Source organism: Poecilia reticulata, linkage group LG4 (genome assembly GCF_000633615.1).
Source record: "Poecilia reticulata strain Guanapo linkage group LG4, Guppy_female_1.0+MT, whole genome shotgun sequence".
Classification (NCBI taxonomy): domain Eukaryota; kingdom Metazoa; phylum Chordata; class Actinopteri; order Cyprinodontiformes; family Poeciliidae; genus Poecilia; species Poecilia reticulata.
Window position 1 is genome coordinate 9,184,427 of NC_024334.1, and position 63,810 is coordinate 9,248,236.

General features: G+C 38.6%; 2 protein-coding genes across 2 annotated transcripts; one reads left to right on the plus strand and one right to left on the minus strand.

The window, feature by feature from the left end:
* Positions 1-26,248: 26,248 nt before the first annotated feature.
* igfbp3 (insulin-like growth factor binding protein 3) lies at positions 26,249-48,347 on the plus strand. Its single transcript, XM_008406723.2, has 4 exons — positions 26,249-26,724; positions 29,642-29,889; positions 31,913-32,032; positions 44,596-48,347. Exons 1-4 carry the CDS (start codon positions 26,364-26,366, stop codon positions 44,716-44,718), a joined length of 852 nt encoding a protein of 283 aa, XP_008404945.1. The 5' UTR covers positions 26,249-26,363; the 3' UTR covers positions 44,719-48,347.
* Positions 48,348-50,029: 1,682 nt separating this feature from the next.
* igfbp1a (insulin-like growth factor binding protein 1a) lies at positions 50,030-53,684 on the minus strand. The gene is made up of 4 exons (XM_008406722.2): positions 52,941-53,684; positions 52,630-52,781; positions 52,251-52,379; positions 50,030-51,151 (listed from the first exon to the last, which is right to left on the minus strand). Exons 1-4 carry the CDS (start codon positions 53,317-53,319, stop codon positions 51,044-51,046), a joined length of 768 nt encoding a protein of 255 aa, XP_008404944.1. The 5' UTR covers positions 53,320-53,684; the 3' UTR covers positions 50,030-51,043.
* Between the last annotated feature and the right edge of the window lie 10,126 nt (positions 53,685-63,810).

The window sequence follows — 63,810 nt, forward strand, 5'->3', positions numbered from 1 at the left end:
TAACACACCTGTTACTTCCAATAAGCCCATTATATCAGATAGTCACATAAAAAACCATAATYAGACCCCTTTCAAATAGTATCAAGCAGCTGTACTACTGTCTCATGCATTTATGATGCATTCTTTCAGCCTGGTGAACTTAGCATTGTACTGACTGTTGGATGTTGACGCCATTCTTATTTGAGATGTCACAGCTCCTTAGAAATTATAATTATTGTTTCTTCATATTGACCAAATAACAAATATGATATAATACTTTGTGGGTGCTTTTTTCCCCCACAACATTTTCTGTAACTGCTGTAGCCAAGTGTAATGCAAGTAGTGAATAATTATTTAATTAACTGATGGTACAAAGCCAATGTTTAAGTCATGCATGAATCTCATACTCACAAATCAATAAAAGTAACAGTTACGTGGCATTTTTCAGATATTGAGATATTGAGCCTCAACTGTGTTATTTTAATGTCTTAGTAAATAATTGTGAGCAAAGTTGCCTTCCAGGGCACAAGACACCTATAAATTGAACACAATAGAAAAATGTACCCTAATTTGCTGAATTCAGAGCTGTAATCTCCCTTTCTATACTGGTACCACCCAAGTTTTGCCATTTTATGTCCTTTTTCCTATTCTGGGTGTCTTCTCATTGGTTGAATGACTAACTTCTTGGAAGATGAGGATGGAAAATATGCCTAATGTTTCCTAATGAATATCAGATATGGGTGTGTCATGCGTTTCTGATTCATATCCACTGTTATCTCAAAAGCCCCATAAGTCCAAGCACTATTTCCACACAGGACAAAGAAGAATAGGAGAAAAATGATCTGAGCTTTGGCCAAAACTTTAGCTTTTAGTTGGACTGATCTGAGCAAAAACAGATTCAGCTTATACAATGTCAAACTGATTCCGTCTTGTTGCAAATCAGAAAATTAATTTCATCTGGCCTGATTTAAAACCGACCACATGTGGTCTTTCATACCAATGCTTTTACACATTATAGCCAATATATTGACATTATGGTTTTTAATTGAAATTAAGCATTTTTTGTACTGCTTTCAAGTTACTTTTTTCAACTTTTGCTAATGGTTTACATTTTACAGTGTAAGTCGTGGTTGCGGACATTGTATCTTCAGGGTGTAACTCCACAGCTGGCAAAACACCCAGGATCTAAAATCTGTTGCCAGAGACCAATAAAATAAACATGACATGAAGTAAAAAAGAATGCTGTGAATTATTTTTCATAATAAAATATTACATCTTCCAGCACATAAAAACTAGTTACATTYAAAAGCTATAAATTTTATGATTTAAAAAAAAAAAAAATGCAATTTCTCAGTGTCCACTGACAGCATAATAATTTACTCTTGTTGGCTGGCCATTTAAAAAGAATTGGAAATGTTCCTTCAGGTGTTTGAACTAAAAAGAGAGCCTGTATATTTTTCCATTGGTTTCAGCAGTTCAGCAAAGTATAACAAAGTCTGCAGAAGTGAATGCTAGATTTTCTTTGTCGAATTAAGGTATCGCATGTAACAAATTATGACGTTTTACCCCAGATAGATCATGCAGCAAAACTGACAGTTAATGAATTGCTAGGTTCTTTAAGCTTTTTTGTCAGTGATTAAATGTTTCCATAAAAGTCTGTGAATCTCAGAAAAAGTAGCTTAAATGGAAAACAATTCCTGACTAAGTGTGCACTGCCAACTAGCTTAAATGCAAGCCAAATACAGCAGCAACTCTAGCCAGAAACCCATTTAGTAAATTCGAGAGAACATTAGAGTAACCATTCTATCTTGTAACTTTTTATATTAAACAAGAGAAACAATCTTCCACTGCCATGTACACGGTCCCCACCACTTTATTAGGTATTTTAACTGTCCGGTTTCTTGTTATCAAGAACTGAATGTATTTAAGACAAGTTGATCAGCTTGTCACAGTCTGAGGCCATGATTATCAACCAGAAAAACAGAGGATACTGAACCCAAGGCCAGGGATCATGTCGGTAAAAACTGAGAGCGGGATAGACACATTGGGTCTTCATTTGCAGAAGGAACAATTAGACTGTCATGATGAAGAAAGAGCTGAGCCAAATAGCAAAGCTMTCAGTTTCACAGTCTTCCCAAACCAGGACRTTTGGACATGCTTGCACATTCCTCCAAATATGACAGACGACAGTCCAGACAGTCTCTCTCCCTTAAACATTTTCAAGAGCAAGACGGCATGCAGTAAAGCTATACAACAAATGAGAGGAATGTGCACACACTCATCAGAGACTCACTCGAATCTCTCAGAAGGCATGCATGACAAATACAGTAAGTGAGTGGAATGACGTGTGAGTCTTGTGTCCCTGCTGTGACACACAATAAAAAGCACTTTGATTACATTCTTCTGTGAGCAGTTATATCCTACTTTCCAATCTCACTGCCGCCAGCTAGTGTTTTATGCCCAGATGCCTTGTTTTCATGATGCAGAGCAGTGATCTGGATCCTGTGGGGGGGTGACTCAGCCATTATGCATCCTTTTGATTTCCTCGGCTTTAGACTTCCCTATGCTTTATGTTGCAGATAAATAAGTAGTGGGAGTGGAAAGAGGTACTAAAGAGGTACTAAAACTATGACAAAGACTGTGGTACGGCTCAAATTCAGACCTACGTTTAAATTASCTCAATTACAATTGTGACGATTTGTTTAATATACTTGTAACTATAACATTTTAGTAATCTAAACAATTTTAAAGGAAATAGAGTTTAAATAAAATTTCTGTTTTGATCCATGGCCTCATGCTTTCCTTGTAGCAAAAATGCATAGCAGCTAGATGCTGCTTCTCCATGTTTGGTACTGGTTCTGGGGTTGCAGAGCAGACCAGAACCAGAAGACCTGAGAGCTCTGGAAGGTTGATGCAACAACAGCAGCTCTTTAATGCATTGTGGTGCTAAACCGTTCAGTGATTTATAAACTAACAACAGTATTTTAAAATATATTCTCTGAGTTTCAAGGCGCCAGTGTAGGGACTTTAAAACTGCCGTGATGAGCTCTAACTTCCTGGTTTTAGTGAGAACGCGAGCAGCAGCGTTCTGGATCAGCTGCAGCTGTCTGACTGATTTTTTAAATCAGACCTGTGAAGACACTGTTGCAGTAGTGATTGCAGGTTGACTTTGTAACTGGCTTTATGTGTTTATGTGAAAGTAGCTGCTGTCCTCAACCAGCGTATATCTACAATCAGAGCAGCAATTCAAAACTTAAGCTGTGACCAACAAGGCTAGATGAGAACCCAAGTTTATATAGCACCATGCACAGTGGTGAAAAGATGAAAAGTAGAAAGTATGTCAAGGTTCACCTGTGAGGCTTCAGCAAAGAAAAGCATCCTGTTAGTCACCAAGGAAAACCTGTTAGTATCTTTGGGATGTTTGAGTTTGTTTTAGCTTTGTTATTTGTGTTCCTTAGGTTCTTATCTCTATTTATTMTGCCTTATTTTCTAATTAGGCTCGRCTCTATTCCAGTTTGAGAATTCTGTGTTCATCAGTCTTTATTAGGTCAGCCTYGTTTCTCTTTTGCTTCTGTTTTGTTTCTATTCAGTTCTTCTTAGCATTTCTAGTCATGTTTACTTTCTTTGTTCCAGTTATCATGTTTCTTTACTGTAGTTATTCTTTAGTGTTAGAACTATTTCCTGTTCCCTGTGTACTCTTCTCTCCCCTGTGCCTCAGTCTGCCTCCTACTCTCTCCACTCACACCTGCAGTCAGTTAGCTCATCAACCTTGACCTTTTGTTCAGCATTCAATCTCTCCGGTACTTAAGCCTCTCTTTCTCACTCACTAGCTACTTGCTGGATCTTCTCGTCAACTCCTGTGACTTTCCTGTCTTTTCATCGCGTTTCTCTGCTGGTGTCATCCCATGGATCTTTGGTTTTGTGTTTTTGCCCTGCACAAGCAGGGCTCTGTAGACTGCATGGCATCATGCAGTCTTAAACATGGACATTCTAAAGTAAGATGTTATTTTCTTGAAAAAACGGCTCATTGTTTGCTCAAATATCTGAAAAAAATAAGCTAACAGCTAATAGCCATATCAACAGAAATATGGTTCAGTGGTTCAACAGAAAAAATCTACTTTCTCCCTAATCCATTTTAGTTACTAATCCAAAATCCTGAACAACAAAAAAAAGAAAACACACACACACATACATTGGGCTCAACTGGAAAATGGAGAAGGCCTCGTACTCTGGATGATCTGAAAAGATTATAGAAAGCAAAATGATCAACAATTCATCTTTCTTTAAGCCCATGATTTATAAAATGTTAGTAGTATTCAAACCATTACTTTTCTCACTGAGTAAATGTACTCTATGTACTCTATTGAAGGCTGGATTATTTTAAGGACGATGAAGCCATATAAGAAAATACGTGTTTTAGCGGTTTTTACATTTTACCGGTTAATATTTTATGTCCAACCAAAAAAGTAGCCATGTTAAGAACTGACAAACTAGTCTAGAGTTATGTTTTTTCTTTTGCACTGGCATATTTAAAAATGACCTGTGGCAAAAGAATAATACAAACTTTCAATCTGCAACATGAAACGCTGTACTTACAGTTTGTGTGTTGTCTGATACTAAAGCGACTGTCAGCTCACTGAGTAATTTCTGATTGAGGTCCTCACATTGTGAACGTTGCGTTTGATCCTCCACTTGTGGGGAAATAGGGGATTTCTGATGACTGGAGTTAAGATTAGAGAGCCAAAAGAAGCTGAGTCATTTTTATCCAGATGGCAAGTTCTTTCTCATAAACAAGAAACTCCTATTGCATGTAGACCACAAAGGTTTTTTATMATTTTAAACTCTCTCCTTCCTTACATTGTTTTATGTTCCTTTGTGCAACTAAAAGTCACTGTTGAAAGCTGTACTGAAAAATGTCTAGCATGTTTCATTGTAACGTAGAATTGTCGTTAAGCAAAATTCCTCCAAGCTGTCCAGTTCGGATAACAGAAGATGAGATTCTACTGGCTGTTCTTATTGAAGAAGTTTCTATGGCTTTCCACTGATTCGACTGAAAGTAGAAGAACAAAAACAGTCTGAACCTACACTGACCAGAAGGCAAGAAAATGGAGTAATCTGGAGGCAAGTAAACTAAGAAACTACATTTGCTTGAACTCCCAGTGGTTTTGACAAATTGGCTTGAAATTTGGTGAGTTTTCTCATAAGGAATGATGGTTCAAAAGTTATCATAATCCTGGTACTACATGCATGTTAAAGATGTATTCACATGCTGCAACACTTCACCAAAACTGTGCATTTCTTTTTAAGGTCCCACCACAGCATTTCAAACAAATCTGAGTTTTGACTTGGTGATTATAATATACTTTTCTTCTTTTTCAGCCATTCTGCTTTAGATGTATTGCTRCATTAAAGATTATTGTCYTGTTGATAATTAAATTTGGCCCAGTCTCCAGCTTGATAGACAGATTGCCTCACATTTTACRGTCAAATTAACCCCTTTCCAGAATGTCGTCTAATCTTCAAAATGAAAGCAATTGCCCAACAGAAATGAACAAATATGTAACCTCTATGTGGTAAGCTATGTTAAGAATAATATTGGAAATGTCTAAAAAGCCTCTCATGTGAAAAAAAAAATAAAGGATGGAAGTGTCTGTGCTCAAATGATTCAATCAAATGAATGTCTAGTTAACCCTTTAACTGAGCYGCTTGGGGGGGAAGATCCTTACGTCTGCATTGGCACAAGCGATTGGTTGAGAGAAGATGACTGACAGGGCSGGCTKCCGGATCTGATAGGCTGCTGAAACCTCCTGATCTGTTTCCACCAGTCCTTGCCAATCAGGTGACATGGCTTTGTAAAATCAATGTGATCAATCTGTCTCCACAATCAGCAGGAGCAGCTCTAACAAAAAAACTGTAATTTATCAATTCACCTCTTTTTATTTTTCCTTCAGGAAAACACATAGTTTTGTCTGCATTGGATGGTTTCTTGTTTAAAGCAAACATATTGTATTATGTACATAAAACCAGAAATTTCTATATACCGTATAATACAACACATACCAGCTTTTTCTTGCTGTCAGAACAGTTATTGGTTTTTGTTTTAAAGTGTAATCCCATGTATTTCTTTCTTGCTGAATGCCAAATTAATAGAATTGCCTATATGTTAGTTGTATTTGGTGATAAGAAAACTACAGGGGGCCCTGATTTAAGCTTGTTTGCTTACTGAGGGGGGCCAACAGGAGTCTCTCCATGCAGGTATGCATCCATGAATTCATGCAGGGTCAAGGTCAGTTTTCATACACATTTCTCCTAGTATTTCTTTGATTATGGAYTGATGTAAAAATTGGAGTATTTTTTACAACTGCATAGTTTCCATCAATGCTGACATACACATTTACTTTTTCTGTTTTAACACAAAAATCCAATCCATCTTGCAAAAAGGAGGACAGAAACAAAGAAAACGACATCCTATTCACTTTTGGTTCCAGAATCAAGACATKTTGAGATAAAACCCMCTGTTTTGGTTAATTATTTGGGTATAAAAAGTTCCCTAAATTTGATGGATGGGTAAGTGGAGGAATASATATTCAGATCTGAAAATTACATTATTTATAAGTAGTGTTATATGGTGTAAAATTGGATCTTTAGTAACTACCTCTTATTTTTAATTTTCTTTTTTTTTTTTGCAGTCTGTTTAATGCTGCCATGAGCAGGTACAAAAACTTAACTGCACATTCAGAAAGCAATGGAGAAGCCAAAGGACAAGTCCCATAAAACATTCAAAAACTTTTAGAACTTTAAAATAAATCAAGAGAGAGACCTGTGAAGGAAAGTTTTTTTTTTTCTTTTTCTTCCTTAGCCATCTTTCAGTTCTTCAAAGGACCACAAATGAAGTGTGAAGCAGTTTAATTTGTCAGCTCCAGTGTACAACGTGCATGATAAAACAGTTACAACAYGGCTAYGGAGCTAAGAGCAGTTCGCTTACTTTAGCTTTGTCTTGTTGTTTATGGAAAAATAAATGGTGATGTGATGAAAAAAACTGAAACCACACAAAACACGCAAACCCTCAGCAACATCATCAGTCATTCAGTGGTGAGCACCAAGTAGACCAAGAAGCTTCAGAGACACCACAAAAAAAACGTTTATTGTCTTTGGCAGGACAACATGAAACAACAGCTCTCCCAACTACTTAAAGGCTGCAATTCTTGTTTTGAGGGAAATATTTCCATACACAAAACAAATGCGGGGGAATGTAAGCATGCTTCACACATGTGCAGTAGTAAACAAACAGGCAAGTAGTGTGTACTGTGCGTTTGCAATGTAGCCAGCAGCACAATGAAAGTTGTGTGGAGACTGGACGGACAGAGAGACCAGTGAACATCTGTTATCCAAAAGCTGTAAAACAGATTATAAGTAGAGGGAATTGAAGTGCTTCCTGAGGTAATTTTATTGTCTGCAAAACACAATCTTGGGATTTAAGGCGTTTCATGTGTAAAAAYTTTGATTACAATGACTATCAAGCAATTAGGAGGGTGAACATCCAAAGAAATTGGAGAAGGGCAAGCTTATTGTTGTCATGGTTTGTGGGTTTTGTCGTGTTTTGGATTTAATTTTTGCTCCTTGTTTTTTTTTTTTCTTTTTTTTTTAACATAATGGGTGTTCCAGCTATAGTCAGTTGGTTTCCATCTATTATTTCTGGGAAGGTCACATTTAGTTTGTAGAGTTCATTTCACAATCGAACTGTGTAGTTCTGAAAGTTCCGTCTTTTCTAGAATGTTTCTTGGTTATCTGCTGTATTAACTTTTTTCTTTCCTTTTTTTTTTAAAGTTATTATACATGTGCATTTTGAGTTGCAGRAATTGTTACACGTGAAGGGCTATTTTCATGTTGAAATTTATGCCTAAGTAGATCATTGTGAAAGTTGCAGAGGTATTTAAATGGGCTTTAACATTAGATCAGTTTTGTTTTTTTATACATATCAATATTCAGTGCCAAATAATCTTCATTTTGAATTAAAATAAAGAAACATCACTTTTTAGTATCTAGTTTAATAAATGTTTCCAAGTTATAGTTATATTTTGACAGCTGTGTTCTGTGTTTTTAACAAAAACTAATGTTTTTTTTTAATCCTTTGCAGGTTTTTTTATGTTTCTTAACACTTTGAAGAAGTGGCCCTTTTAAAGACATCAGCAGTTGTACATCAGGTTAAAGCAAAAAAAAAAAAAATTTAAATCTGTAAGTATATCATTTGCTCTTCTTCATGACTTGTAGTTCTCTCTGACAAGCAGGAAACCAACCCATGGTCTGGTCCAGATTCTCACTGATGGAGACACTTAATTGTTTTAATGGTGCTTGGAGTCAATCCCAGATTCTTGGCTTCTGTTTCTCCACCCTCTTTCTGAGAACTGACCACAAGATCTCAATGGGTTTAAGGTCTGTGGATTTTCTTGACCAAAATGTTCTATGTTCTCAACTTTGACTCACTTCATTGTCATTTTTGCCTTATGACAGTGCTTCATCATGCTACAAAATACAGAGGTCACCAAACCGCCTATGATTTGTTTGAAGCAGTTGACTGTAGTGAATTCTTCAAATTCTTCATTCATTGCCAGAGTTTTTGAACATGAAAACGTTGAAGTCTACTTGCTTAGATAAAAAGCAGCTCACACAATAATTTTATCACAATACACAGAAGCCATGGTCGCCCTMTTTCTTGGTGGTTTTCTTTGACAAAATTTGCTACTATGCTGTACTTCTCAAAACTTCTTCATGCGCTCACACCAAGTTACTACCAGAATTTATATTTTGTAGTTTGAGTTTTCTTTTTTTTATGAGTATTTCTCTTAGTAATTGAGTTTTACTAGCTTAGTAAATGTATTGAATTCTCTAAAAGTTAAAGTATTTTCTTTTAAAATATAAATTCTTATATTTAGAAGAGAAGTTATCTGTTTTTTTTTATTTTCGTATACGTTGCTGTTTGAGAAAGCCAGTGCACAAATTTACTYATCAATTATTGTTTTGCAAAATTTGGGGCTGAAAACATCTTGATTATTATTCTCTTTGTCCCAACTTGGTAATTTGAATGTAAATTACTATTTTTGCWGTATTGTATAGGGGTGCATCGATTTATAGGCACCAATTTCCTTAACTTTGGGAGCTTGGTGATCGGACGATACTTGCACGTAAAGTCAATCTTATTCACCGATCTTATCTACCTCAGCAAAGGTCTAAAAATACCTCCCACTGTCCTTTTCTGCTCGCCTGTGAGGGAGGTTTGACTGACAGACTGGCCCGCTGGGTCATGTCTGCACATTTGCAGTTAACAATATCATCACCTCTCTATTGACTTTCTTCCTATATTTAGCAACATTTCAGACAAAAATTGGTGTCGGCCAAAATCAGAATAGGTAATCAACAATCGGCCAGAAGACTGCAATAGGTGCACCGCTAGTACTGTATGTTGTCATGTTGGGAAGCTGCATTGTTAGGGGTCCTACATACTCTGGCTTACTGTGTGTATTTTGTGAGCCACAGACTCTGCACGTACCAACGGCAGATGATTATTCCATAGTCAAGTGTACCAATTTTCTACATTTCTCATGACAAATTCCCTMATTTCTGACAATTCCACTCACCATGCCTCACCCCTACACAGGGTCTGAGCTATTTAACTTCCACCTATTCTTGTTCTCTGAAAGTCCTTATATTCCCTCATTAACTGCTTTTTGCCAAACATGCTAACTTCAGCTGTGAAAGCTAAATAATTAGCAATGTTCTGTTTGTCCAACTGCATTCTCAGTTCTATTCTAAGGCAATTTGACCTGCAGTTCAGACAGAGAATTGATTGCAGGCCAATGGGACAAAGCACATTATTGGACCTGTAGGCAAAAATCAGAAATATTCTTCAGATGATCTTTTATGTTGATTAGCAGTGAAGCACAGTTTTTTTAAGCCCCCTACTTCAACCCCACCGAATGCATGCAGACGATTCCCACCGCTCTGATTTGATGCTGGACTTGCAGCTCTGCCTCTCACTGAAGCAACATGTACTTTTGTGGCAAAGAACGGCACTTTTAACTTAATGAGGCCATGTACCGCCTGATTCATTTACTCCAAAATACATGTTGTGTGGACAAGAGCAGTATGTCATTAGAAATCACTTGACGGGGACCCAAAACAGTAACAGAGGAGGGAAAGACATGGCAAACAAAGGCAAAAGAAACGGGAACAAGAGGAGTTAGGAGGAGGACCATGAATGGGTGTGAGGAAAAGTGTGAACTCCTGCTCCTTTGTGACCTGTTAAAATGACTCGATGAGCATTAAGGGTCATTCAGGACGGAGGAGGGAGGCGAATCCTCTCTTTTTCTGCTCCGCAGGGAACAGCTCATGCTTGACTAAATCTTTGGATCCCCATCAAACCAATCTATATGCGCTTTCTTCTTCCCTTGTGTCTGATTCTGAAAGTGTGTCAATGCCAATCACTGTGTTTGTTTCAGATATCACTGACCTCTGTGTTTGGAAGGGAACCCTCGAGGCATTTTTCTCATGCACTAACTGTTCAGCATCACAGCCAAACCACACAACAGAGGCTCTCTGGTAAGGACTGCGACTCTGTCAAATGCTTTTTGCAATGCATGCTGCTCCAGAGGTCTAATTATGCTTGGTTTTAAAGTACAGACACCCCCATGTCAAAGACAGACTCTATAAATTACACACAGTCATTAGTGGGTGAAATATGCCTTAAACTCTATTCTTTTGAGTGCTTGGCAATACTACATAAAGCCTTAACAAATAAAAGCAATAAACTATTTATTGTTTCAGGGTTAGAATTGGTTGCATCTCTCCACACAGTCAGGAATGGCATTTACGTAAACGAATTGGCTGTAAACGCTTTTTATTTGAAACCCAGGATATAATTAGAAACTTGTGGCTGGAATACGTATGGATGTGCATGTGTGTGTATGACTTGGTGGTTGCGTGTGTTTTTCTTTTTCCCACATTAACTTTCTCCTTTTCATTATGTCAAGTAGCTCTCAAATATTTTGTGTCAGAAACAAAGTTTGTATGAGGAATTTCACAGTCAGCTGTTGCAAAAATACATTAGACTATATGGCCAGAAAATATTAAACTGACAAGCTTGCTTGCACTGAAGACAAATGCAATAATGGGAAAATAAACATAACTTGCGTTGCAGTATTAATGGAAAGATTTACTTTTGGTCCTTAAGAAATTTTAACGCTTCTTGAAGCAGTTTATATATTTCAAGGTCATGTTCATTTCCATTTTACTTACAATTATGGCAGCAAAATCTGAGCCAGTGCAATTGACTTTCAGAAGACAATGTTCTGTTGATTCCATGAGCTTTGATTTTTTTCACTGTACAAACCCAAAGCTGTCAGAATGAAGTCTACATATAACGACCATGGAGTTAATTAGAATGGACAGGACTGTATCTGACTCCCCCCGGCATTTAGTGGGGGATGCTGTAGGAATATGGGGCTCTGGGGTAAACTTCCATAGTCGACCGGGTCCCTGTATCACCAACGCGAGAGTTGTGTCCAAATTGTGGGCATAAACTCGACGTTTTGCCAAGTGCAGGTTGGGCTACACAAGAACTGTTTCACGTTTTTCACATTCATGAACAGGATCTTTTGTCAAAATATCTGGGTTTCATTTTTTCTTTTGTGGTTGCAATAATTCTACTCAAGACTGGAATTAAAGTCATGTTCTCTAAGCCTCATGCCATGGTTAAACCCTGGTTAAACTCTGCAGGTCACAGAAAGTCTTTGTCTCAAGCTTAGAAATTAACTAAGTGTCGGAGATGGATAGATTGAAATCTTACCTACAGTAATGAGAGTGCTGCTCCACTTTGCTGTGCTGTAAATAGTAAATAAGCAAATCTGTAAATTAACCTCTCCATCTGTCTTTAATCTTGTGTTGATGACTATTGTATTTTAACTGATATCTAGTTTTTTTGTTAACTAGATTTTATGCGTAGAAGTCTCCTCCAGAGTTATTAAAACTTCTCTAAAAGATCCCACCACTCGTTTTCTGTTTTTTCTCCTATGACAAAACCCACCAGTACTACACATATAGGTCAAAAAAACAAGCCTTAAGCATGACAAAAGATGGGGTAAGGAATATGAGATATCTAGTGCAGCTCAGAGTAGAGTTACTCTTTCTCTCTAACAAAGAGAATAACTTCAGTTTGTTCACATAGTCAATCAGAGTAACTCATAGATTTGTCTGTTGGGAATATTTCAGGCATAACTTGTTATAAGATAACTGAAAAACAGTTTGGATGTGGAACATTTATTTATGGTTAAATGAGGATTTTACATTCAAATTTAAACTTTACAACCGGACTAAAACTAGGTCATTTATGTTGTATTACCCTAAAACTGAGAGTCAACTTGCTTTTTATACTGACTATATTCCTAGACCAATTCCCGCTCCTATCTTTCATGCTACAGTCTGTATTATGGGTCTAAATGCAGCCAACATATTTGTCTCATTACTGCTTGGAGTTGGTCCCAGTCTATTGGCTTCTGTTTTTCTTTCGTGCTTTTTGAAAACTGACCACAGGATCTTAAAGCAGTTAAGGTCTTGGAGGTTTTTCTTACCACAAGTTCAGCATGTCAGTGTTCTGACCTTTGAGTTTCTTCATTGTCTCTGTTGCCTTGTGAGACAGTTCTCCATTTTGCAGGAATACTCTTAGACCATCACAAAATTGTTCCTTAATTACTTGAAGAATTTGCTCTTGTGTAACCTTTGATCCCACTCTTTGTTTATTGCCAAAGTTCTTGGACAGCATTGGGAGGAAGACTACTCGCCTGGGACAAAGCAAATCAACACCTGGATTATAGAAAGACTCTTTAATGTTGCCACTCGGCACCACAACAAACTCTCTTCTCCAATTGTCCTAAACAATCAGAAGGTGAATGCCACAGACTTTGGAACCTCACCTCTTCTGTCCATTGGTATACTTTCTGCAGAACCACAGTCGGTCTTTGGTTTTCTTGGACAGACTTGGGTTTTATGTTTTCCTTCTTGTCCACAAATCTTCATTTCTTTGTGCATACTAATGGAAACAAAACTAATGCTTCCAGGTGGCAGGGTGTTTATTTTGCTCACTTCTTTTTTCTCTCCATCAACTGGGAGATCCAGTTATTCACACCCCTAGCAGTTTTAGACCTAAAGTTATGCKGTTCTAATGAAACCAATAGGTTTTTCTCTGAATGGCACAAATATAACTGACCTTCTATTTTTTCATATTCTAAGAACCACCACCATACCTGCAATCCAAGAGTGACTCAAACTAAGTCTGAGAGCTTAGATCAAACTTCATTACAAAATCCATAACAAACTTGCAAAATATGGATTGGATCATGAGACCTAAGCAACAGTTTCAGTTTCAGAACCACATATACAATACTCAAACACAAGGGTCTGGATGACAACATCCATTCATTCATCCATTATCTAACATATTTATCCTTGTGAGGTTGCAGGGGGGACTGGTGCCTATCTCCAGCGGTCAACAGGCAAAAGACGGGTCCACCCTGGTCAGGTCGAAWGTCCATCACATGGCAACACAGACAGACAACCTTGCACACATGCACACTTACACCTAAGGAGAATTTAGAGAGACCACATAAACAAAGTAAACTTATTAGAGAAACTGCTTTTAGACATGCCGGTCTAAAATATCAGGTCATCTTGCTGCTTTCAGCAGAAGGTCTCAATGACAATTTAACACCAAATCAGCAAGCTGTTGAATTTATGTATTTGTTTTATCAAGTTATTGTCATTTGTCAGTAAGAATAAATATAGCCTATAATGACAGTAGTGTTTAGACAACCCTGTCAGAAGCTCTGCAGTCTTTTAATACCACATATGTGGCATGAAAGCTCCAGAAGGCTGCTGACAGCGATACTATTTTCACTCCTACCATCTTTGTTGTTCCTCACCCCCCATGGAAATCAGATGATATGATGCACACATCAAGTCTGTTCTGACTCCCAGCACAATGAGCATAGTGAGCAGCATGTGACCATGCATGGGTTGCACAAGATTTATCCATGGTTTGATGGGGAGCATACTCAATGTTTCCCAAAGAAGACAGATTTAAAAGGCAACAGTGGGATTACATTTTCATTCTTTTCTCTTTTTCCACTGCTGACATAGCAGCATAGCCTATTTACTTTACCAGCCTTTTACTGCCACTCTGCCTCCCCACCTCATTGCCACTCCACACAACTGCCTCACCATGCATGTATGCTAAGCGATAAGCTGAGGGCAGTCATTAATTTCTGCACCCAGCACACTCAGTCTTTCCATTCACTTAAGCAATCTGAGAGCTCAACATCTTTACAGAAGCACTGAAGTGAGGAGCACAGTTTTGTGTCTGACAGTCTGTTACCATAGAAATCACACAAACAAACACAAAAATGTTCTGTAAACTTCTGTTCGCTGTGATGTATGACAATGAAAAAGCTTCTTTAGAACAGAAGAAGTCAAACGATATTGAAGGCCACAGTAGTTTTCAGCAATTCTAAGATCTGTCTTTGTCTTTACATTTGGGGAAAGTCTGTTGGATGATTTACATCTGGAAAGATGAGAAACTGTATGAAATGTTTCCCACTTGTCAAGTCAATAATCTTTCCCAACATAGACTAAAGGACTTCAGATACTTTGAAAATGCCCATATAACCTTTCCCTGTTTGACAGGCAGCAATTGTGGCTTCTTTGAGGTTATTGATAATTTACTTAATCCACAACTACTTTTTATACAGATGATTCAACTTCTTGATGAAAGTAAACAAGTATTAATTTCATTTGATAGGTACCAATAGGTTTTCACCAAGCGTCTTCCACATTTTTTTTAACATAAATATGTTCACCAGGATTATTCTGAAAACTGTTTTAGAACTTTATTGTGACATTAAAACATACTCCTTCTCAGCAGGATTTTGAAAGCTGCACATACATAATTATGCCATGTAGATCCCTGTAAAGCTTCTCTTGGCTTAGATCATTTTCTTTTACTGCTTAGATCAAATAATAAGCTTAAGCCTTTCAGCTATGCAAGGTTTTGCTAATGGTATGTTTACTTAAAGAGTTTTTTTTCCCCTTTCAAAGCTCAGCTCAGTGCACTGTTTTTTGCTTTAATCTCAGTTGAGTGTTATGTATTAAAAGTCACTTAAATCTAAAGCTCAGATCCTTGTTATTATGTCTAGAGTTATGGCTAAGAATTTACCCCTAATGCATTTTGTGACTACCTGGCAAGTATCATGTCCAACATTTTCTCTCATTTAAGCTTTGTTTTTATTGACTGTTCAGTAATATACTTGCAGGAAATGTTTGGTGTTTCAGCTAATAATCTGTGTTAACTAGTACTTCATTGTGTTTGTGGGCGCTTGAGACAATGTGGTATAATGGTACTTTATTATGAGCCATTTTGCTGAAACAATTGCTTGCTTTAGTGTTAAAACAACAGGGACAGAGCATTGCAAACAGTGAACTACTAAATATGCATAAATATTTGAGAGTGTGAAATAAATCATGCAAAAATTAGACATGTAACATTATTACAAAATACAGCAAATACATTTCTAAAACTTAAACATTTATGTTTGAAAGGAGGAAGCTATTGTTTGGAACGTACAAGTTATCATGTGGAGCATAAATGTTTCTTTCTGGTGGAAACACTTATTTTACAAGACACACATATAAAAGTGCATCTAAAGTCAGTGTTGCGTGATGTGGCTGCGACTCTGAACTGAACAAATTAAGAGTGTTGTTTGTTTGTGGGAAGTAACATGACATTTGTAAATGTTACTGTGAATGATGTCTACGGGTGTAGTTATTGTGAAATCCTGACTTCTAAACAGGCACGTTGTTACCTTTGGTCTGACCTTAAACCCAGCTCCCAGTTATGAGGCAACTTGAACACAGCATTATAGTATATTGTTCCTTAACTTACAGGTTATTTTTTTATTTAGAGGTGAGTAAAGGTAAGACCAAAAGGTACCCTGTAATGCTAAGGAACATATTTCTGGAACATAAACATCATTTATGTTCCAGAAATATAGAAATCACCTGATTTAAAAAAAAAAAATCACCTCTGAGTTCTAGAATATGTTCTGTGTAAATATATTAAATAAACCTGAACATTTCTGAAAGTAACCTCTATAAAAACGTACTCAAGTAAATGTAACTGAGGAAATGTAACTAGTCACCACCCACCTCAGGTCTGAGACATACTTCAACTACCTCTGTGTGTTTGCCTGCTGTTCTTTCTCTAGTCCAATCACAAAAGATCTATAGAGAATTCTATTCAGCTTGTCAGTAACCTGTTTGAATCATCCTATGAGTAAGTTGTACGTGCTTCCATGCAGGTCCATGCAACTGGTCACGGTTTCACTCCAAGAGTTAAAGTTAAGATCACAATCCTCTTAGTGACGACTTTGTATTTCCAGTGTCACATGGTGTGATCCCATTTCTGCTGCAGGAAAGCCTTTTTTCACAAAGTGAGAAAGTTTATTTTAGGTTATAAGCAGCGGGACTAAATACAACTGAGTGGGTCTAGCTGGGTAACTGTGTCAGGCTGGAATGGGAAACTGATCCTCTTAGAAGGCTAGAATTGGCCTACTCTTAGAAAAGACCCGTTTGATTTGGTCAGTCTGAAAATACCAGGAGTCTCCTTCTTCCATCTTCTTCTCATCTTAAGTCTGGTTTGCTGCACATATAGAATATTTCAGCGCCTCACATGTAGTTTAAGTACATGTACTACTCCTTGTAGTCTGAAGAAGGGTTCCCTTGTTCTATTGAAAATGATCAAAAAATGTTGGAGTCAATTTCCTTGTTTAATCGGCAGCTTAATATTCAATCTACCTGGTGGCAAAGTGGATAGTGCTGTTGTCTTCCAGGAAGAAGATATGGTTTGAAAACCAGATTGGGGTTTTTCTGCATGGAGTTTGCATATTGTTCTAGTCCATGCTTGTCCTCTGCAGGGACACCATCATCCCCCTACGTCCAAAATATATATAAAGGACGGCTAATCTCTTCAGGGTGGACCTGGCTTCTCACCCAGTGACCACTGGAGCTTAAACATTCATGAGTCCAACTGTAGTTCAGCACATCTTTACTTAACTAAATGTGCCTCACTGGCCCCGCTGCTCAGATCGTCACGCCTTCCTTACATTATCATCAGCTACTCTGTAATCCCCTTTTACTCAATTAGACCACAAGTCCAATACAAAATTTGCTGGCACAGCTGAGAAGGCATGAAAAATTAAGACCTTATCCAGTCACACCAGTTTGTCTGAAGGAATGGATCAAAATTCTGGCATATTCTGAGAGGCTTGTGCAAAGATACCCCAAATGTTTGAGGTATCAGACATTTTAAAAGATAACAATCCAGAAACATATAAGAACTTCTGATTTTCAAGAAAGTATAATGAAATTATTCAATTTGTTTTGCATTGGTGAAAAATAAAAAAGGAAATCCTGAAACACCATTACAGGAAAATGTTCAGAAGATGTTGTGCCTTATGTAACAGTGTATGTGAACATCTGGTTTTTACTGTATGTCTGAACCCTAATGTCTGTCTTTGCTCCCACATGCAGTTACCTTTATTAGCATACCCTACAAACTTGTTGCCGTGTATTCGGTCCCATATTCACCTCTGTAGCTGTGCACATTCCTCAGCTCGTCTTTCCTCTCTTGTCTCCAGATGTTTCTCTAACCATGTCATGCAGACAGTGTTGGAGTGCAACGAGACCATTCCATTAACTTATTGAAAACAGATACAAGAGGAACAGTTCATTCCCGAGCAGCAACACCCCTATTACAACAATCAATAAAAATTGCCTTGTTTTAAAAACATGTGTGGCATTTATTACATTTCAATAAACTCTCCAAGCATTGTCCCTGGAAAAAGAGGGGTATTGTTTTACAGCAGTAAAACCTGCGTCATAAAACTCAAAAAGTTAATGTCTGTTAAAATAAAATCTGTTCCTTGCTTTAAGGAATAGACAAAGTATAAAGAAGACATAACTATATATTGATGTCAACAAATAAATGCATTGTTGCAAATACAAGAAACTCATGCTGACTTACACTCCATCGCACAACCTACGGTCTCTAACTTTCTGTAAAACCATTCAACTGTTGCTTCTAACCTCAGAACAGCCAAATTAATAGGGTCTGAGGATGGTGGTTAACAAAGGCAGATGTCTGCCACCCAAGTTGGCATTCTACTATGAAAATATCCCTTCTTTTTTGCTCTCCTGAAATTAAAAGAGGGTTAAACACACTAAGTGGTGATGTTAGATGTCGAGTCTGATTATGATCAAAATTACAAGTCCCATGTATTTGGTRMTTTAAACCTCACTTTTTTTTTTAGGTTTATCAAACTTTCTATATCCTGTAGAGTATTTTGTTACTTAAGGGCCCAAAAGACAAGCTAGGCACCATTATCTCCCTGTAAAAATATACCAGTCTTTATTATGCGATCTTATTTCCTCCTTGATGTATGAGGCCTGTCTTTGCTGTCAGCATGCCGACTGAGTTAAAGAGCACCATCTGATTTTCCTCTGTGGGATGCTGGCAATGCATATTATTTATGTTTTTTTTTTGCTTGCAAGCCACAGTCAACATCATTCAGCAAAATTATGTGTTAATCATTTTGCTGATGGGAAAGCAAAGAAAAAAGTTGGGACCGAAGGCAGTTGAGCTGCACAGTGTAAGCCAGCAACACTACAGACAATCTTAAAATATTTGGGCTGCCCCATGTGGTTGTTTATGAGTTTGGAAGAGATTCCCATTTGATAAGAAAGATTTCCTGAAGGAATAATCGATCTCAGTCCAGATATCCCCATTGGAATTCGCTGAATGCTATCAAAAATGTTGGGAACTAATTTGCCTGTGATGAAGAGTCTATTGCAAAATAAAGGGTTTGGTTGGATTTTTGTGGCTTGTAATGTTTTTCTCTGAGAATAAGATGATTTAACAAAGTCAAACATTTTTGGGACGTCGATTTCATTTCTGGTTTGTTGCAGTTTTCATCGTTTTTTCAGTATTAATCAATTCGGTTAGTAATGTGAAAATTACATCAGTTTTGGCAATAATAAAGCACATATTTGCACTCACTCATTTCTATAATGAAATTGGGGAGTTGTTTGAAAGTTCCTGTTTATAGTACGGTGAATTATGTTATACAATTTTAGATTGCTTTTTGTCTTGATCAGAGCTGATGACATGGTGGAGCAGGGGACAGACAAATTGTGGTTTTGTCTGCAAAAATGTGGCTTTTTTTTCCTTCTTGAATAAGTTCCAGAGCTTCTCATGAAATAAAAAAGAATGAAATCTTGATTCCAGGCTGCTAAAATAAACTCACTGTCATAGAAGAACTGGGTTGTGTCTAGTTCAATATGGTAAGGCACTATGTCACCATCATTAGAACACTGTGGTTAAAACCTAGCACAAACCCCTTGAACTTACATGAGAGTACTTGATCAGTTTCCTACAAAAATACCCTTTTTTAAGTTTTCTGACAGACTCCATGATGTCATTAGTTGAGGGTGCCCAAGTCCAGGATAGATTACAACATTTAAATTTCTCTCTCTTCCAACACACCTGAATCAAATGGCTGAATTCCTTCATTGGGATGCTACTCATTTTTGAAGAGGCTTGGTAAGAAGCCATTAATTTGATTCAGGTGTGTTGGAAAAGGGACATATGTAAAGGCTGCATGGTGGTAGGTCTTACGTACTGTATATAGGGCACCCCTGCTTAAAGGATAGTAATGTCCACAAGGTCTTAGTTAAGCAATGTCAAGTTTATTTGTATAGCCCTATAACCAATTATGAAACAAGCAACAAACATTACATAATCCAATGCCATCATCAACATCATCAAAAATAATTATCATCAACTATACATCAAATATATGAATCAGTGTTCCAGTTATTATTAATGCAAGGCAGCTCTAAACTAGATTTCTAACCTTGATTTAAAGGAGCTCAATGTTTCAGCTGTTTTGTAATATTGTGGAGGTTTGGTTCATATTTGTGGTGCATAAACACTGCTGTTTCTCCATGTTTGGTTCTGACTCTGGGGATGCAGAGTAGACTTAGACCTGAGAGGTCTGGAAAGTTCATACGACAGCAAACCTTTAGTGTATTTTGGTGCAAAGCTATTGAGTGATTTATAAGCTAAAATAAGTAATTTACAATTTATTCTCTGCGTTACAGTGAGACAGGCATCCAGATTTTGGGCCTTCTCACTAGTTTCTAGCTGTAATAACTGAATCTACATGACTCTTGATCGTTCCTCTTTAGGTAAAAAGATACATTCAGTTTTATTTCTGTTCAGCTGGAGAAGGTTTTGACACATCCACACATTGATTTGCTCTAAGCATCTGTTCAGTGCTTGGATGGGTTTGGAATCACCTGGTGACATTGTAATGTAGAGCTGTGTATCATCTGCGTAGTGGGTGCCCCAGGGTTAAATTTCGGGGTACTTATGCTCACCCCCATGAAAAGTTACCTACTGACACAAAAAAGTCCCTGTCCTTTAGGTAAGATTTGAACCAGTCATGTACTGGACCAGAAAGTCCAATCCAGCTCTCCAGTTTCTTTAATAATATGTCATGGTCAACAGTGTCAAATGCTGCACTGTGGTCCAACAGAACCAGCACTGTGGTTCTTTCATAGTCTGTATTTATGTGGATGTCATTGAACACTTTGACAAGGACAGTCTCAGTACTGTGGTGAGCTCGGAAACCGGACAGAAAGACGTCTAAGTACTTGGTCATTGTCAAGAAGCCTTTAAAGTGTTGAAAGACAGTATTTGGACTCCACAGACTGGCATATAATTCTGCAGTAGTGACTTGTCCAGACTGTTCAGCAGTTTGAGAACTTGACATTTCAAGTCATTCATTGGTACAATTATTCTTCCAGCTTTTATAGGGCCTGCCCTCATTAACTACAGCAGCCTGTGAGGTACATACAAAAAACATTACAAAGTTTGAATATTAAACAAAACAAAATAAAAACCACCAACAGTGCTAATCAAAACAGACAAACATCTATAAACAATCTGCAACATGCTTTATTTAGAAAATTCACTTTGAATCATTTACTTTAAATAGTCTACAAATTTAAATAATTCTGACAATTTATTTTAAATAGTTCACTATTCCTTTGCAAAAACCTTGAATTTTAACTGTAACAAAGTTGGCAAATTCATTGCAGGCCCTAGAGTAGCGTTCTCAACGTGGGCGGTACCGCCCCCCAGAGGACCTTGAGAGGACAGCAGGGGGCGCTGGTGGAAATTTCTACAAAGGGGGGCGCTGGGATTCCTTTGGGGGGCGTTTGGTCGAAGGTAAACTTTACACCTTAAATGCACAACAATGCCAGTTTAGATTTTGAGCAACTTGGTAAAACTGCATTGTGTAACATTAAATCATGCTTGGCTGCAACGATATAGATGGCAGCTCTTCTATTCGCTGTTTGTTAAGTTCTGTTAGCTTTTTGGCGCAGCTCCGTTCTCCTGCTAGTAGCTTCACCGCATTAGTTCAGCTTTACACCGGCTGATGACGTTGCTGAGGTTCACTTTGTCTGGTATTTTTGTACATATGTTTTGGCAGTTCTGTGATCATGTTAAGCAGCAACTTATATTAAAAAGTGTTTTATTTTCGTTTGAAAGATACCACAGCACTTTTAAATTTCAATAATCAGAATACTGAAATTGTTTCCGTTGTTTTAAAAGGTTTATATCAGTCTGCCTTTTCCCCATCGATACGCTTCCCAACCGCCCTGCACCTTAAGGGTAAAAAAAAAGACGCGCACATTGCACAAAACTCTGAAACAGGAGAAGCGGCACATAAAACGGAGTGATGAACTAGATGTGAATTATGGTATTAAAAACAGAGAATCCGACGCTGAACAATAAAATATCAACACATGACGTGAAACATATGATGATTAGGCGCAGCAGGTGATGAGTGAAGATTACTGTAGGTAAATAAACGATAAAATAAAACTAGCAACATAAAAGAAACTAAAGTGGACATAGCAATAAACCAAGAGAGGATAATACTAGTCAAAGAAAAGTAAATGGAAATGAATGAAGAACAAAATACAAGAATAAACTAAGAAACTAACCTAAATACAGAGGAATAAATTTGTATGGTGAGACATTTCGAGCAATACTTAATACAGAGGACTGTATGGCAAGAATAAACACATTATTTCAAGATAAAAGGTAAAATAATATTGTTGAAGTGCCATGGGTTTGTTGAGACCACATCTAGTACTGAGAATAAATATATCTTACAGACCATAACAGTAAAGAACTGATCACTTATTTATGTTTTTAATTAGATTTGATATATTTATTTCTTCAATATTATTTTTCATGTCAGTGTTAATGTCATGMGGCTGATGACTCCATGACACTTTCAATTTGACTCATTAGGATTTGATTAAGAACCAGATTTGTTCTTTGTAATTTCTGTCCATTAAAACTATTAATATATAAATCAATAGACAGGTCTATATAAAGATTTAATCCATGTTTCTGTCTCATATTTGTATGGCATTAAAAGGATCTGGAACTTTTGTTTTTTCACTGAAAGCTCTGGTTTGCACAATAAATGCCATGTGGGTGAAATTTTTTGGATGATACTCTGATGTCCCATTCTCCTGAAGGCAGCACAAAGCTGCGCCACCAGAAACCATAGAAACACTGAAGAGAAGAAGAGCTATGATTAATGTAGTTAAAGTTCAATCCATGTTTTAATGTTGCAGAGGACTGTCATTTGGCAAATAGATCAAAGTTTAAAGGGGTATGTTGTACATCTTTTATCTGCTCATCTTGTGGAATATTTAACAACTAGAAAATGGCAAAGAATAAGAATTTTGTTTCCACTCTGACTGGCTGCTGTTAGGCCTACCAATTTTAAGTTGAATGTTTATTGCATTTTTCGTAGACGCCTGTGAAAATAATTTCTATTCCCATGGCTTTTTTTTTTCTCTGGGAAATTATTTTTTGATGATAAATACAGAAACAAGCATAACAATCAAAACATTTACAATAGTGACAGTAATATTAATGATAAAATAATGGTCAGTGCAAAGTAGCCTACAAATTCTTATATGGGGGGCGGTGAGGGACCTGGATAAATGCTAGGGGGGCGCTGGCCCAAAGAAGGTTGAGAAACACTGCCCTAGAGTTTAATTTAGATGTTACAACCTCAGAAACGTTTCTCAATCAGTCAACTGTGGCAAACATGACACAACGGCTGTTGGTCTTTTTGTCAATGAAAGAATGTTTCCCTTGCGTATTTGTTGTTAAATAATATCTTCGATCTTGCCTCATACCTTGCTTCATACCTCTTGTTGATGTTTGAAGTTGAGGTTTCCCTCGTAAATTCCTTTTGAAGTGCAGCACACTTGTTTTTCAGTTGAATTGTAGTTTCATAGATGATGGGGTTTGTTTTGGCTGCAGTTCACTGTTTTGTTCTCAGTGCCGGGGTCGAAGAGGGGACATCTCAGCTGCTTGTCAAGGTGTTGTCTGTCAGTCTCTTTATCATTTTGAATCGTTGTATAATTGCAAAAACCCAATGTTGACATCTACCTGTAGTCGATGTATCTTCATTTCTATTGCTTCAGTTCTCTGGAGAATCTTGTCAAAGTCCTCTGTCGTTCAGCTTGTAGGTAATTAAAGAAAGTAAAAATCTCAGTCCTTCAATTTGGAATTATCTATTTATTAGGGTAGAATGTGTAAGAGTAACCACACTTCATTATGTCAAAAAATGAAGGATGTGAAACCAGGAGAAGCTGCTTTTCCTTCAATAGCCAGTACCACTCACAAAAAACAAACGGTATCAACATTTCCCTAAAGAATTAACAGTAAGCACTGAAGTACTGTTCCACAAATTAATCCTGTGTTTCACCCCAGGCACACCAGGGGTATTTACTTCTGAAAAGCTAAATCTTAATCTCATCAGATCAAATGATSCTGTTCCAGTTCAAGTTCCCAGAGGGTTCAGACGACATCTAATATTTATGTCTGTGAGGGTAGGGAWGTTTTTTCTTGACATGCCTCCCTGACAACTGCTTGCCCATGTAGAAAGAGTTTAACTGGTGTTTGGCATGAGGACTATGGATATTTGGTCAAGTCAGTTATTGATCTTACTTTTATATTATAAATCTAGATAAGTAGTCATTTATTTTGTCACCACTTCTYGTCCTACTTAAATCGCATACACGTACACAAGTAAGGCTCCCACATTCTCTGACATATTGTGCATTTTGTGATAACTGGTTGAACATGGTTGAGATKTCATAGTCAAGTTTGCATAGATTTCTCCTGACAAATTATTTCATTTTCCACTATCAAATAGATGACAGCAAGTTTGATGAGTTTGTTATGGACCTAGCTCCATTTTTTTTTATCTAGTTCAACCATTACACCCTTTTAATGCAGCACAGAGTGGCAGTCAAGCTAGAAGCTGCGTGTTTGTGGAAGGATACCCAAAGTGAAACCAAATCAAACTGTTTTTAGTTCATTATATCAAATACGCAGTAAAGGAATGCAAACTTCTCAAGTTGAAAAGGTTAAAAAATGTCAAAAAAAAAAAAAAGGTTCTCATTCTGCATTCTGGTATTTAAAAAAATAGAAATGTGTGTTAAAAACAGAATAGGTCCAGCTTCATTTAACGTCAGTCATGGTGAAGAAATGAAAAGTTGTTTATTTTTCCTGTGTATATCAATGTCTGTCTGTCATTGTACATTGGCCATGATGCTGTTATTTAATGGTAGGGGAGCAGATTTCATATCAGAGGAAATGTCAGAGGAACATCTTCAAGTTGTTTAGACAAGGATGTGAAGGTTCAACTTTGAGAAAGAATGTTAAGTAAGAAAAGGAAAATGTATTCCTGTGGTTTTCCTGCTGCTTATTAATTGTCATAAAGTTGTAAGAGGGCAAAACATTGGTATCATACTTCCCTCACCATCCAAACATTATTTACTCAATGCTCAAACAGCATGCATTACATTTTCTTCTGAATTAGTTAAACCTCCCAGACTGTTCAAGTAATCTAGACTCTGGCTGAAGTGCAGACAATAAACAAGCCAAACGTGAGACTCTAAATACTCAAGAAACTAAAATATCCAGAAACAGAAAAAAAAATCATACTAAGAAAACTAAGCATAGAGTTTTCTCATTTTTCTTGGGGTGTTTCCTTAATCTCTGCTTGCTTTTTTGTAATGTAGTCTTAACACTTTTTCTGCTTCTGTGGTAGAAATCATACAATGGTCAGTACTGATTGCTTTATTTTCTCAGCATGTACCCCCCTCTCGTGTTTGTTATTGCAGCACGGGGGGATATATCAGACTGGAAGGGGCATGCAGTGCTTAGCCTGCACAATCTACGCATTTTTCTGTTCAAAAATTTGGAATCATGTTGGGTCAGTTATGTTGTAGAAGGTGAAAGGGTGGAGGTCTGGACGCTTTGAGCTGCACGGTATGTGGTGGCAGTCAGGATGAGGGAAAGTGCCAGATCACCAGGTCTGCTCAGGATATATGAACTGAGCAGACTGAATCAGATATGCAGACTGGTTATGGCTGGTGTTCTGACTGATGTTATCATTTGAACTCTGAGGCTTTCATTGACCAAGAGGAAAACAACATTTCTTTCGTTGTAGACATGACTGGTGCCTTGTAAACTGATCATTTGCAAAACTATTTCACTTTTTCCGTTATGTCACATAACAGCCACAGAGTTCAACCAGACTGAGATTTTAATCTGGTAGACCAGCAGCACATGATTCACTATTGTGAAGTGGAAGAAAAAGTGTACATGGTTTCTCAAATAGATCTACAAATAAAAGAAAATATTTCATCATGCAAATTTAAAAATATGCATGCTTGTTTACCCTCCCGGAGTAGAAACACGTTTCACTGTAATTACAGTTGCAAGTTCTTTGGATCAGATAACATGATTATTTATTTATTTTTTTTTCAAAATAGCTCAAAACTGTGAAGATCAATTTGTAAGAAAGAAACATTGTTTAGTTTCCCTGGACTGTATGAAAATGCTGTACATTCGCGCCTGAGAAAATGTACTGTTTGCGCAGCGCTCTCCAGAGTCTGAACGTAGCGGCTCTTCATGTAGGGGCTCTCCGCTTACATTATTCATACGGAGGAGGGTGTGACTTGCTGGCTCTTTTTCCGCCTGTATAAAGCGAGAAGTTTGCGCAAAAGAAAACACAGATGGAGAAGGCCAGTCGGCTCGCTGTGTCACAGAGAGTCACCTTAAGCCCGTGTGACAACTCCCATTCTGTCCCTTTGTGACAAGCTTAATCACTATAATGCCCGGTCTCTGCGCGCTTTGTCTCGCCGTCGCGCTGGCTGCGCTCGCCCGGCTCACCGGCTCTGTGGGGCCGGTGGTCCGATGTGAGCCGTGCGACGCCAGCGCGCTGCAGCAATGCAAACCGCTGCCGAAGGACTGCGCGGAGAGCGTGAGGGAGCCTGGCTGCGGCTGCTGCATGACGTGCGCCCTCGGCGAAGGACAGGCTTGTGGAGTGTACACTGCGCGCTGCGGCTCCGGCTTGACCTGCAAGCATCAGCCCGGGGAGAACCGTCCTTTGCAAGCTCTGTTGGAGGGACGAGGGGTATGCACCAGCGCAACAAAAAAACTCATCAGCTATCTTAAGCCGGCGCAAAAACAAGGTAGAATGTGGTGCTTTCCATTTGCGCATTTCATGGTTACTTTATTCCCAGTTTGTCTGTTTGGGTAATTCTGACAGGCGCCCTCTCCATGAGGCGCTGCTGTGACCGGGGCTGGGAGCTCCCTCTTTATGCAAACAGATTAAGTGCGTATAAGGTTGAGACTGATCTTCTTATAGGGTAAATGGCACAAGTAAACATGCGCAAAGGTGCTACGTTTGGCAACTATTGGTTGCATCAAGAAAACATTTTGAAAAAAAACCGAGAGAGTCCCTGTTTAGACAATAAGAAGAAGTTTGTGTCGCTCTCCATGTGCGCATTTGTCGCAAATTATGAAATTTAAAATAATATACAAAACACCTTGGTTTGCGAGATTTTTCTTATTATAAAGCAACCAGTGCTCGTTTAAAGATGCTATCTTATTGTAATCTATTCATTTATTGCCCTAAAATTTGACACTGATAACACAGGTATGCCTTTACACTGAAAAATTTCACAAAATATTAAGTATGCAAAAAGTGGACTGAATAATAATAATAATAATAATAATAATAATAATAATAATAATAATAATAATAAAAGCTAACTCTACTTTATGTGTATTTGAGTCGATGTTATCACTGGATGCATCAAAATGAAGATGGTCCACTGCAATCAACTTTAGACAAGTACAGGGGCCTGAAGCTTTCAAGTCCTTTTCCAATTGGGCAGGATTCTGAAATAACTTAAACATATTTTGTTGTTGGCCCACATAACACCTTTGTAAGACAAATTTAATCAAATAAATCAGGAAACATCCTCAAGATTAAATGAACCTACTGCAAGTAACTCTAATCATTTGCTTAATGYCTGACATGATGTCATTGGAGGCAGGTGTGCTTAGACTCTTTTTCTGGGAGGATATATTTAATATAAAATGGTGCCATAATTTAGAAAACTGACCAGGGCAYATTGTTCTATAGATGATAGACTATMTATAATGAGTTAAACTGACTTCATGGAAATGTCTGACTTGTAGTATTTACGTTGYATCCACACATATGCATGCATGAAGATGACCTGGCTATTTCACCCCACCACCTAGTGGAGTATAACCCAACATTTAGGACTTTTCCTCTTTAATGCCCTAACTTATCTTCAACTCTTGAATTCTTGTGCACTGCTTKKACAAGAATGCAGCAGCTTCCCTTAGTCCAGGATGGGGGCCAGTGTAGTTCAGGTGTCTAGCAGTGAGTAGAATGACATGGGGGTTGGTTGGCCTATATAAACAAGCAACGCACACTCAAAAATCACAGCCCATTATCAATGAACTGTTTGCAAGCCTGCACAACACTGGGGGTGGGATCCTGTGCATGATGATTAGTGTGGATGCTGCTCAGACTGGTGAAATGGCACACATGCCACCTTCATGTGAAAACACACACTTGTGTGTTTAGGCACCTAGGTGCCCCTGTGTGTGCTTTCTGCTTGTGTATTTGGTTTGAACACGCAAACACTTGTAGAACTGTGTTGTACTTGAATTTTTTCTCTCTATTTTTTTAACCATTCTCAGCCTCAGTTTTAAAGAATTTCGAAATTCTTACATGAAAGGATATTATGCATAATGATGGCATTACAGTGTCTCCAAAGATGGAAATGGAGTTTTTTTTTTTTTAAAAAGATGTAGGTGGTCTTAAGCGCCCCTGTTGGTCAGATTATGCCATTGCAGCTTAGTGGTTTCCACCCCCATTGGTTCCCATTTCCAGAGCAGCTTCTCCTCCCAGACATTAAGAAGCTCCCCTGACCACAGTTTGTGCTGTTTACTCCTGTGCCAGTATACAAACAAATTGCGTAATGTGTTTATCCAAAATGCAAAAAGCTATAAAAGGTGATTTATTTTGATCATAAAAAAAATTATTCTGACTGGAGTCCTAAATTCTGTCCACATTATTGGCCATTGAAATTTTTTTTTTTTTTTTTTTCAGGGAAGTTGTTGTTGACATGTCATTTAGTTATTCCCAGTTCTTTTGACTGGAGCACCACTGCCTCGCAAATTGATCAGGTAGCCACAGAAAAAATGGAAGGGTGGATTGCCAGCCTGGCTGCCCACACGAGCTACACGCCCACATGCTTGTCCACCGCCCTCACCACAGCTCGCGCACACTAAATCTGCTTTGAGTTAGAAACAGTCTTCAGGGTTCTGGTGTGCTTTTCCATTGCCCACTTTACTGTGTGATGATGTGGTTGATCGGGGGGGCAGATCGTGGGTAGATTGGTGCACCCCACTTTTGGGAGGAGTACTTGAAGCCCCGTTTTTTATTTTACTCATCTTTAACATTTTAAAATGAAACCATCCCAGCCCAGTTACTTTTGATGTTCTCCCTCACTTTTCATCTTACATTTTTCCAATCTTCTCACACATGCTTTTTAATGTTTTCTTTCAATTTTTTTTGCTGTCTGTGCCCAGAAATTCTCAGATTTCTTTTTCCAGTTCCTCCTGTATCTCTTGCTCTTCATTATATGTAAATTTGTGAATACCATTTGTAATTCTGACAGACCCAAAAGGCACARATCTAACTTTATTTTGTTTGATTCTAACAAGCCTTTATTACACAGCCAACAGTTCTCAGTTGGATTGGGAAGCTTAGCAGTAATATTTCCGTATTTGTGTAATTTACAGGATACAATCATAAAAGTTTGGCTTTGRTTAGGAGGTAAATGCAAAAAATGTTTTGGGGMAAATAAATTATTATAATTKGCTGCCTGATTTTCATTTTGAAACCACATGAGATGGAGCAAAATCTGGTCCAAATATGGCAAGTTTTTAAACACGCWTGAGCTTTGTAATAAATCACATAACTCTTTCCATRYATCTGTATACTGTGCCAAAAGAGAGAACTGGCACCAATTTCACAGCTCTAATTTAAATTCGTCTTTGCAGAAAATGCAGGAAATCAGGTGGACGATGGCGCCAATGTGACCGTGACCGTGACGGTCGTGCCTGCTGAGGCAACTGTGAACTGCGGGCACAGCCCAGGGTCAATGAACACTAGGCCTCCTCTGCACAACACACTTATCCAGAAGGCTGAAAATAGGAAGACGCAGAGCTACAAGGTGGAACCTGTGTCAGGAGGAGTCAGTAAGGACATGCACAACTTCTCCCTGGAGAACAAGAGGGAGACTGAGTATGTAAGTCACACCCAGAGGCAATGAGACTTTCTGTGGTAAAATCTGTGTTTGGGATGATAGAAACATAGACAGAAGTAATTAAAAATTAGCTCTGTGGTAAATGTGGGTTCGGCACAGCTCATTAGACAACACATCACATTGTAACGCACACCTACAAAACGTTACCTCACTGTTTAAGTGTGCTTCACGTGCCTTTTCAGATGAATACCTACTTTCAAGACGAATGCAGATTAACATCAAGAAAAGCAAATTATGGCCCAATTTGGACTTCATTCTGTTGACCAGAGATGGCTATCTAGATTATTTGATTTCCAAAATGATGCCATGTCTTTTTTTTAAGCATTTTCAAAAACATTGTTAGTTTTCATTTCGCAGTGGTTTTGTAAAAAGGTCCATCAAGTTCTTACTAAATATTGCAAATATTTGATGTTCTCAGATGTTTTCCTGCCAATTTGAATGAGTTCTTTTGTCTACAAGAAAATACAGCAAAAAAACAARAACAAAAAATCATTTTCCAGATGTGTAGAGTCAGGAGTTTAAGGAGTCAGCAAATCTTTTTAGGCTACAAACAAGRTTTAGACAGGGCACTATATTGAACTGCATTCTACAATTTTCAGATTTGTCTTGGTTAAAAAAAAAACAACAATAACGAAAAAAATCTGCTGGAGCATATGTCAAGTGAAGTGATGATCATCTTATGCTTCCTGATGATTTCCCRGGTTTTTAGTAAGACGACATAGAAAAGACCTATTTAATAGAAACAATTTTAGCATCGATCAGAAAGGTCAACCAACAATATCTTCTAGTATTTCTGCATAAACTACATTTGGGCAAAACATATAGACAGGAAGGGTTTTTTTATGGTTTTCCTCTAAATTGAAACAAAGACAAAGATGTCCAGTACATGGAAGTCTTTTTTTTTTGATGATCTGACAGCTACTTTACTGCTGTTCAAGTTGCCCTGAACCTCTAATGCCATGCATTTCTCCTGGTTTGCCGTAATGCTTTGGTTTTTGTAACAAAGGCATTGCCATAACTTCATAGACTTTAATAACATATTAAAGCTAATATGTTATTGTATGTGTGGACATCTTTCCATTTGTTGGTGTTTTGGTCATCTTTTGTATATCCTGACTGTGTCTCAGTTTTTGTCTGTTTACTTATCAGAAAAATGATCACAGTCTCAGGGATCTGGATGAGGTGGTCTGTGTAAGCCTCTTTGATGTCCATGGAGCATGGAAATTTACTGCCCATAGACTAGAGAGCTGCAAACTGTCTTCAGGCGCTCCCGGTGTTGTATTYAATAGAGCAAAGCTTCTTTGTTGAAAACCCCTATCACTATGCATGTATTTATTTACAGCTAAGTYTTTTCCACAGTTRCACAAGTAGRAAAGCTTAAAGACATCTGGGGACAAAAATGTGTTGCAGATTAATTTTACAGAAGAACTGATGTTTTATGAATGAACAAAGTAAAAGAGGGTCAYTGTGATACCTTGGCCATTTGCAATAGGAGACAATTTGTGCCACTGTCAACACGTAGGTGGTATGCATGGAGAACTTGATGCATGTGCTGTAAAAAACAAAAACATACAAACAATGCCAAACAATGCCAAACACTGCGGYGCTCTGCAATTTGTGGATGAAAGTCCACAGACTAACTTTATGTTCTTTACTGATGTTTAGGTACAATTACGTTTGATTACAAATATTTTGAAGCTGTAGGTACCACTTTTTTTCAAAGCTGGTATCTCATTTTGGGGCATGACCTCTTTAACCCGGACCCACCAGAAAGTTCATTTCTGCAAGACAATGAGTACCTACACAGACTTCCCAGTTCAAACTAAGAAATTAGGATGTTTTATGCATGAAAGAACAGGACCAKGATTAAGCCATAGACATAGGTCAATTTTCATTGTTTATTGCTCAACACAAACTCTCAMATTTGTGAAAGTATTCCCAATATTCTCTGTGCCTCCAACCTCTTTGCAATCTCTTTATGATGGCGTGTTTGCTGCGTTGTTAGGGGCCGTGCCGACGGGAGATAGACAGCATCATGAACAGCCTGAAGATCAACAACGTGCTCAACCCTAGAGGCTTCCGCCTTCCTAACTGTGACAAAAAGGGCTTCTACAAGAAAAAACAGGTGAGTGGCTCTCCCTGCTGTTTCATCTACGCTTTTTCTGTTACACACCAAACTCTCTCGTGCATGCACACACACACTCTGACACACACCTGCGGACATGCAAATAAACCCACCACATGCCTGAACACTTCCAAAGAATCTTCAAAGACTCATCCCAACCACCCACACATGCACAATCCCCCCTTTTTTTGCTGCTCAGGTTGCCTTGACAGCCACATCAACACTATATTATCAGAATGGCTAATAACCATGTATTACTCCGGTAAATGCACTGCAGCCGTCTGACTCATGCCTCACAGGAAATGAAGTCGGTCAGGTGTGTTTGTGGGTGTGTGTTGTGGGAGCGTGTGGGGGGTAGGGATGTAAGAATGTGGTCTGGGTGTGTGTGTGTGGCGCGGTGGATGTGGCAGCAGGGGAGTGTATGTATGGCGCTTGTTTGATGGCGGTAGTTTTTGGTGGGGGTGCCGTTGGTGAGGTAAAGAAAACAAACAGGCCGTCACTGGTTTAGATTTTCTTGTCTGTGGAGCAGCAAACCGAGGCCACCCATGGCCAGCTCATTTAAAAGACGAGAGAAAAAAAAAAATCAAACGAGAGAAAGAAGCAAGAATGCRAAATTTTGTTGGAGGACAATTGACTGAAACTCCTTGAGGAAATGTGGTGCATGAAGGCAGGTGGGGCAAATAAATACCAACATCTAATTTTATGAGGATGCATTCCACAGAGCCCATTCCAACAAACACATGAGTCACCAAAAACACGCATTATAACTCAGAGTTCAACTCAAGATGTGACAAAGTTCTAAATAACACCCTGGATCCTAACCCCAGTCCTCGCGGCTCCAAACCAGTGGTTTTAATCAAGCAGTCAAACTTCTGTTTGATTATCTAGTTTTCTAATACTCATCAAAAGATTTCATTGGAGATCTTTGGAGGAAGATATCCAATGAAACATTTAATKACTAGCCAAAGCAGATAGACATTTTGGTTAACCACAAGGTTTTCTTCCTGTCCAAAACCAGCGTTTTGGATATCTGAGATTATTGGAAAGACAAGTGGTTGGCTCTTTTCCCAGTCATGTACTCAGCTTTGAGTTCTAGAACTTCACAGGGAAATGTTCCTCCTAATAAAAACAAACATTGATCATACTTGGGGCAGATTTAGGTCTAAAGTAATTTTAACATTCTGGAGCCAATTTGAATCTGTGATGGCAAAGAAACCCTCCTGACTCCTCACCAAAAACAAATTGTCAACATATGAGTGGAAGTGTCCAACATAGTTAGTCAGAATTATAAGGTCTGATTAGTTTACTACTAATAGGATTTTTTTATTGATTACTGARAAAGGTAGAAATAMAATCATGCATATGCTGATGAAAAACCATCAGTATGCTTTCTAAGGATGAGGGATACTGCAAAGTCAGTGGCTCATTAGCAACAGCGGAGTTTCCTTGTATAGATGTTTTAACACTTTTTTTAAACCAATATCATCAACTCTCTTTCACTGTATGATACTATAATGATATAGGATCCAGAAATTGCTTGTTGCTCTAATTCTACAGATTGATAATGTTCATTATGCTGATGTCAGATAACTTTTCAGTAAGCTTTGTCCTTTGTGACCCTTTGCTGATTCGTTTGCTTTCTTTTGGCTCACAAAAATAGATTCGTAAAGATCTAGAAAAGATTTTCCCCACTAAAAAAATGTTAATGTTTCTTTTTTTTTTTTTTGTAGTTTGGACAAATGGCAGTCTTCACATCTGATTGTGAATAGAAAGATTGAAAATCGAGATCTATTTTGACAATTCAGGACAATTTAAATGTCTTACAGAAAGCCATTACYATGTATTTTTCTGATTGTGGTRCAAATTTCACCAGTAAAAGTGTCGGTTCTGCTGTAAGGGTGTGTTAGGCTGAGGACAGTAGTGTGCCTGGTCTCATCGTCCTTTTGTCAGAGGAGCAGGCGTGTGTTGTGTTGAATCCATCCGAGGGGATGTGCCTTCACGGTGTGTTGCAGAGATTTATGACCGGAAACTTAGTGAAGAGGAGACCGTGTGAACGTCTAGGGTGACAATGCTGTGAAAAGAAGGGAGCAGGAGAGTTGGGGGTGGGGATGAGTGCGAGATTGAACACATGATTTACAGTACCATTTCTCCCTCTGTAACCTACAATCTTTTAAAAGAATTAAGTCCCAGTATGGCTGCTGAAAGGTGTCTGGTTTCATCTTTCATTTCTTCTGAGAACTAGATGGCGATCTGACTACTTCCAGGAAAAATGAATCACCAGGAGCCAAAAAGCATAACCCCCAGTCGACTTAGGCTCCCATTTGTTTTTACTGCTTCTAATTATATTCAGGGATCAGGCACTATTGTGTGTAGGCCTTTCATTTCTGTAGTATAGGACAACACTGGTACCATTGGAAAATAATCCTCCATTTTAATGGATTTCTCACCGTACTCATAATTTTATTACCAGATAAGCCAGTCTTCCACAAATTGTTTAAACAGGTTGGAAATGTCCTCTGCAAGGGCACTACAGCTTTCACATAGTATTTTTTTTTTCCACTCAAGTATTGTAGAAACGACCCAATGAGGACATTACTTGATCTCATAGTACGCTATTTAGACACTAGACTCGCCTTGACATGCTGGATCTTGAAAATTAAAGAAAAACTAATGGCATAATTTCCTATTTGATTAATTCACCAAATAAGGACTTGACCACTTGGGGGAATGCAAATGATTCACAGGTAATTCCCAAATTGCCAGTCAATGTTTTAATATCATAAAAAAAAAATCAACAAGCAGTTTGGAAAGATTACTAACTTAGTCATAATGGAAAATGCCTCACTGTTAGTCCCAGTATGACAAGCACATTAAAAGCCACACACACACAGAAGTTGATGTTCCACAAAAATACACTCAATTTCCTCCCATTTATTCCAATTGAAACGTATTTTTCCAATGTGCAAGCTGGCATGGCAAGATAGTAGTCAGTTTGACAATATCAGTTATTTACAGTCCTAGTAGAGATGTGTAATTCGCCATGTTTTTTAATGGAATAAATATGATGTGACACAGAAGTCTACTCTTGGGGAAATAAAGAGCTCATGCCATGGAATTAAGCCAAATAGGTATTGACCTTCCCAACTGAGAAAATGTCTAAAAAAACATATCTATTCACTTACACTTGTGGCACTAGTAATTTTGTTTAAAACACACATCTCCCAATAATTGCTATAAACAGCTAGAAATAACAAAGAGGTGGCTTTATTACATCCCTTGGTTGACTTAGTAAAGCTGGATTCCCGTTGCTCTTATTATACATTTCAATCTGGAAATTTCTTCTAATTCACATAAAATTAGAAAATCTTCCAAAAAATAGTCAAAACCATGATTGTTAGATGAAGAAGCAACCCCACTCATGAAGTCTCAATCTTTGCTTATTAGTTATGTAAAGATCAGACATGAGAAAGTTGCAGACATGTAAGCGAGGTTTTCTGTTAGCTGGTAATATGAGTGGCCTGTAAGAAAAGAAGTCAAGCAGCGCAGACCGTCTCTCAGCTACAACACATAGAAACCTATTTTTAGCTGCAGTTATATGAATTGGCTCCATATCCCAGCTCAGGCCCTACATGAACCAACACTGACCCACTCATTACACCCCTCAAAGCCTCACTCTCTCTTTCTCTTATTCATCATTCCACACACACCCATCATTACCCCCCTTTGTGCCTTGCCTACAGTCATGCACCAGCCTTTTGTTCTTCCTGCTGGCTCCATCATTCCGTCCATCCTGCCCTTCCGCCCACCTGGCTTTTCCTTCCTTGTTTGGCCAAGAATCACCCTGCCGAGGGTTGTGAATGGGACGGCAGTGTCTGCGTGTACTCTGCTAGAGTTAAGTGTGTGTGTCTGAGAGGAAGAGGAGGAGAAGGAGGAGGCGGTGGGTTAAGGATGTGAGCCAGGTGCCAGTGTACTCTTCTGCTTCTTCCTTCACTGGGTGCTGGCAGTGCCAGGCCCATAAGGGTTGACTTATTGAGCGTGACTCAGAAGGATCTGTATAAACGTACTCACTGACCACAATGGCTTTATAATAACTGACCAACTTTCAGAGACCCAGACATCTATTTTCACTCTGTCTCTCTGCTTGGTTCTGTTCCCTTCCCAAATTTCAAATCCAGATCTTCTTCCGACTCCTCCTAAACAAAGTCTGTTTTCCTCAAGTCAATGTTGCATAATGTACAAAGCAGATTTGAGGGTTTTTTTTGCAGCCTGCGTGATATACATTTGTGAAGATGTCAGTATTATTCTCTACAATATGAATCTAAACTTAGTTATCCTAATGAACATCAAATCCAAAAAAAACTATTCTCAGTATCACAAAAGATAATAATATACAATGGGAGGAAGCGCTTAAGCCAGATCACAGTCATTTCGTTACACTTTACGAGAACATAATGTGGCATMAATGTAGCACAGCTGTCATTTATACCAGCTGCTTGTGACGTGTAACACTCACTGTGGTTCCCCCTCCTAAACAATAACTGTCACTGCTGAAAGATCAAGTACTGCCACTCTTAAAATACTGCGTGAGTGAAAGGCACACAACAAATACACTGATATGCTCATGCAGGCTCAGCTCAGTTAATACATCTACCAATTTGTACCCAAATTCATACCCACATGTTGCCTCTTGGTCTCTTTCTATTTCCATTTTGACCCTGTAAACAGATCATTTTGTAGTTATTTGATGCTTCTATTTTTATTTCTTAGCATTCTTTAATAATAATGGAGAAAGAAAATCATGAAAATTCTCAAATATTGTGTAAACGATCAGAGTATATTATTTTGTGCTTTTCTTTCAATTGATTGCACTGCTTACACTGTTCAAATCAGTCGTCTCCGATTAAGCATGACAGAATATGACCCCCAGTCAAGCCTAAACCAATTTGCTAAATGTTTTAATAATCACAGAAAACGTTTCTTACTTTATTCAAATTCAAAAGTTTACCTAAAGTAAGAGTTTTACTTTTAAACAATTTGGGAAAGCATAGATAATAATAGTATATTATTAGCCTATAAGCTTCTTGAAGGATAATAACATTTGAGTTAAGTGTAGGCACATCCACCTCAAACCTGCTGCTTCCTGTGACCTTATCGAAAAGGTCATCAAACATAATGAAAAGGAGCTAAGATATCAAGAAGATAACTGTGGTCTCCACAAATTTGGTTCTTCCTTTGGTTTAACTTTTCCAAACCTGAAATGCCACATTCATCTGTTTAAACAGTTACATGCAAATATTACCAGCTKGGGATTGTCCCGTCTCCATAAAGTTCAGAAAACAATTTGTTCCATTCTAGAGATACATAAATTATTGGGTTAAATGTGTTTTAATCCAAAGCAGAAGACTTGGTGAAGATGCTGGTGGAGGATGGTTAGAAAGTGTATTAAGGTGAAGACTCCAGCAACAATTGAAGTACAAAGAAACAACTTTATTTGTTGACTAACGTGTTTTGGCTTGTGGCGTTCATCAGGGTCATTCAAGGAAGGCCAAAAGCACGCCCATGCATGCACCTAAAAAAAGARTTTATAGTATGAAGATTTGTAAATGGTAGTTTGTGTTTAAGAAAGGGAACCAGTTGCATGGTTCTTACTTGTGTCACGTCCACATACTCATTCAGTAATACAGATATGAGTGCAGTTTTTTTTTCTCTTTTTGAATCATAAAATCGTTCAATTGTTCTACAAAGCGACATAACGTACATTGTTTACCGTGCAACCCTTTTTTTTTCCTGCAAGTGCTGAGTAGCGTTACTCTTGCTAAGCAATTTGCAATGTGTCATTATCTGTAGATAAGTTTGGCCAGAATACAAAGAAGCACAAAAGTGTTATGGGGAAGGTATTGAATTGGAAAAAAAAGCTAAACTTAGTCAGGGGGTTAAAAAAAAAGAACGGACTAGAAAATCAGTTGAATGAGTAGAACAGGGATAATTGGCAAGGATATGACTACAGACAGTATTTAAATCCAGCACAGCTGATTATTGGAACCAGAATCAGATGAGTGTAATAAGTTGAACAGCTGCATAGGGAGATGAACTGGGGAGCTTATTGAAAAGTGAACATTAGAAAACATAATAAATACTCAGATCAAAACCAAACTGAAAGTCCAAGGATAATGACAGTAGATTTAATCATAGCATCCAATTTGGAAATTTAATTTAATTATGTCGTTTGATATGTCAAAAACTAATTACTTGAGTTTTTAAATAATTTTACCCATGAAATAACAAGAATGTAAAATAATTACAAGGGAACACTGAAATAAATATAAAACTTTTACTGGATTGTTATTTTCACTTCTTCCTGCAAGTAGCCACAAAGAGTCATTATGTCCCCTCAAGACAAAACCCTGTTTGGAAACGCTGTGGGTATTTATGCTGGTAAATGAGAAGCATCCTATGCATACTTACTGTCTTCATTCAGCTTGAGAAAAATCTATCAACACCATCAAACTCTAAGCACATATGACTATTCTGATCTGGTTACTCATTTAATGCCTCAGAGGTGATTTTTTTTTGTCACATCCTCCTTATCACATTTGTTTTGCGCCATACAAACTCTAGCAAGTAATATGTAGTCTCTGTTTTAACATTTATGTACATTATGTGTTTGCTTAAAAAAAAGAATCCTGGACTTCATGTCTTTCAGATTTTTTTTTTTTTTTTTTTAGAAAAAGCAATATCCCGCAGCTACTGCCAATGCATTTCCAAACACATGCACAGATGCACCTTCTTTTACACAAATACACACGCCCCTATGCCTACAAACACACACCTTGCAGTTTATGAGCTTGTGTTTATCCTGTGGTCGAACCAGGCTCTTTTTAATGTCCGTGAAGCCCAGCGGCGCTGCCATTAGTTATAAAGACCGGCGTCACAAGAGCACGCTTTCATACGCACAACACATGCATACACGTCTCATAAAGGCAGCATTATGAATGAGCAGCATGTATGTTTTTTTTTCTAGTGACAGCCRTGTTGGACCACGCAGCACCAGGAGCGTGAGGAGTACAGAGCACAAGGGTTTAACCTACCCTCGGTTTGGACTCTGTGGTGGAGTGTGCTGAGATCATAGGATAAATGGGTGTTCGTCCCCCCAAAATCTTATTGACTATCAGTTTTCATTTAAAATTATGGAAAAAAAGCTGCCTTTCTATTGCATTGTAAGTCTCCACAAWTTATGCCTTGGTTGATATTTATGCTGATCAACAAAACTTAAAATTGCTTGAAACAATTCGAACAAAAKGTGTTAACATGCTTTTGTGCGTTTTAAAGTCTCTGTGACTCACTTTTTTCTTAATGCAAGATCAAACAGCTGACTTTACTATAGTAAGGTTTCTGATTTAAATGTTTGAGGCATATTTAAATAATCACAGTGATAAAAGATTGTAGAGACCTCTCAAATGTTTGAAAAAGTAAAACTGAGAGCTTCATTTGTTYCCTAAATTGGCACATGAAGCACTTGACCATTCCTCGGAAAGTTAAGAATGAAACTTTATCAAAGCGGTCCATGGAAGAAGGTTCTGGGTTCTAATATAAGTTGAATGGAGCTTAAATTTTCTTACATACACAGTTTTTTCCTCAAAGTACTCTGGTTTTCTCTTTGCACCCTGAAAACATACATTAGTGTGCCCGTTTCTTGTAGTTGACAAGAAATAATTAGCAACAAAGCAGAAAATTGATAGAAATGCCATCAAATTTTACTTTGGAGAGTGATGAACCCGTGAAGCCATTTCAAAGAATTTTCTATTGTATTTCAGTTTATTTCAGTGTATTCAGTTCATATTTTAATTAAACACACTTTRCTGGTGTAGTTTACCTGTAAAAGCTGTTGTTTTAAAATCTGTGCAGATATTTCCAGTTGGCTAATATAACAGACTGCATTTCAGTTTGAGATTACACTGATGTGTTGGTTAAACTGGCTGGTATTGGACTGGTTCAATCCACAGCTTCTCAGCAATGTTTTCTCCACTTGTTGCTTGGTCAGAAAATTGTAGTCAAAAAGTTTTCAGTCTCAGTTTTCTTATACCAGTCTGATAAGGCTTAGAAGTTAGAGATATGAGGCAGGTAGCTACAGTTTGGGTGCTTTTGCTGGAGTCAGGAGTCATGGATTATCACAGTAAAATCAAATAATATGGACACTTACATTGAATATAGTTTCAAAAGACTATTTAATTTTATTTAGACTTATTTAGAAATCTAATGTTCATTGTGGATTAGTATTATTATTCAGATCAGGATTTTGATCATATTATTTCAATTTTTATTTTTATTTYATGAATTTATGTTATGGTGGATGTGTTTCAACCTGAAATATTTTGTTTTTGGTCATAACCGATCTTTATTTTCATTTTGTGACTTTAACGCTTCCTTGATTTTAAATGGCTCCGTTAATGTTTGCGGATAATTAGCACTTACTTTGGATAATGAGGAATAACATAGTTAGTCTCATTATTAGCATAGCAGCATAACTTTTAATCCAGGTGCATGCTGCCACATTGATATGATTTTGAAGACATTTTCTTTAAACTTAAATCAGTTGGAAGAACACATTGTATTTTTCCAAAATATAAAAATACACCTCAGAAATKTAATAATTACACAGTACATTAGTATTAATTTGTTTGTGTGTGTGTGTAATAAAGCAGTAAATAAAGAATTGCTTGAGATGACTGCTAATACCTCACCAATTAAAGARAGACTGAGCAGAAATTCAAAGGTAGCCAAGCAACAGGGGAATGCACACGTGCACATTTTGCTCTTCCACTCCCTTCCACCTTTCTCTTGGCTTTTCAACCCTTTTGTGCACACACACACACACACACACACACACACACACACACACCCACACACACACACACACACACGCACGCATACACAACACAACACAACACAACACAACACAACACAACACAACACAGACACACACATACTCTCCCTCCATGCTCATGAAGGAGTCTATCATCATTTACCAGAGCACAGGAACACAATGTTAAGCTTGTCTCTCCAGTCTCGTCTGCTGGGTCAAGGCTAAAATAGAAGCTGTCTACAGAATTAGACGATGGCACAGTGAGAGGGAGGAGTGCAGAGCAAGAAAAGGCAGAAAAAGTGAGAATAAGACAGTTAAAGAGGAGGGCAATTGTTAGGAAGAGAAAAGTTTTCTGTAAWAACAAATAATAATAATCTGCTGAAGATGCTGGTGTGTAAGAAGGCACCATTTTGAGAGGCGTACTTGCTCCCCAGACTGCTGCAGTAGTTCTTGGTGAGGTATTTTAATAGGCCTGTGTCTCTATAAAGCTGCCTTTGATCATGCACTTAGGCTGCACTGAACGCCGGAAACAGACACCTGGTCACACTCTAAAGCTCGTCTGTCTGCCTGCCTGAAAGTACGAGGAGACTTTGTGCCAATTCATGACTCAAATTTAGGGGCGTTTTCATATGGACCAAACAAACATACATGTAGAAAAGTTTCTTGTTGATGGAATCTTGTCATTTCTTCACATGTGGCGCCATTACTCATAACTCATTACTCAAAACAAATAGACTACTCATCCTTAATAGCTGTTTAATTTCCACATACTTTAAAGGCCACTCATCATGTAAAGGGCAATTTGCTATACAAAGCTTCTTATTTGTCCCTAAAATCTAAATGCCAATATAATCTCTAACATGAAAATGACACCATTAAGCTATAACAGTCAGTAGACSKTTAGATGGGTCCACTGCTTTTCCAAATGAACTCATATTTTCTTTTTCTTTTTGTACATCTGGCTTGTTTCTGTTGCTTCACCTTCATATTGAAGCCAGAAGTTCAGTTGACCGTATGTGCTATCAATACTTATTAAGATGCATTTAATTTTTTTTTCCGTGTAACACTGTGGCGTTAGAGAGTTTCCACTCAGTTTTGATTGTTTTAAGATCCATTTTATGTTTGTTAAAGATATTGGAATATGACACAGCTGTGTAAGCTTGTTTAGGAAGACTGACGCCTCTTTTAATTTTAAATCCATCCATATATCCATCAATCTATCCACCTATATACATTCATCCATGAAAAGAGTTTTGATTTTTGCATTTTTGCAGGTTTGCTATTTCAAGCCTGACCCATGTATGAGGATCCATTTTGAATTCATCGTGAACACTGGTGTTTATTTGCTAAATAAAAAATAGCAAAACCTACATTGAGAGTTGCAGAATCATGCATCATATTTTGATATAAAAGTGTAGGATATTTTGGAAGGACATTTTTCTGTGGCTGATTCTGCTGGGGATTAATTTTTCTACCAAAACTGTCCTGAATTACACATACACCCAGTCTCAGCTGAATAGTACTGCCTTTTATCGAATACTGTTACTAGTTCCTGATAAAACTCCGTGCTGGCTGGTCTCCTTCCCGTACAGTAGGAGATTGCAAGAGGAATAAAGTGAGTCAAGGTTTACCCTGACTTGACTGATCGAGTCACTTCAAGTGCAACGCAAATGGATCTCATAAAGTTGCCACCCTACAAAGCTTGGCCCCCTGTGGGACATCTGATATTACTGCATACATGTGTGTGAGCAGGTGGGAGGTATGTCTGCGCGCAGTCCACAGAAATCATGTTTGTGTGCAGCCTACATGTTTGCTGGTGCATGTTTATGTGAGCCCACGTGYACACGCAGGGAATAATCAGCTCCAGATGAGATTTGAGTATCTGCCAGCTTCCCAGAATAGCAGCGCTGCCTTCCCTGCAGCCCTCCGACTGGCCTTGACAAATATTTTAGCAACTTCATGTTTACCTTCACACTCGAGGGTTCTCACCCCCTCACTCCCAGACCCTCTCGATCAGAATTAATCTGCTCTCCACCGAGTAAACTCCTCAGCAGAGCCTAAGTCGGACAAACTCTGCAGTGCGCCGGCCTCATATAGATGCCTGAGTGAAGCTCCCCCGCTCTCTGCTCCAAAAAATTCATTCCCGTATCTATCAGCAAGCACGCAGCTGCATCGCCTGTGCTGTTTATCTCTAAAAGTTCCYGCACATAAAAATTCACAGACAGTCACAGGCAGCAAGGCATTCCACTCACCGTGATCGATGGGATGTTTGCCTTTTTGGAGCTCTGGCGAGGCRTGACAGCTGAAAAGCGTCATAAAAAAGAAGGGAGTCTGAATTAATATAAAACATTTCTGCACATATCTAACAATTTCTCACTGTGCCTGAGAGAGAGAGGAAAGTATATTTCTCCAATTTTCACAGTGCCTTACGAAAGTGTACATACCACTTGACATTTTTCACATTTTGCCAACTACCASCACAAACTTTAATGTGCTTTTATGAGATGGAACACAAAGCAGTGAGTTATTGAGGATGCGGGGAAAGAATGGATGCGACTGATTTTGTGCAAAATACAAATATGAAAGGTGTCGAGTGCATTTAAGATTGTCTCTGAAATCCAGTGCAACCAACTGCAAACAGTCCATCTATGCAATTTAATCCCAGTGTAAATGCAGCTGCTCTGTGAGGGCCTTAAAAGGTTTGCTAGAGAAAATCCCACACTTCAAATTTCTAAGAGTGCTGTACAATAAAGTACAACATAAAGTTAAAGACGTTTGGCCAAACCTAAGCATTACAAGCATTAGAACCGGCGCATCATTACTCAGAGGGGTTGCGAAGAGACAYGTAGTACCTCTGGAGGAGCTGCATAGCTCCACAGCTTGGTGTTATTACAGTTATTAGCTGTACTCTCCAGATCCTGACWTTAATGAGTGAGTGGCAAGATGAAAACCATAAGAAGACACATTTAAAGCTTGCCACAAGCTATCTAAGGGACACAGCAAACATGTGGAAGAAGGTGTTCTGGTCATATGAGACCAATATTGAACTTTTTGACCTACATGCAAACACTATGTGTGGTGGAAGTCTAAGTCTGAATATCCCACTGAACCCACTATTCCAATGGAGAAACACGCTGGTGGCACCATCCTACAGCAGATGTTTTTTTCTTCAGCAGGAACAGGCGAACATTAATGGGGAACTGGATRGAGTTGAACACCAACCAATTTAGGAAGAAAACCCTGTTGAAATATGGGCAAATACTCAGCCAGAGCTCCAGCTGAATCATTGGGTCAAAGCATATCCATGTGTTAAAAGAGCCCAGTCAAAGTCTAGACCAAGGATCCCCACTGAGGCCTGGATTTTAGGAATCTTGGTCTAGATCATGGAAAACTGAAATTAGTGGCAATATTTTTCGAAAGTTATTTATTTGTTCAAGGACACTTTCCATTTGCAAAGAGAAATGGGCAAAACTTTAAGCTTAAAATTCTAATAAAATCTGCTGAAGCTTCTGGTAATGTGACAAAACGTAAAACAGAAGTTGAGCTTCTGTGAATGCTTTTGCAAAGTACAGTAACTTGTCACTATGAGGTAAAAATAACTGTCTTCTCATCTGGTTTTGTGAGAACAACCAAACAGTTTGATAACATTTCTAATTTTCCCATGTTTGTTTTTCTTTCTTTTTTTTTTTCTTTTTTTCAGTGTCGTCCATCCAAAGGCAGGAACCGGGGCTTCTGTTGGTGCGTGGACAAATACGGGCAGCCTCTCCCAGGCTACGATGACAAGCAGGGCAAGACAAAGTGCTATCACCTGGAGAGTAAATGAGGGAAGGACAGATGAGACAACCCATGGATGGAGAGAAAGAGGGGACRGAGAGAGAGAGGAAAACAGCACAAAAAAGTCGAAAAAAAAATGGAACGAAAGAAATAAGGGAAAGGGAACGAGGACCTGTTTTTGCTCTTGCATGTAGATTGATGTAAACATTTGAAGGAACTTTGGACCTTTTGTTTTAGGTCCCATTTCAGGGGTGGGGGGAGTACAAGGATTAGGGAGAGGGTAGGGGGTGGAGCACGGTCTCCTGTCCTTTACAGCTACCTGTCCTATACTTAGGGAACCTCCATCCTTTCTTTAAAATATGTATAAAAAAACAGTTAAGCTGAGACAGAATGGGAGGAAAGAATAAATCCTATCATCTGCACTATTTTTAAAGGGGGAGAGGAAGGAGGGACTTTCCCACTTACTTTAAAGAGGACTTGTTTATGACTGTGACCCTGCGCCCCCCTCTAAGAAAGTCACACCAACGCCGATCTATCATGTGTGTGTTTGTTGTAAGTGTGTAACCGCGAGGTTTGTTTGTCTTTTAATCCGTGAGCGCCTGCATAACTTACGTTTTCACAGCTGCCTGTCTGTGCAAGATGGTGTGTGAGAGCATGCTTTCCCAAAACAGCTTCCCTTCCTTCGACCCTGCTCCATCAAGCAATGCAGAAAAAGACAACACCTTCTGGCTCAGGGTCCATTTAGTAGTGCAAGGTGTATGGAATGGCAGAGGTTTTTTTTTTTTTTTATTTAGCACGTTGACCTCCTTTCTTTGCTGCCTTTTTGCTGTTTGTCACTGATGTGCAGGGTAGATGGATTGAAAGCAAACTGCAGTTAAAGTGCCTTAAAATCTTTAACACCTCCTTTGTCCTTCTTAATTGAAAGAGACAAGTTATGTTTCAAATGTTAAGACTTGAGAAGTCTTGAGAAGACTTGAGAGCATCCAATGCACAATACATTTCTAGATTTTGATCATCGTTTTAGAGCAAATGGGTAWATCAGCATAACTTCTTGCAGAGATCCAAGGCACCACATTCTCTATTTAACCAGATTTTGAAGAAAGGTTTTTAAAAATACCACCCCAGCCTGACTGATGGATGTTTGCTGAATTGAAAAGCCGTCCAAGCTAACCTCATAGGTTCTCATGAGTGCATTTAAAAGCTAGTTTGCTCACTTGAAATTTTCTGGAACATCTGATTTGAGGTGGTTTTCTAGTAGAAGCAGTGCAATCTACTTAAAATCTGCTTGCATGTTTACAAACACGACATTAATTTTTCACCCCCGCGTTCTCCCATGTTCCGTGTTCATCCTTCTCTCACATCGTTCTTGCAGCTCTGAGGTTCTCTAGTCCTTAATCACATGCCATTGTCCTCAGCTTGCCCTCTTTCTGTGTATGTGCCTGATCCTGATCCCTTTAACCACACCTCTTCCTGTCTTAGTGGTGCAACATGGTGTTTGCTTGTTTCAGTTTTTTTTTTTTCTTTACGGGTCAAGTCAGGTGTGACCGTTTTGCTCTGCCACAGGTGCCAGCTGCCCCCTATGCTTCAAGCACAAGCACTTATAGCACTTTAGCTGCCCCGCTGCTACGCAGCTCTAGACAATTGGACCTATCTGCGTCTGCGTACCTTTCCATGGCGGTAATGCCAAATTTAACAGCGTGTTATAAGAAAACAATAATATTCCATTGAGACAAAGAAATGAAAGTAAATTTATACAATTCAGCTCCATTTCTGTGCAAAAGCTTTACATCATATCTTTTTTTTAATTTAACTTGCAGGCTGTCAGACTTTCATGTAATCTTTTAAAGTGTGTTTGATCAGCAGTTCTGGTGGCTTTGTAAGACCTTTCTCATGGCTTTTAAAAACATTTTCTTTGAAATTCAACTCAACTGTCCAGTCCTTTTACCTCACCTTGACAGTATACTGTGCATCTTATTTTGGGAAATAGTTACTACTAGTTAGTACTAACTAGTAGTGACCTGTACTGGTTAGTTATAACCTGTACTGTTTTAACACCAGAGGACCATTAAAGGTATTTAAGGACCCTTTTGCATTTGATCCATTCTTAAGCAGTTTTCATTTTAATATTAGAATTATGAAAGATCAGTAAAGTTACATGAATGCTTCCCAGCCCACATGTGTGATTTTATGAATAACACATAAAACATGCTGAAAAGAATTGCTAAAAGTCTATTTTGGTCATCAATTCATAAAATTTGCAAGAAAGATTTTTCTGCTCTTTTTGTAGCTCAGAATTAAACTGAGKKTTGGTTCAGTGAAATGGATACACCTCTGTTTGAGAAGTGTCTCTGTGGACAAAGTCCAAAGAAAATCTGTCTAAATGCCGCTCACTGTCTTTTACAGTCAACATAACCCAATCATAACTCTCTAACTTGCAATATGACCAAATTAGCCTACRGAAAAACCTTCAGATACATTTAGAAAGCCTTGAGAAATTAATCTAAGCCACTTTAGCAGCATTGCAAGAAAGTCTTTCTGCTTGGAAGTAAACTATGAAGTAAAGAATGGTTGTTTAAAACTTTTGGACTGTAGTGGAAACCAGGTCTACTGGCAACAAACATAAACAACCCCATTGGAGTTTTTCCATTCAGTGCATCTATTTTTTTTTCTCCTTTGTTTTTATTGTTGACGCTTTTGTTTCTTTGAGAAAATGCTCRTGTGATCGCATGCCAAGAAATCTCCACAAGGTGGACACAGCACCAAAAATGCATTCACACACATGGCAGGGGGTCTTACAGAGGCAGTGCGGTCCTCTCCGTGGGGCTTCCTGCCCCATGCTCTCCCATATCCTGTGCACAGACTTGAAATGTGGAGAGACGGCCGAAGAGAGCCTGCCCAGTAGCTCTGTAGCACCACATCAACTTAACACACTCAGATGGCGGCAACTTACAACCAGCCTATTGGTGCTAAATCCCATCTATTCAAAGACTTGATTTAAGGGGAGGAACAAACAGAACACATTTAAGCTATTCCCTCCCTAATATTTGTACGTGTGTCTTTTTATATATTATTATTTTTATTGTTATTTTTAGTAATATTTCCTGGCCAGCTACATGTCTGACTGGACATCATGTACAGTACGTAAAAATAAAAATTATTTATCTATGAAAGAATTATAAGCTGATCCAAAATTGGTTTTCTTATGAAGAATTCAGTGACTCACCGATTGCACAGCACAGTCTATATGATTCAGTGTATTTTTGGGGACTATAATCACTAATGAATGTTTTCTTCTTAAAGAACCATTTCCTTCTTCTGTTGCTAACCTCCACTCCCTCTCAGTGTGGCATTCAGGCCATCCATGTTCACCAGCCCTTAAGGACAGTGAACCTCTCACAACATCACTTCCCTCCATGCACACCCAGCCATCCCGCCTCCGCCAGTCAGCGCAGAACCAGGGTCACATTTCTGTTCTGTCACATTTTATTCAGTTTTCAAATCAGCTTCTTAAAGCTGAAGCTCTCTCTGTTCACGGGTATTGTAATGTTTTATTCAAGCTTCTCGTGGTACAAGCTAAAAATCACAAAGCTATTTTTTTTTCCAAGAGAGGAAATGATTTTGAATCAAAATATACTTTGTATTTAATGTCATTTTTTAAATAAAAAATGAACACATTTTAAAAAGTTTGACTATGATGTTTTGCTTTGTCTCTTTTGTGACGTGCACCGATGATCGTCTAAGCACCACCCAMATGCAATAACATCCCAGGTGAAAATGTGTAAAAACCCGAAAGTAGATCAGAATTATATAGTAGTACTATAATCTCACACCAAAATCATTTAAAAATTGGGATACATTTATTTATTTGACCCCCCCMAAAAATGTTAGATGCCAATAGTAAGTTTGTAAGTTTGTTTGGAAGTTTGTATGTTAATATGTTTGGAAATATGACATATTCAAATTCAGAGATGTTTCAAGGTGATTGAAATGTACTTTTGTATGACTAGCCACTGGCTGAAAAGCTAAAAGCTTAAAGCTTTTTTTTTTACTGCAGGGTACTGCAGGGTACTGCAGGGTAACAAGGTACTGTTTGCTCAGAAGCCATTACTGGAACAACAATTCTGAAAAATGTGAACTATTCCTTTAATTAATGCAGGGAATCAGGACAAAAATTTGCTCCGGGGAAGCAATCAAGCTTCCTTCTGGGGTGGAATGTGTCAATACAGATGAAGCAAAGGTTGAATTTGTAAAGAACAAAAATAAATCTGGTGGTGCCAGGCAGGCTGGCAGTGGGCATGAGAGGTTGAGGCAAATTCCTGTGCCCAACCAAGGCAAACAGAGCGGGTCAAAAGGCAGTGCTGAGCCGGCTAAAGTTAGACAAGCACCTCCACTTTAGATCTCTGTGATAACAAAACAGACTACAGACAGGGTAACGTGATCTTGGAAAGCATTAAGCCATGAATGTTAGAGCTTTTGTGATTATTTCCACAATTATAGTACCTTGGAAAACTATTCATCCAATTTGAACTCACACATTTTTCCAGATTATAGACAAAAACTTAAATGTAATTTTTWAAAATTATTTTTACAAATAATTRTCAGAAAAGTTCACAGCTACATTTATTCTGGGGTATGTCTCTATCAACTTTCACATCCAGAGACTGCCATGCAAAAAGCCTGAAATTCAAAAACTACTGGCCCTTTTCTAAGATTTCTTTTTTTTAGATTTCAGTCATTCATTCATATGTTCACACAGTGATGAAAGTAAACTACTACAATGCAGCCACAGCTGCCATGCACCAGTCCCTATGACCACCACCAGCAGGCAATGCAGATAAGTGTCTTGCCTATGGACWMAACTGAGATTAAGGCAAGGATTCAAATCGACAACCCACCGATTACTCCTACCACTGTCACCACTATTGCCCCAAGGAGAAAAATAGAAGATATTTGGTGAGTTACAGCCTCAACRGCTTTCTTMAGTACTTCTCCAAGCTTTTCTAGCATCTAGTGATATCCTGTCAGGAGATTTGAGGGCATCAACTCCCTTGCAAACCATTGATCATAGTATTTTGGTTAACAAACTTCAGATATGGCTCTTAACTGGTTTCACTATTATTTTTTTGATAAGATAATTCAGTGATACTGCAAACCAAATCATGTCAGATTCTAGTAATGTCTTGTGTGAGGTACCGCAGTATTCAGTACCAAAATCTATCCTCTTTCTATTTTATGTTTTAACCAAAGGCCTATTCACTGGATAGTTTGCTGACAGGTTCCATAATTTCTGCACTGTTAGAATGTAATAAAATATAATAAAGCTTGTGGTTAAAATGTGGAAAAGATGACAGGAGTGCAACTGAGATTAATGTTTTTATTAAATATATCACCTTTTTTCTTTTATTACATGTCAGTAACAAAAGTGTACATAGAGTTAGTCACTTTGGAATAGATCCACATAAAATACAATTCTCTCTCCAACAGCAGCATGTATACAGAGCCGAGTCAAGCGGCTCACTCTTTGTGGTCATGTGGTCAAAGAGGACAGAAACATCAACAAAAAAAAATGACAGCAGACACGTAAATATTGGAGGTAGGTTAATGTAGAGATACCCGTTTGAGAGGAGGCTCGGGAGAATTGCCACCCATCACGCTATCTGCAGACCCATGGGATCATGGGAAATGATTTCTGAGAGTGTAGAGGATTCCCAACTGAGAGCTTTTGCATTAACTTACAGAAACTGATGTATAATTTCATTAAATAATAAAAAATAAAAAAAAACAATATAAAAATAATAATAAAAAAAGACATGAAGTGAAAAGGAATAAGAAGATCATTTAGAAAAACTTCTAAATGAGATTTGGTCACTCAGTGCTTTTGTTCTTGCTTGGTTTTTTTCTCAAACCAAACCTCCAGACAGCTCCTTAAGGGTAGAGCGAGCTCAACTCAGCTGTGGAGCTGTGGGGGCCAAGATACATATATACACTTTATACACTCATAAAAATAATAAGATAATAACAATAAGGCAAAAAAGATATAAATACTCATGAATAATTACAAATAACAAATAAAAAGCAATAAAATAAATAAGGCTATAGAGCATAATGTAAATGCATTAACATTAAAATCTCCTTTACAGAAAAACAAAAATAGATTTTCTTTGTGTCTTTGGGATGGGAGTTTGTAGAGGAAGGGGGGTTTGGGGTTCAGGGTGGTTGGGACCTATAGCCCCGTAATGACAGTGTACCTGAATTAAACACCACCATGGACAAGGTCAATAAATAACAGCTACCCAAAAAAAAAAAGGAAAAATAGTGGCTTGCTTCTTCGTTTCTTTTTTTCTCTCTTTCACTGTGAGATCGGACCAATCTCTTTAAGGACACTCGGCATCTGCAGGCAGGTCGCTGGAACTTAAAAGCTTGCCATTCCAGGTGTTCACGCACCAACATCGCCCCTTTTGTCCGTCCAGAGATGATTCACACTGTCGGGGAAACAGAAACAGAAAGCCTTCTTATTTCAACTGCTTTCATTTTCACAGATCACGAGGCACGTATCAGCTTTAAAATGAAACTTGGTGCATATCAAGTTACACGTGGTTTTAAAGAACACTCAAATGCATTTCTGTACTATTACCATGGTTAAATTCCTGTACAGAGTGTCAACAAAAGTGTTAGCTCTGAGAGTTTTCTGTGTCAGACTCCCTCTCCCCAACCTATTGCTGCACACTGCTACTCAGCTGGCTCGATAAGGCTACTGTAGTTTTCCCTTGCCTACCAAAAAGACACTTTTGAAAAAACATGAACAGTCATGGTGTGGAAACTGAAAGAATACAACCCAACATTTTTTTATTAGTGTAGTGTTCCTGTTTTAAAGCTACAGCTGGGAAGCAATGAGTGGGATGTATGAACAGCTTCCAAGTGCAGCCGCTACCTAAGCAGATAGCCTGACTAATTACCCAACTAATAGCTTGTAAACTTGCTAAGCAGAACACATGTAGACTATATGGAATTAAATAATTTTGTTTGGCTTTACATATCAATAACAGAATAACACATGCCAACATTAACATAAGAGTTTTAAAGAATATATGAGAGTGATTTTGTTGCATTACCAATCCCCGGATGCTTTCCATATGTGTCTCATATAGGTAAGAAATTAGATAAGTAATGGGCCCCAGATGGATGGTCTACAGCTTACATAATGGCTCCGTGTTAATCACCTCTACAGGCTGGATGCAGAATAACTGTGTAAAGAGGAATCCCATATGGGTCCAAGATGTACTTAAACTGATTTTATTAAGGCCAATTTGAGACCCAGTAAGACCTGCTGGTGTTTAGTCAACCAAAGTAGATCTCCTATGAGAAGCCTGAGAAAAATCTGCTTGAAACTCACATACACAAGTTTGCTGAGAATGCTTGCAACAAATCAAATATCATGTGTCATATTTATGTATTAATTGATTTGAAAATACCAACAAAAAAAAAAAACCTGTCTTATTATAACTTGTGTAATCATGCTATGCAAATCTTAGCCTCACCAATGCCTAAAATCTATGTTCATCATCCTCAAAAGACACCAACCTGCTTGGGTTTGTAAAGGCCACGCTTGTCACAGTTGGGGAGGTAGAATTTGGTGAACTTCTCTCCTTGTTTCTCTTGGGATTTGGTAATCTTGTCCAAAGCAGTCACCAATTCCAGATGACAAGGACCCTAAATGGAAAAAGCAGCGGCGAAMKGATTAATCAAAACATCATTATCACTTTTTCTCAAGCAGCAAGCACGGGGAGTTCCGATATCAAACTACAAATAAAACTTGAGGAAACATGAGTCTCGTTGCATCCCTCTAATTTCAAACAGCGCACCAGCTCCCCCTGGTGGTCACCGGTCATCTTTAAAAACCTCCAAAAAACTTTCATCCTCTCAAAAATCTACATTTTCACGCTAGCAACGTTTGTCTCACCTGCTCCACCAGTTTCCTGCGAATGGCGATGAGTTTGGCTTTCATGCTCTCCTGAGCCTCAGTCACAGCCCGCGGGTCAAAGGGGAGACCGGGGAGGTAGCTGGAGCCGGTGATGGCTGAGTTGTCCATCTCAGCGTCTGGCTCTCCCTGGTCTGGTGGAGGAAACAAGCAAATGAATGAATGAATGAATGAATGCATGCATGAATGAGAAAAGAGTCTGACTGGCTGGACTTAAATCACATATATGAGGAACTCGTCTGATTCCAGCGGTGCGGCTGCTGGATGTGTGACCGTGGACGTGGGAGGCCTACCTTGAGTCTGGGGCTCCGGGGTGGGCGCCGGCGCAGCGCTCTCCGTGCATACGGCCTGTCCGCGGGTGAGGGAATGCAGTGGCCGGGTGTCGCCGGGTCTCGGGGTGCATCTCAATCCGGAGCCGCACGGCGCCGTGTAGATCCCGCAGAGCTCCCCCGCCTTCAGGGCGCAGGCGAGGCAGCATCCGCAGCCGGGCTCCCGCAGCACCTCGGCACAGCCGGGCGCCACCGCCGGACACTGGCTCAGCCGTTCCGGGGTACACGGGGCGCATCGGATCGGTTCTGACCCCACCACCGGGGACCCCAGCGTCACCGTAACGAGAAGCGAGCACACAGCCACTGCCACAGCTACGTGCCTCAATCCACGCATAGCCAACATGTTCTGAGTATCAAATTGGAATTTGTAATAAAGAGCAGTTCAGAGAAAATTTGCAGATGAAAAGGCGCCGGACCTAATTCCCTCGATTGCTACTCTGTGCCTTTCGTGTGATTTTTGGAAGATGTCTAACTGTGCGTTGCGCGCAGCCGTATTTATAGCCGGTCGCTCTGTGAGTGTTTGACGCATCGGCGTTATGAATGATTTCTGAAAAGGTGTAATGATACGATGAGCTCTGATTGGCCCGTCCGTGTCCGGTCATGCCGCTCATTTGAATACAACAATCACGTCAATATTTATTTTGGAACAGGCGGTACTTGGCACGTATTGCTGACGACACCAGTGTTTGATGTTGCAATCAAGGACCCCCTCTTCCTCCCCACCCCCCATTCTCACGCGGGTGCTACCCCCAAACCGCCGCATTTTAAGAACAACATACAGGCATTAAAGTCAGTTTCAGCTTATTTCCATCACTTGAAAGGGGAATGTGTTGTAACTCTGGAGCTGAGCTGGTGATTACTTTAGTGCCTGATTTCTGCTCTCACACAAACGAGCCTCTATTTGTGACATTATTGTCTATTCATGCGAGTGTTTCTCCATTAATTGTCCTCAAAATAACGCCTTACACAACTTTGGGAAAAACTAATAGCCTAATGAGCTCAAATTACGCACGCCCACGCTGCGCGCAAAGAGCGTGGGTGCGCTGAGAACGAACTGGCCGCTCCAGTTTGACATGAGAAAGCATCCCGAGCACTGCGGTGGGACAATAAAGCCACGTTTCAGAAATAGCAGCGCGAATAAGGGTCGCGGTTTTTGCCAAGGGACGGGGCGACTCGGGACTTCGGTATGCGCGCACAAAAAAGTCGGGCTTTGGAGTTCTTCCAGGAGATGTCCCGCTGTAATTACCATTTTCCTGGGGTTAATAATAGACCGGAGCTCAGAATCGGGGCAGTCTGACATGACCACACACACGTCCCTCGCGTCGGCTTCCTCTGGTGGGGGCTGTGAGGGTCCCACGCTGGACAAACCTGACCTGCACGTTTTCACGGCTTGCTGCAAAGACGGCTTATGCACTGTCACTCCTGCCCAGAATGTGACAACGTTCCCCCCAGCCCCCATTTACAATCACCCTTCCATGGCATGCACGCTTCCGCTGCTTCACGCCCTCACCTGGGCCTCATGGCACATTTCAATTGACAGCCATCGTCTCACTTTCTGATGCAATGCAACGGAGTCCTCCTCTACATGCAACTGCCTAATGGGGTTGCATCATCTGACTGCTGGGGTTAACCGTCACTCTCACCGATGCCCAGATTCCGACCTCGCTGAGTCTCCGACTAAACGAGGCTTGAATATAATCTGGTGTTGCTAAGAACATTTTCTACCACCCATCCCATGACACATCCAGGGCTGGGTGGTTGAGAAGATGAGGTGTAATTTTATTTAATTGAATCATATTCTTTTATCAAGGTGACATGCGACAAAACTGCTGAATTTTAAGCTAAATATCGAGTCAACTCATCGATTTAATGACTAAAAGGTTTAAATATTAAAGGCAGTTCTGAGGTAAATGTGGGATCATAACCTGGATGTACTTACTAAGTTCTCCCGTGATGTATAGTACAAATTATAAAGCAGATATTGACTATACTCAAAACAATAATTACTCATAAATGTTATCTGTATTTTTTTGTTTTTTTTTTATTATACCTTTTAGTGAAGTAAGGGAGTTTCTAAAGGTAGTTGTAAAAAAAAATACAAGCTCTTTAATGAATATGTCTACTCTAGAAAAAACAAAAACTCAGGTATCATGCTAAACTGTCTTTTTAGAGATTTGTATCATGTCATAATGTTATTCGCTCATCAAAACCATACCTGAAGCGTTGCTTTAATGTTTTTATCATGCATGTTTGACAAATTCTTGAATTTCCATTGGCAGTCATTCAGGGTGCCTAAATGTTTGCTCTCACAAAGCCCCACCATTTTCCACATACCTCTTCCTTGGAACTGTGGTCTCCAGCAGGGCTTCGACCTCACAGAGCTCCCCTCCCCATGCGCCTTACCCACTAAGCTCCTTCAGACTAGTGGCAGCAGCAGTTAGCAAACACCTGGTGGAGCTGCACTCCTGCTGAGCTTATCAGACAAACTACTTCTCAGTCCAACACGCCTAAGAAGAGTTGTAAATGGCATAGCGGAGGAGCATTGTTGTGATAACATGAAAGAGTAGGAGCTTCTTAAAGAGACAGAGGCTATTTTAAAGGCTCAAATTATGAAGTTAAATAACTTATGTCATGTTAGATACAGCATTTTTTTTAAGGATTGGAGCTGGCATACTTATTTGGCACATAGTAAATTATAGAAGTTCACTATGTGCCTGGAAACTATGTAATTACATCCCTTTAAAAATGGCCTATTAAATTAATTATAAACAGTGTCTGCACTATTTGGAAGTCTGAGTGACAAAAATAGTCATAAATTTGGTCTCACACAAGAAACGCTTTAATCATTTATAATTTAAAAATGTCTATATTTTGTGCAGTCAAATTTCCACATAATCTTTTAAGTAGTCTATTATAGCTGTTCCCCAACAGTTTTTTAGGGGCATAGCAGCCTTTTTACAGATATTTATCAGGCTAATGGTATTTTGTGAAGTGTGTGTTTAGAAAATAAAGAGCGGGAAATGGAATAAAAATGAAGAAAAACAAGGGATTAGCATGTTTAGTTGATCAAAGTAATATTTTTCAGAAACAAGCTACATGCGCCTAAGACCTGAGAGAAGACGTGGGAGATGAATTTTCCTTCGGTTGGTCATCTCCTTTATACAATCCAATACCTTTTAGAGAATTACCATTTTAAGGCTAAAGTATGATTTTTTTGTTTTGTTTTGTTTGTCAGTCTAGACATTTTAATTAATATGCCCTCGTGATTCATGGATGATTTAAGCTGTTAGCGCTGCTGTTTCATATGCCATTGGTTTGAATACTGAACGGAAGGTTGCATGTTCAAAAGCTGCCCTTGGATGAGGGATTTCATTTATGCTTGGGTTTACTGTAATGTCTTGATGCTGCTCCATGACGACCCTGCTAATAGTGCTTATGTGAGGGTCATTGCTCATTGACTACACAGGTATGGTGTAAAGTTAATTGAATGTTTATATGTGGTTTTGAAACTAATTGAAAGTAATGTCTTGGAAGTAAAGCAGAAGATGACTAATAAATTTGAACTTGTTATTCAGATTTCCTGTTACATTTCAGCAAAACAACAGAAGTTTGATACTGATCAAACTGTGTTTAGTTTTTGTTTTCTTTCAGAAGCAACACATCCTGTGTTATTTCATCACAGAGGCAAATAATTCTGACATTATGTAACCTATCTTACTGATTAAATATTTTCTTTGCATTCTTTTCTTTGATGTTAAGTATAATAATTTGTTGCATACAAAAAATATTCACTTTGACCAAGTAAGTTTAAAACAAATCTGAAAAAAAAAACCCTTTAGTAAGTCAAGGAAAGCTTTGATCAAATTCTCTGTACTACATTACAAGAAACGGTTGCTGCTTGAAAGGAAGATTCAATTTGCAAAATGCAGGCCACACCTAAATAGTGAAGACAAAATGGAAAAGGTGGAAACGTTGACGATATTTGGCTGGAGTTCAAGACAGGTTTTCAGCTAAGTAGAACAAGTCTGAACCCCCTTTGGCAAGGTAAAAAAAAAAAAAAGAAAAGAATATTTGGAGGTGAAAAGGTAGTAAAGAAGGTGTGAGGATCCCATGAAGCTGTTGAATGAGATGCTTTAAAAACAGAGGCTGAAGTGGGAGGAGTTCAGGTATGATCTTTATCCCAAAACTGTATTATTTTACAAACGAATAAAGGTGACTGAAGTCAACAACAGCTCCATTATCACTTTTGGAGAGATCAAAGCTGAAAACTTGGGCTCTTTTGAAATGTCCTTACATCTTAAACATTTCTAGAAAAGTGGAAGACTCGTTTTAAAAACAAATAAAAAAAAAAAACAAAACCAAGAAGTACATTAAATGTACTGAAACAGTGCATGATGACAAGACTGCTCTCGTTGTTGCAACGCATTAAAGGACTTCCTGTTGGCTGAGAGTGAGYAAAAACAAACCACACTTGGACATCCTGTAGAACAAATTGTATAAGCTGTACATGAAAACACGTCACATGTTTAAATGGAGAATAGCTTTTCTTTTTTTTTTTCTTTTTCTTTTTTTTGGAGTTGTCACATCTCACTAAGCCAGAGCAGAGTCAAAGCTGCAGAGATTTATTTTTAAAAATTTGAGGAGAATGTGCAAAGTAAAGAGACAGAAGATGATAGATAACGTTTCTGTAAAGTAGTTTTAAACCATGCAAGTATAACAAGATAACGCACAGTAAATGATCATGTTAGTTAACATAAAACAAGGTGAACTTTTGTAGCTTTATAGACAAAAAAAAATTACATCTAATACAGTTTTTCAATTTTTCTCATATTTGTAAGCTATGTCCTTTCACCTATTGGTGCATGATGATCTTATTTATGAAAAGTCAGTCTGATTTGAAAAACAAAGTGATGAGCCATGAAGTTTTATATATGTATATATCAGTAACGTGCGGWGAGGTTCATTGCTGGTGAGGCACTGACTTATGACTTAGACACCATGCATGTTATTGGACCAACGGAAATTTCGCGCATGCATACAACGCTGGGGGCCAAAAAGACTAATCTTTTACATGTAATCCATAGCCGCGTTAACTCAGTGAAACCTAAAAATGTAGGTATTAATTTCGTGCTATGATCCACAGCAAAGTGATCTGTATTCACCAAGCTACGCAGACTCGTTGCCATAGCAACTGACAACAATGCCACTTCATGTTTTAGGATTTAACACCAAAAAACATTCAAGAATTTTGCACACAGAACAGAACATTTAGTCTGCTGTTGTGGTACGTTTTAGGCTTAATATTTTATGAATAAATAATTGCTRTGGTAGATTAGCTACCGCTTCTACTTTACTGAATTATTTAAACATAAACCGTAGCCCACAAAACGCACATTTCATTAAAAAACTAAACAAAAACATCTTATTGCTGTCTTACCTTTACGTATCAATTAAATCCATGCACCGCTAATTCTGCACAAAAATATCCGTTCATCCAAAGCCAAGTCTATCCTCGGCATGTCTTTTTTACTCCGTTTGAGAATCATCAAACTGTCTCGAAGCAAAACTTTCAGCTCCGGTGTTGGTCTAACTTTAGTTATCATCTCCTAGTTCAATTTAGAAAACTGTTTAAGTGTAGAAAGGTAGTCTTTCATGTTGACGTCGGAAGAGATGAGAAAACAAATATATCGCTGTACTTTACTTATTTACTGTGTGGCTAGCTCCATGGCTAGCTCACTGTGTCTTACTCTGCAGTTGTGCAGTCACAATATCTGGGATCATGAGCGCCCCCAGCGGTGAGGCAAGAGAACTGCCTGCCTCACCTCGAGTGTTCTCTGCCGTCTCTGATCGCTTCTCCGCACACAAAACACGATACACATACAGTTAGTGACAAAAAACACTGTACATTATATACATAAACGAAATTATGGAAAATCAGTTCATATATTAAATGTTTCTTAGCCATTTTATTGCCGGTGTACAGACAGGAGGAGCATGCTCCCATAGAAATCAGCCAGTGCAATTAGCGAGAGGTTGCGCAATCCCAGGTGAGGTTCAGCTCGCTGCTGCCTCACCGGCTTCACTTCTCAGCAGCGGCGCAACTACACATCATTCAGGTGGATTCGAAAACGGAGATTGCGATCCAGCGATTTTGAAGAAAAAATAATCAGAATTGGTTAAGCTAAGTAAAAAAATAGATACTTTATAGTACAAACCACAGGGTGAAAATAGTAATATAAATGATTTTATTATTATTTTTCCATGATGTAGGCTCTGCCTCACCTGCCTCCCCTGACCGACTCTTTTGTGACTTTGAGTGAGGAAGCTTTGTATTTGGTTTCATGTCAATGAATCAAAAATATGTAAGAATGCTTTAAATGCATAAAGGCAGTTTGCATAAGATGAAATAATGACTTATCAGTTCAATCAATGGAGCTAGCCATACAGTAAACACTTATCAGTGTTGATTCAAATAAAATAAAGGTTGTACTAAATTGCAGTTATTACAAGCAGTCGTTCTCAAATACAGTTTCCGATTTGCTAATTTATGATAAATTGACGTTACTTTTAAAATGAAATATATATAATTTTTTGTTTCACTCCTGTAACAATACCCTCACCTGCTTTAAAGTTAGAGTAAAACCTTAAGCAATCTGCCTGTTGCAAAAAGCCTCTTTAAAAATAGGATGTATTTTTCCTCTGGCAGTGTTAATAATACATAGAAAAAAATAGGTGGAAACGACAAATTAATATTTGTTTTACATGCCCTTTAAGAATGAAAAACAGTAGCAAATCTTGATTTGTACGTGTATGGTGTGCAGCATTTGAATTTACCTGAAAATGTTTTGATGGATGCAGAACATATTTCTGCAGCAGTCACACTACACAATAATTAATACGCTTAGGTTTAGATTTTTAAAATGAATGTGTCAGCTATTAAAAAAATAAATATTATTGATTAAAATGATGGTTTTTAAAATCTATGTCATGCAAAAAAAAAAAAAAAAAAAAAAGTTTGCTTTTGAAGCCACAAAGTAACACAACTGCATGTGTGTGGAAGGTCACATGCTTTGTTTTTTTCCACCTGGCTTTACTAGAGCTGGCTCTCCTGTTAAAAGGTTTCAGAATTTTGGTCTGAAAGTCAAAGGTTTTCCTCAACATGTTTCCCGATCCAAGCGCACCTTGTGTCCCCAGCTGAACTGTGATGTAAAGATGATGTGGTGGAGTGGTGGCTCGAGGTCAGATGATCATCTGCAGTCCTGCAGCTCTTCCAACCTAAATCCCTTAAAAATAACTTTTAAAGTCATCTGCTGCCGCGTAAAGTCAGCTTTGTGGTATGGCTGTGCCTGGCATGGCTGGAAAAACACAGCATGGGATCGTGTTTAATTAGCAGGTTGATGCAAAGAGGGAGAGACATGCAGCATTAAAACATGTGAAGTATTCACAGTGAAGGGCCACATGTCAGATTCTAGAGGCGGAGTGGTCAAATAAAGCCGAGTCATCCGAGGTCACGGACAGACCCACTTTCTCAAAAACATGTCCACACAGCGGGCTTCATCGCTACAAGCCGCCGCCGCTGGGTTTGTGTTTTTGGAAAAGCGTTGAAGGAGAGGGCCGCTCTCTCTCTCACCTCTTTCAGGTGTCACATGATAAGGAGATCAAACGGCGCTTGGCATTGAACGTCCCGGGAGTGGAATGTTTGTCTTTGACGTGAGCAGCAGGGAAAAACAGTCGCTGTTGTTTCAAGGGGTTCTCACACACGCAGTCAAATACAAATGGAGGTCTCCAGGATCCACGTGTGATGAGTCAAAGCTTCCCCTCGTCTTCAGGGTGTGAAGAGCCGGTAGCCGCGACAGGTGATCGGAGGAAAACAGAGTTGTTTTGAACATCCCCTCAGAACAGAATCTGCATCCGTGTGAAACCATGTTTGTTGTGTGAGCAGCACGGTAACGCGGCTCTGCAGGCCGTTTTCATTCTTTAAATCTCTTGTCTGATTGTTGAAATTCTCCCTGCAGTTACAAGGATGGACTGTTTTCCGCTGAAGGAATCTGTCACTTTTGAACATGACAGGAGCCACTGTAATGTTCAAAACATATTTGACATATTTATGTCATCATTTTAGAAGTTTTCAAGGTTCTGATAGTACAGTGCTTTGGGGAAATATTGTAATTTATTAGGCATTTTTGTGGTAGACCAACACAGCACATATGTGTGAAACAGAAGAAAATGATGGCTTTCCAACTTTATTTTATAAATACTTTGTACAATTCAAAAGTTTTAGATACAGTTACAGTTCCAAACCACTGGTTTGTTTTTCAATCAACGTGGCACTGAAATCTATGTCTATTCATCTTTTGAGCATGTCTCAAGGTCAGTTGGACTTGAAGTACTTAAGTCTGGACTTTGACTAGGTCGTTCAACTGTGACGAGCATCTCTGTGTCTGCTGAAGAAAAGCATCCCCACAATATGATTCTGTCCCCGCCTTATTTCACCATTGTTTCCACAAATGACTTTCTTCTACACAAAATATACAGGGCCCTCAACTTGACCTATGGAAAGTGAACTTATTGTTGCTTCTTTCTTGATGTTCTTCCATAAAAATCAGAATTGTAGCAAGTATGAATAGTAATTATTCTGACAATAGATTCTCCCACCTGAGCTGTAGATCTTTACAGCTCCTCTGAAGCAACCATTCTCAGCTCGACTCTTTTTTCTAGTTAATGTTCTCCATGTCCAGCCTTCAGATAAGTTTAGATAATATTACAGTTGTGCCATACTTCCTTTTTTAAGACATGAGCTGAACACTGCTCTGTGAATATTAACTTATAATTTAATCTGCTTTAAACTTCTCTTTATGGTTCTGTTTGCTTGCTAAAGTTCCTCTGAGTTCTTCACAGAGAGGCCATATTTAAAAAGATTAAGGAACAGACTATTGGACTCTTTATAAAGGGTCGCCGGTGCCTATCTCCAGCTAACGTTCTGGGTGAGAGGTGGGGTTGCCAGTCTGTCGCAGGGCAACACAGAGACACACAGGACACACAATCATGCACACACACTCACACCTAGGGGCAATTTAGACAGGCCAATTAACCTGACAGTCATGTTTTTGGACTGTGGGGGGAAGCTGGAGTACCTGGAGAAAACCCACGCATGCACAGGGAGAACATGCAAACTCCATGCAGAAAGACTGGGGTCGGGAATTGAACCCAGAACCTTCTTGCTGAAAGGCAACAACTCTACCAACTGCGCCACTGTGCAGCCCCAAATGCATCATACTTTTCTGAATTTTATTTGCAAAACAAGAACCCTCTTTTCACTTTCTCTCTAGTTTACTTCCCTGCAGGTCCTATTCTGTAGGTCTGTCACATGAAATCCCAATTGCTCAGAGGTTTGTGGTTTTAAGGAACAATATGGAAAAAAATGTAGTTACGACTAGTTTGCAATATCCCGGATCAGTCCTTTTTATACTTCACATAGGAAGAGAACAAAGAATAACTAAAGCCATAACCATTTAGCTCTTAACAATAAGAAATTAAATAAAACCAATGAAATACAAGCATTGTGCTGCTAAAATAGATTTTAGAAAATGTTTTTAGTTTGTGTCTATCTACACATCAATCAGGGGTTCGACAAAGCAACTTATAATTTCCTTTGCTCTTAAAATAATCTTAGTAGATCTCCTGCACTTTATTGATTTTCTTCTTTGTTTATTGAAATCCAGAGAGATAGAGCACTAAGCTGTTAAATACAGGAATAGTTAGACTTTTTTTAAGCTAGTTTCTGCAAAGTAACTATTAGTTTTCAATGTTAGTAACTATAGTTGACGTAGGCCCACCCTTTTTTTTATTCAATCTTAATAATTTTTCAGTTAAAAACATTTTTTTGTCCATGTTACTTTCTGGAGATGTGATTAGACAGTAAAAGACTATCTGTTCAGCTACAGCTGTTGAGTCTGAGTTTTAGATGTTATTATTTTAAATACATTTTTAAAAATGTGGAAAAATGTTGTATTTAGAAGTGCATAAATCATCCCTATCTTGGGCAACACTCTAAGGAAAATCTCCAACACTTGCTGGACGGACCCAAAAGTTGTGTATTTATCATACTTCAGAGGTATGTTATCTCCACCTCCAGGTCATATATTTTCGATGAAATTTACTCAGTAAATGTCACTTTCACTCTTCTTCCTGTTAAACTTCAGTGATGCAGCCCATTATTTTAATGTTTCATAGTTTTCTTGAATTGAATTGAGCTGAATTAAGTGATCAAATAAAAAAATAAAGAAAACTGGCTGGTTGCATGATTTTGCAAAGAAAAAAAATAATGACAATGGATAATTTGTGTATATACTTGTAGAGCCGGTCATATGAGCTAAGAAATCTCCATTGCAAAGTGAGTGAGTGACAGTTTTCACAGTTTTGTAACAGTTTTGTAATTTTAACTCATCAAGATTTTTTTTTTATGTAGTCACTTTATTCTTTATGCTGTGTTATGCATTGTTTTCAGTGAGTTCATTGGTGTTATGCAGCTCAGCTCGACTGTACACAGTGGTCCCACGTGGCCTTGTCTCCAGTTCAGAGAAGTGGCACAGAGCAGATTTGTTTTTGGACGACATGTATTATTTGGATCTCAACCCAGCGAACAACCCGTCAATGGGACCGGTTGGGTTGTTTTCACTATCTGACCCTTTCTCTCTCTCTCTCTTTATTGGTGCAAATCTGGTTTTTGGGATTGGACCACTCTGTTCTGGGACATGTCTGTGGCGGGGCCTGTTTAATCGGCGTCCTCTCCCATGGCTGAGAATCAGCAGTCAGGAATGTGATCTGAGTGGGC

What these genes read in the sequence shown, in the direction of transcription:
- igfbp3 (XM_008406723.2), top strand. Translation starts at nt 26,364, where the DNA reads ATGCCCGGTCTCTGCGCGCTTTGTCTCGCCGTCGCGCTGGCTGCGCTC. An exon ending in ACAAGAGGGAGACTGAGTAT is followed by an intron (nt 29,890 to 31,912) that starts GTAAGTCACACC and finishes CTGCGTTGTTAG; the next exon opens with GGGCCGTGCCGACGGGAGAT. An exon ending in GCTTCTACAAGAAAAAACAG is followed by an intron (nt 32,033 to 44,595) that starts GTGAGTGGCTCT and finishes TCTTTTTTTCAG; the next exon opens with TGTCGTCCATCCAAAGGCAG.
- igfbp1a (XM_008406722.2), bottom strand. Translation starts at nt 53,319, where the DNA reads ATGTTGGCTATGCGTGGATTGAGGCACGTAGCTGTGGCAGTGGCTGTG. An exon ending in CCCGGAGCCCCAGACTCAAG is followed by an intron (nt 52,782 to 52,940) that starts GTAGGCCTCCCA and finishes TTCCTCCACCAG; the next exon opens with ACCAGGGAGAGCCAGACGCT. An exon ending in GCCTTTACAAACCCAAGCAG is followed by an intron (nt 51,152 to 52,250) that starts GTTGGTGTCTTT and finishes TTTCCCCGACAG; the next exon opens with TGTGAATCATCTCTGGACGG.